Here is a 72,089-nt window from a genome sequence, read left to right as displayed (position 1 = left end):
TTTAACTAATGCACCAGCTGTGTTCATGGACCTTATGAACCGAGTGTGTGGACCATACCTTGACAAGTTTGTCATTGTTTTCATTGATGACATACTTATTTACTCAAAGAACGACCAAGAACACGGTGAACATTTGAGAAAGGTGTTAGAAGTATTGAGGAAGGAAGAATTATACGCTAAGTTTTCAAAGTGTGCATTTTGGTTGGAAGAAGTTCAATTCCTCGGTCACATAGTGAACAAAGAAGGTATTAAGGTGGATCCGGCAAAGATAGAAACTGTTGAAAAGTGGGAAACCCCGAAAACTCCGAAACACATACGCCAGTTTTTGGGACTAGCTGGTTACTACAAAAGGTTCATCCAAGACTTTTCCAGAATAGCAAAACCCTTGACTGCATTAACGCATAAAGGGAAGAAATTTGAATGGAATGATGAACAAGAGAAAGCGTTTCAGTTATTGAAGAAAAAGCTAACTACGGCACCTATATTGTCATTGCCTGAAGGGAATGATGATTTTGTGATTTATTGTGACGCATCAAAGCAAGGTCTCGGTTGTGTATTAATGCAACGAACGAAGGTGATTGCTTATGCGTCTAGACAATTGAAGATTCACGAACAAAATTATACGACCCATGATTTGGAATTAGGCGCGGTTGTTTTTGCATTAAAGACTTGGAGGCACTACTTATATGGGGTCAAAAGTATTATATATACCGACCACAAAAGTCTTCAACACATATTTAATCAGAAACAACTGAATATGAGGCAGCGTAGGTGGATTGAATTATTGAATGATTACGACTTTGAGATTCGTTACCACCCGGGGAAGGCAAATGTGGTAGCCGATGCCTTGAGCAGGAAGGACACAGAACCCATTCGAGTAAAATCTATGAATATAATGATTCATAATAACCTTACTACTCAAATAAAGGAGGCGCAACAAGGAGTTTTAAAAGAGGGAAATTTAAAGGATGAAATACCCAAAGGATCGGAGAAGCATCTTAATATTCGGGAAGACGGAACCCGGTATAGGGCTGAAAGGATTTGGGTACCAAAATTTGGAGATATGAGAGAAATGGTACTTAGAGAAGCTCATAAAACCAGATACTCAATACATCCTGGAACGGGGAAGATGTACAAGGATCTCAAGAAACATTTTTGGTGGCCGGGTATGAAAGCCGATGTTGCTAAATACGTAGGAGAATGTTTGACGTGTTCTAAGGTCAAAGCTGAGCATCAGAAACCATCAGGTCTACTTCAACAACCCGAAATCCCGGAATGGAAATGGGAAAATATTACCATGGATTTCATCACTAAATTGCCAAGGACTGCAAGTGGTTTTGATACTATTTGGGTAATAGTTGATCGTCTCACCAAATCAGCACACTTCCTACCAATAAGAGAAGATGACAAGATGGAGAAGTTAGCACGACTGTATTTGAAGGAAGTCATCTCCAGACATGGAATACCAATCTCTATTATCTCTGATAAGGATGGCAGATTTATTTCAAGATTCTGGCAGACATTACAGCAAGCATTAGGAACTCGTCTAGACATGAGTACTGCCTATCATCCACAAACTGATGGGCAGAGCGAAAGGACGATACAAACGCTTGAAGACATGCTACGAGCATGTGTTATTGATTTCGGAAACAGTTGGGATCGACATCTACCGTTAGCAGAATTTTCCTACAACAACAGCTACCATTCAAGCATTGAGATGGCGCCGTTTGAAGCACTTTATGGTAGAAAGTGCAGGTCTCCAATTTGTTGGAGTGAAGTGGGGGACAGACAAATTACGGGTCCGGAGATTATACAAGAAACTACCGAGAACATCATCCAAATTCAACAACGGTTGAAAACCGCCCAAAGTCGACAAAAGAGCTACGCTGACATTAAAAGAAAAGATATAGAATTTGAAATTGGAGAGATGGTCATGCTTAAAGTTGCACCTTGGAAAGGCGTTGTTCGATTTGGTAAACGAGGGAAATTAAATCCAAGGTATATTGGACCATTCAAGATTATTGATCATGTCGGACCAGTAGCTTACCGACTTGAGTTACCTCAACAACTCGCGGCTGTACATAACACTTTCCACGTCTCGAATTTGAAGAAATGTTTTGCTAAAGAAGATCTCACTATTCCGTTAGATGAAATTCAAATCAACGAAAAACTTCAATTCATCGAAGAACCCGTCGAAATAATGGATCGTGAGGTTAAAAGACTTAAGCAAAACAAGATACCAATTGTTAAGGTTCGATGGAATGCTCGTAGAGGACCCGAGTTCACCTGGGAGCGTGAAGATCAGATGAAGAAGAAATACCCGCATCTATTTCCAGAAGATTCGTCAACACCTTCAACAGCTTAAAATTTCGGGACGAAATTTATTTAACGGGTAGGTACTGTAGTGACCCGAACTTTTCCATGTTTATATATATTAATTGAGATTGATATTTACATGATTAAATGCTTCCAACATGTTAAGCAATCAAACTTATTAAGACTTGATTAATTGAAATATGTTTCATATAGACAATTGACCACCCAAGTTGACCGGTGATTCACGAACGTTAAAACTTGTAAAAACTATACGATGACAGATATATGGTTATATATATAGTTAACATGATTTAATTATAAGTATGTATCTCATTAGGTATTTTAACAATGAGTTATATACATAAAAATGAGACTATTAATTTAAGAAACTCGAAAACGATATATATAACGATTATCGTTATAACAACGTCTTACTAGGTACATATGAATCATATTAAGATATTGATACACTTGGTTAATTATGTTAAATGATAATTAAATATATTATTAAGTGTATTAACAATGAAATACATATGTAAAAATAAGACTACTAACTTAATGATTTCGAAACGAGACATATATGTAACGATTATCGTTGTAACGACATTTAACTGTATATATATCATACTAAGATATATTATATATCATAATATCATGATAATATAATAATTTAAAATCTCATTTGATATTATAAACATTGGGTTAACAACATTTAACAAGATCGTTAACCTAAAGGTTTCAAAACAACACTTACATGTAACGACTAACGATGACTTAACGACTCAGTTAAAATGTATATACATGTAGTGTTTTAATATGTATTTATACACTTTTGAAAGACTTAAATACACTTATCAAAATACTTCTACTTAACAAAAATGCTTACAATTACATCCTCGTTCAGTTTCATCAACAATTCTACTCGTATGCACCTGTATTCGTACTCGTACAATACACAGCTTTTAGATGTATGTACTATTGGTATATACACTCCAATGATTAGCTCTTAGCAGCCCATGTGAGTCACCTAACACATGTGGGAACCATCATTTGGCAACTAGCATGAAATATCTCATAAAATTACAAAAATATGAGTAATCATTCATGACTTATTTACATGAAAACAAAATTACATATCCTTTATATCTAATCCATACACCAACGACCAAAAACACCTACAAACACTTTCATTCTTCAATTTTCTTCATCTAATTGATCTCTCTCAAGTTCTATCTTCAAGTTCTAAGTGTTCTTCATAAATTCCAAAAGTTCTAGTTTCATAAAATCAAGAATACTTTCAAGTTTGCTAGCTCACTTTCAATCTTGTAAGGTGATCATCCAACCTCAAGAAATCTTTGTCTCTTACAGTAGCTTATCATTCTAATACAAGATAATAATCATATTCAAACTTTGGTTCAATTTCTATAACTATAACAATCTTATTTCAAGTGATGATCTTACTTGAACTTGTTTTCGTGTCATGATTCTGCTTCAAGAACTTCGAGCCATCCAAGGATCCGTTGAAGCTACATCCATTTTTCTATTTTCCAGTAGGTTTATCCAAGGAACTTAAGGTAGTAATGATGTTCATAACATCATTCGATTCATACATATAAAGCTATCTTATTCGAAGGTTTAAACTTGTAATCACTAGAACATAGTTTAGTTAATTCTAAACTTGTTCGCAAACAAAAGTTAATCCTTCTAACTTGACTTTTAAAATCAACTAAACACATGTTCTATATCTATATGATATGCTAACTTAATGATTTAAAACCTGGAAACACGAAAAACACCGTAAAACCGGATTTACGCCGTCGTAGTAACACCGCGGGCTGTTTTGGGTTAGTTAATTAAAAACTATGATAAACTTTGATTTAAAAGTTGTTATTCTGAGAAAATGATTTTTATTATGAACATGAAACTATATCCAAAAATTATGGTTAAACTCAAAGTGGAAGTATGTTTTCTAAAATGGTCATCTAGACGTCGTTCTTTCGACTGAAATGACTACCTTTACAAAAACGACTTGTAACTTATTTTTCCGACTATAAACCTATACTTTTCTATTTAGATTCATAAAATAGAGTTCAATATAAAACCATAGCAATTTGATTCACTCAAAACGGATTTAAAATGAAGAAGTTATGGGTAAAACAAGATTGGATAATTTTTCTCATTTTAGCTACGTGAAAATTGGTAACAAATCTATTCCAACCATAACTTAATCAACTTGTATTGTATATTATGTAATCTTGAGATACCATAGACACGTATACAATGTTTCGACCTATCATGTCGACACATCTATATATATTTTGGAACAACCATAGACACTCTATATGTGAATGTTGGAGTTAGCTATACAGGGTTGAGGTTGATTCCAAAATATATATAGTTTGAGTTGTGATCAATACTGAGATACGTATACACTGGGTCGTGGATTGATTCAAGATAATATTTATCGATTTATTTCTGTACATCTAACTGTGGACAACTAGTTGTAGGTTACTAACGAGGACAGCTGACTTAATAAACTTAAAACATCAAAATATATTAAAAGTGTTGTAAATATATTTTGAACATACTTTGATATATATGTATATATTGTTATAGGTTCGTGAATCAACCAGTGGCCAAGTCTTACTTCCCGACGAAGTAAAAATCTGTGAAAGTGAGTTATAGTCCCACTTTTAAAATCTAATATTTTTGGGATGAGAATACATGCAGGTTTTATAAATGATTTACAAAATAGACACAAGTACGTGAAACTACATTCTATGGTTGAATTATCGAAATCGAATATGCCCCTTTCTATTAAGTCTGGTAATCTAAGAATTAGGGAACAGACACCCTAATTGACGCGAATCCTAAAGATAGATCTATCGGGCCCAACAAGCCCCATCCAAAGTACCGGATGCTTTAGTACTTCGAAATTTATATCATATCCGAAGGGTGTCCCGGAATGATGGGGATATTCTTATATATGCATCTTGTTAATGTCGGTTACCAGGTGTTCACCATATGAATGATTTTTATCTCTATGTATGGGATGTGTATTGAAATATGAAATCTTGTGGTCTATTATTATGATTTGATATATATAGGTTAAACCTATAACTCACCAACATTTTTGTTGACGTTTTAAGCATGTTTATTCTCAGGTGATTATTAAGAGCTTCCGCTGTCGCATACTTAAATAAGGACGAGATTTGGAGTCCATGCTTGTATGATATTGTGTAAAAACTGCATTCAAGAAACTTATTTTGTTGTAACATATTTGTATTGTAAACCATTATGTAATGGTCGTGTGTAAATAGGATATTTTAGATTATCATTATTTGATAATCTACGTAAAGCTTTTTAAACCTTTATTGATGAAATAAAGGTTATGGTTTGTTTTAAATTGAATGCAGTCTTTGAAAAACGTCTCATATAGAGGTCAAAACCTCGCAACGAAATCAATTAATATGGAACGTTTTTAATCAATAAGAACGGGACATTTCAATTACTACGTCTGATATTTCCTTTATAAATTTACCTTTTCCGTTCCATTTATTTTCACCACTTCTATACTCAATTCTCAAATTCAAAAGATTTATGAAAATGCTTAATCCTGTTCTGATCCTTGTTCTTATTCTAACTATCGCAATGATCGTTCTTCTTTTCCAACTCCCACCTGAAGAATCTGTTTATTTCTATTATGCTCTAGGGATTATTGTATTTATAATCCTCCCGTGTCTTTATATTGCTATACGTGCTGATATCCACGGTTTGTAATTTCAGTGTTGTCATTGGGCTTTATATTTTCTCTTATATTTTGGATCTCTTTGCCTTTTTATTATCCTCCCGACCTCTAGTAAAGCGAGTAATGGTCCAGAATTCATAAGTATTGAATTTCGGATAAACTTTATGTTCTAAATAAGAAAGAAGGTATTAGTACGATTTGATTTGTCAAATTATCAGAATCACTGAGTATAGAACTATCAAGGATATATATTTTTGATATGTTCAGAAGTTACGCAGAATGAAAGAGTTATGTAACATGGCACGTGATGACGTTATGATCTGTGAACCATCACGTCACATTAGAAACTCAGCATGACTTACTGTAATATAATCACGTTGATCAAGTGTCATTATATTATACTAACCCATGCATCAGTTCCCAACATTACTTCAATAACAATCATATTTTAGGCTCGAAAGTTTACATAATATAGAAACTAACAGTTTCTATATGATGTAACACTGATAGTTCAAAGAGATAAATGATTTCAGATAAGATTAGTTATGAAAATATATTCAGAAATATCGAGGATATTTAAAATGAAAGATACGATAATATCTTTGAATATTTAAGATCAGAGGATGATGGAAACTATTGTCCACAATGGTTTAGAGTAGGGAGTAAGATATTCGCTAAAGATTTCATCAGAAACAGAATCATCAGGATTCTTAATGTACAAGTTTAGTCCTTGTGATTCGTTCAGAGACTCCTTCGTGGTTTGCTCAATCTGTTTTGCAGTACCAAATTTTCTATCGAGCGTTCCTAACACTCCCTTCTTTATCATCAAACTTTTTTCCTTTTAGACCATCTATAAATTTTTTTTCTCTGCATTTAATGCTACCATATCTGAGTCATCGATTATCAATCCGAGGTGGTTTCAGGAGAATTGTGTTTTTAAATGATTAAACGCTGATGGTAATATGATGGAATATGAAAGGTTCCTCGATAACAATAAAAGAGCATGCATATATATCAAAGTGATAATAAGGTTGTTTCGAATGAAAAGTCGAAGTTGACTTGCTGGAACTGTGACAAAATTGGCTAATTTGGAAAAGGGATTGAAAAGTTATTTTCGATAATAACAACGCCAAAGGAGTTAGCACAGATACATGTCAAACGTTTTCTCAGGTTCCGAGAGTTTTTCAGGTACATAACTATAGGCATTAATCTTGTCTTCCGTAGATGAAGTGCGGTTGGTTCATCCTCCCGATTGAGCTGTTTTCAAGAATCATGAAAGGTTTGAACGCAGATTGTAATCGTCAAGATACAAATGAGGTTTAAGATGAAATCAAGTGGCAAACTTGAAGAAATGATTAGTTTCATATGTTATAATCAATATTTTAATTTATTTTAATTATCCAATGTTTTTAGTCCACAGTCGATAGTCAACAGTTGACAGTCCAATAATTCATATATAGTTTAATATATAATATTCGAATTAATTAATACGTATCGTGACCCGTATTCGTCTCAGACTCGATCACAACTCAAACTATATATATTATTGTAGAATCAACCTCAACCCTGTATAGCTAACTCCCGCATTACTGCATATAGAGTATCTATGGTTATTCCAAATAATATATAGATGGGTCGATATGATATGTCAAAACCTTGTATACGTGTTCCGATATTTAAAGTGCGTAAAATAAATAACAGAAATTAAATGACGATAAATAAAATTGCGAGAATATAAATTGCGATAAATAAACTGCGATAAATAAATTGCGATAATTAAATTGTGATAAATAAATTGTGATAAAATAAAATGTAATACGGAATTAACAGTTAGCTAGGAACAGTTAGCTAGGATCTTGTTAGCGTGGTTTCTTAACAAAATTTCATATTGTTAATTAGTCTGTTTCTAATCAATTTTTATTGTGTCCATTATTTCTTCATTATGCCACTTGTTGGATACTGATAGGTCAAAATCCAAATATGAAATTGAATTTAAATGAAAATAGTTATTCTTCGGTGAACGGATACGTATATCGGTGGTTGTAAATAAGATAGTAAATGATCGTTGAATCAAATTCGAAGAATGTACCGTGTAACTTATTAATGCGAAATCCAAATATTTCTAGGGTATTACCTACCCGTTAAAATATTTTCACCATTAACAGTTTGTACAAAAGAATTTTTAGTTACAATCTTTATGAAAATATACTTACATATATATATTTTCTTCAGATATAATATAGATTTAATGAGTTATTATGATATTAAACTCATTTGATTTACCGTTAGAACTAGAATATATAATCTCTAAAACATTTAGAAATTACTTAATCGCCATGAAGAACGAAGATAATCGATGTAGAACGATACGTAGAACGATGATTATACTCGAGGTACAAAATGAGATATTGAGGCATGGATTGTTGATGGTACTGGTGCTGTTACTGATGGCACTGTTGGTGCCGGTGATGTTGCTGAAACTGGTAAATTTTGCACCACGTTTTCCAAATTGATTACTCGAGCGTGAATTTCGTTGACTTCTTCGATTACTCCGGGATGATTGTCGGTAAGAACGAGCGAATGAATAAGACCCAGAATTTGAGATAGTATATAATCATGACGAGATACTATGGAAATGAGAGTGAAAATGATGTTTCGGACTAGTTTGCCGGTAAGTGTGTCAGGTTCTTCGCCAAGAGGGGAATGTGCGGGATGGAAGGGATCGCCTTCTTCGTGTCTCCATTGATTAAGTCGACTACGAACTCATCAGATAAATTAGGGATGAATGATTGGTCGATTCATTCTAGTGACGCATGCTATCGGAGCTCAGGTGGATATCCATATCGAAATAGCTGTCGGAATAACTATCGAAATAGTTATCGAAATCTGAGGGACTCGAACTGGTTGAGGGGTTCATCTCGTACGATCAGATGAAGGATTTTCGATAAGAATTAGATTATAGGATGTAGTTTAGTACCCTGCAATACATAATTTATATATGTATATATAATACTAAAATCCCATAAGTTATGGAGGAATCTACGGAAGTTGTCAGGCAAAGTCTACAGTAATAGATATGTTAAGATATGAATTAGCAGATACGCTAAGATACGAATTTTGTCTATACACTATTCATGCAATCATTGAAGTAAGATGTGTCTAGACTAAGAATGATAAGCAGGTAATTTCCTAAGGATGATAAACAGATGATTCCTGACAAAAATGATAAGCAAAACTTTTGACATGTAGACACGGTCAAAGTCCAGACTTACTAATGCATCCTAACGACTATTAGGTAGACACACTAATGCAAGACCTGGTTCACTAAGACCACCGCTCTGATACCAACTGTGAAGACCCGTCCTAATCCATCCGGATGAAGTCCATATCGATTATAAACGGTTCACAACAGTTGATTACATCGCGAGGTACTTGACCTCTATATGATACATTTTACAAACATTGCATTCGTTTTTGGAAAGACAATCTTTCATTTCATCAAAAGTTGACAGCATGCATACCATTTTATAATATATCTAACTATAATTGACTTAATAATAATCTTGATGAACTCAACGACTCGAATGCAACGTCTTTTGAAATATGTCATGAATGACTCCAAGTAATATCTTTAAAATGAGTAATTGCGCAGCGGAAGACTTCTTTCATACCTGAGAATAAACATGCTTTAAAGTGTCAACCAAAAGGTTGGTGAGTTCATTAGTTTATCATAAATAATCATTTCATAATTTTAATAGACCACAAGATTTCATATTCCCAATTCTCATAAATAAACGTTCCATGCATAGAGACAAAAATATCATTCATATGGATTGAACACCTGGTAACCGACATTCACAATATGCATTTAAGAATATCCCCATCATTCCGGGATCCTCCTTCGGACATGATATAAATTTCGAAGTACTAAAGCATCCGGTACTTTGGATGGGGCTTATTAGGCCCGATAGATCTATCTTTAGAGTTCGCGTCAATTAGGGTATCTGCTCCCTAATTCTTAGATTACCAGACTAAAAGGGGGCATATTCAGTTTCGATCATTCAACCATAGAACGTAATTTCGATTACTTGTGTCTATTTCGTAAAACAGTTATAAAAGTTGCATATGTATTCTCAGCCCAAAAATATAAAGGGTAAAAAGGCAAATGAAACTCACCTAATGTATTTTGTAGTAAAAATACATATGACTATATTGAACAACTGAACAATGCAGGGTTGGCCTCGGATTCACGAACCTATATCATGTATATATATATATTAACACATATAATTGTAATTGAACAGTGTTGTATATATATATTTATTATAATATATTATTAAATTGTAACTTTTATATATATATATATATATATATATATATATATATATATATATATATATATATATATATAATTTGTTGAATTCAATATTTATATATGTATTTATTATTTCTTATAATATCTTAAAATATTTTTATACACTATTTGTAATTTAGTTATTATTATAGTTACTAATATCTCATATAAAAATATAGTATGTAATATACTTTTTACATATAAGTCTCTTTTGTTTGCAAAATTAATATTTATAATACTATTAAGGTAAAAATATTAATACCTATGATAAAAATAATAGTTTTACTAATAATGATTCTCTTAATAATAATATAGTTGTAAAAATAATAATTTTTAATAATAATACTAATAATGATAATGATAATATTAATATATAGTAGTACTTATGTTAATAGTTATAATAATAATCATTATAGAGATATCTATTCTGTTAATTAATGTTATAAGTTTAATTATAACCATTCTAATAATCATGTTAACAACAATAATGACATTATTACTAATACCTTTGTTGATAATACTATAATATTACTAACAATTTGTAATATGATACTAATAATAATATTTATAGTGATAATTTGTACTATGTTCATAAAAATGATAATAATAATAGTAATACTAACAATTATAACAATAATACTTATACTAGCAAATAATAATAATAATCACAATGATAATGATAATAATAATAATAATAATAATAATAATAATAATAATAATAATAATAATAATAATAATAATAATAATAATAATAATAATAATAATAATAATAATAATAATAATAATAATAATAATAATAAAAATAATAATAATAATACAAATAGAAACTACCTTAGGAAAGAGTTTAAAAAGATTTGTGCCTCATGCGAGACTCGAACCCACGACCTCCCGCTCATCCGCAAACGCACAAGACCACTCACCCGTTTCATTCACATCTGATTCTATTTTCATAACTAAAAATATAACCCGTCTGTCTAACTGTTTATCTCCCCTTCTTCATCATAACAACGATTCAAATCCATTCAGCAATCAAATTAAGTTACCGGATAAATTTTGACTTTTTAATAGAAGCAGAAAGATTTAAAACACGTTTAAATAAATCAACAAACAAAAAAAAGTAACACAACCTCCTGCTGCTGTACCAGTTCGCAAAAAAAATATAAATTTTTGATTTTGATTTTCAAAACATTTTAGGCAAGAATTATAACTTGAATTATATTTCAAATCTTCATTAGAAACTTCCTGATTACTCAATTGAAACAAATACATAAGCCTGACTTCAAATTTCTTCAAGAACATGATGGTTTGACTTCTTACATTTAAACTTTGACTCTGCAATTAGAACTCAATATCACGAATTGAATTTTGATACTTTAAAGAAAGTTTTCTTATTTAATTCCTAACAAGAACACATTTATGGATTTTCAAATGGAACTAAAATTCGAATTTTGGCTGAAATAATCAAGAACAGGGGTACGGGACTATTTTTCTTATTTTCTTTAAAAGATAATCGATTATTAGATGTTGTAATTGTCATTGATAATGAAATGGCATTTGAACGACTTCTCTCACAACATGAACCCAATCGATTGTATGTAAAGGAACAAAAAAAAAATGAGTCGACAGGTTATATATTGGATCAGACAATGTTAAGAAAAAAAATAAAAAAATAAATAAAAGTATTACTGACCACTACTGATTTTTTTTGGTTGGATTCATGTGATTAAATCTTTGATTGGTACTAAGAATCAATTTACTACAGAGGGACAACGATGTATAACCAACTGAAGATGCAAACAAGAATATAATACAGATTATTAGGTACCTGAATTGATACATACTAATTTGTAATATATAGTTTTTATTATATATTAATAAGTAGTAAATTTAATTATATATATATAATAATACTTTTTATTTTTGTTAATAGAACTTATAATAATCTAAATAATATAATACTAATATTATTAATAGTAATGATAATAGTAATACAATTTGTGATAATGATTATGTTAAATAATAAAATTTTTAGTAATAATAGTAATAAAATTTATAATATTTCTACTATTAATAATAATAATAATATAACAAATTATACAGATTTTATATCCAGATATTGTATAACACTATACTGATATTAATATTAGTATTAATATTGATAATAATAATGAGAGTAATAATATTAATATAACATTTATATTATAATTTGTAATTACATATATTAATATTATTTATAATTAATTATTTAATATTTCATATCTATACATTATATATATATATTTATTGATTATACATTTCAATATATATGTATGTATGTATGTATATAGTAATAGTTATGTATAGAAAGTACTACTATATATAACTATGTTTTTCATAACAAGTTTTTATTACTTAAGTAAATTTATTTATTGTACACATACTGAAGCTCACAGTATAATATTATATATTTAATACCTTGCCAATGTTGATAAATTATGTTCGACATCATTTACATTCAATATAATCTATATAATTAAAATATCACGTTTTAGTTATTATGAGTTATCCTTCACAGAAACTAAATCACATTTATTTACACACACTCGTTCGTGAATCGTCGGAATTGGTCAAAGGGTAATTGCACATATGGAATCAGTTCAAAGTTTTTAGACTCAATATAATAAATTTTGCTTATTGTGTCGAAATTATATTAAGATCAAGTTTAAATTTGGTCAGAAATTCCCGGGTCGTCACAGCGGGCGCCCCCTCTGCCCCACATAGTTTCGCCACTGCCCCATTCTCACTTAACTTTATTATAACCTGTTTGATTGGATTAGTTCAAATAAAGTCTCAAGGTGATTCATTTAATCAGGCCATCACCATCTCCGTTACCGGTCTTCTTATTTACTCGTTTGCTTCCGGCGTTGAAGCTTTTATTTTTACTAAAGGTTTTGATAACACATCTGTTGTAGCTATTGGGCTTCCTAACTCCGTGTGAATGCTAGATATGTTCTTTGGGTTTCATAACTCTGGGCTATTGGGCTTCCAAGATGTATCTTTCAACATAAACTCTATCATTCAGCCAAAATCAACATTACTGAATGGAATAAGGTGCATGTGGATCTGTAGTACGTTCTCTTATTTTTTTTATGTTCATATGCCCATAAACATACCCAAGCTTGTAACAATGTTTCTGTTGACATGATATCACTTTTTAGAGGGTTTACATGTGAATGGTAATTCTGTTTACACGTGAATGTGCTTGTTGTTCTGCAGTTATATTTTTAATTTGTGTAAGTTATTGTTTGACATTTATGATTCAAATGTATACCCTAAACTATCAATCAAAAATTTGTATACCCTTATTGGTTACCTTCCGTATCCTAAACTGGCCGCCAAACCAGTTGCATCTCCATAAGATTATTGTGTGCCTATATAATCATCTCTTTTGTATATGAATACCACACTTGTAGTAAAAGGTAGTAATTAACAGAGTAGTTGTGATTTATTCAGTCATGTCGTTAACATACTTTTGCGTGTTGCATTCACTTCATTGCTTTATAATAGCCATCCTAAGAAGTTCATGCTACCTTAAAAGTAGTAATCATAATTGCTCTTCTTTTGTCATGGTTATGATATCACTTATCTTGGTCTTGAGATGTTAAATTACATACCTAGTTTGCAACTGTTTGGAACCATAGACCTTTGTACCAAATTATCTGATATCTCTTGGATACATGACTATGTTGTTCTCTTCTTATGCGCATTCTACTTTTGGCTAAATTATTTGGTATCTCGTGTTCAACATGAAAGAGATGACTGCTGTTAAAAATGTACAGTATCCTTACGGTTGATGCCTTGCACATGAGGCTGCAGGTATTTGTTGTTCATGATGTACTTTTCAAGGTACATGGATTTGTATTTGTATTAGAATAAAATTTATAATTATAATTTATTTTTTGGTGTGATAAGAGTGTTACTGTGTTTTCTGTTAATTTTAATAACTTTAACATATTTAGATCATACCAGTATCATAGATTGGTTCAAAACTCGCAGGGTTCTCGATGAGTTGTTCGATTTGCAAGTCATTAGCACAGCATTTTGTAAGGCAGTTGAATACTTGTATATACCAAGACAAACAATAAAACTGGTGGTGGCCTGCCTCTCTTAGCTAGAGGTCGAGAGTTCGGCTCCGCTGGACTGCAACATTGCACTCAATATTATCCATGATATGAAGTATCCACCCAGGTCGCCTTTCGCTTAGTGCGGGGGCAGCGGGGAGGGGGTTTTTACCGTCCATGCCCTCGGATTGGTCCGAGTTTTTTCCAAGGCAGTAGTTGGGGGCGGGCTATACAACTATGAGAGATGAACGTGTGGGTGATTTAGTCCCCCTGAGTGTTCCCAAACTGATGTCAAAAAAAAAAAGTATGAATAGTAAACCCAATAAAAAAAATTATCTTTTGTAAACTTCTTATCTATTTTAAATAGTTATTGTCATGGCCGGTCCTGAGTTTTCCAGTGCCTCGAGCGAGGCGGTAAGAAAAGACCCATATGAATACAGATCAATGAAAATTACCGAGGCGACGTAAAACATATTGAAAGGCCCTTAGATTCTAAAGTTCATTTTACTTACGAATTCGTGATTAGTTTAGATCATCACCTACCATCAATTATGTATAATGATCTTACCCGCAGTTCGTAATCAGTTTAGATTTACACCTACCATCAAAATGATCTCAATGCATGAGCACAATGGACATGTGCAAGGAGCTCATCGTGTAAAGTAAGTTTAACAGCAGGGTTAGTCCCGAGAATTTAAAGGCCTAGAACGAGGTGTAAAAAGGTCTTTAGGTCCTAACAAATAATATAAACTATAAAAGACCCATTTGGCGTTGCTAAAATACTAGTGGACTTTGAGTTCTATTTTTCCGGGGTCTTTGATTGTTGTTTTTGAACCTACTGTAATTTGTCTTCGCTGCTTCAGTTGTGTTTTCCCATATCCACTGCTTATCAAATCTCCGATTATGTCTGCATATAAAGTAAAATTGGGCCCCTGAAAATCATTGGCCCTGAGCGGTCGATCACTTTGCTCCCCCTCCGGGCCTCCATGGTTATTGTTAATTGTTATATTTATTTATATTTATTTCTGATTCTGATCTTACGGCCACCTGCCTTGGTGGTTATTTTACCTAAAGCCCCTGTAATATTAAATATATGCATAATAGATTTCAATATAGTCCATTCGTTTGTAGTTTTTTGTTTATGTCATAAAGTTAAATTTATGTCATAAAGTTAAACTACTTTATTATATGTGTTATTTTTTTTACAATTTGTTTGTTTTTGTTTTTTTTTTTGGACGGCCAAATTAAGGAAGATTCATAAGCCTTTTTTCCGTTTAATAATACATTTGTTTTGGGGACGACCAAAATTGTCTTTTGTGAACTCTTTTTTTACACTTTAGATCATTAATTAGTTGTGGAGCCCTCGTTTCGCGTCGGAGGCTACGTTTTGAATGCGAGTTAAAAAAAAGTCTTGATCTATTTTGTAAAAAAAGAATTTTTCTCGACATCTAACATTGAAGAGTTGTTCCTTTTGTGAAAGTTGCTTCTTTTAGCGTTCCTTTTTTTTAAGTTGATCTATTTTGTAAAAAAGAATGTTTTTCGACATCTTTTGGTAGCATTGAAGAGTTGTTCCTTTTATGAAAGTTGTCTCTTTTATCGTTGAGGAAAAAAAAGAAAAAAAAAGTAGTTGATTTTTTGTAAAAAAGAATTTTTTTCGACATCTTTTGATAACATTGAAGGGTTGATTCTTTTACGAAAGTTGCTAAAAAAAGGTAGTTGATTTTTTTGTGAAAAATAATTTTTTTCGACATCTTTTAGTAACATTGAAGGGTTGGTTCTTTTACGAAAGTTGCTTATTTTATCATTGGAGACAAAAAGAAAAGGAAAAAAAGAAAAGGTGAAATGACGAAAATACTCCTGGTTACTATTGATGAATAGTGTTACAGGGTTTTGTCTTTTAAATAGTATAGTAATATTTTTTAAAGGAAATTAAATTGTTATTATATACCTTACTTTTAAAGAAAATTAATATTAATATTCTTCGTGTAATAATAATAATAATCTATCTATCTATCTTCTTCTATTCTATATATAATAATAAAACTAAAAATAGGTCATTTTTTTAAAATTAAGTCTAATCTTAGTCATCAATTTAATTAGTAATCACTAATCATTAATTTTTATCTAACCTTGATTATGAACTCGTAATCACCTCTTAATCTTGAGATTGATTTGTTTGATTACTAAATTACCCATCTTCCTCCTAAGAAAAAGAAACACGGAAGAATGCAATAAAATTAGGGGTTCAATCACACTTGGCTCCTCGCTCCATCCGTTCGATCATACACTCTCTACGAATCATGTTTTCGATTCGTTCATTAACCTTCATCATTCAAGATATGCTGCAAAAATCCAATTACCAATTGTTCGGTTCATACCATCTATCATCTATGTAAGTACAAATTTGTAAATCAATCAGTATCGATTGTAGATATTCTTATCTATGTTGGATTAAATTGAAGAATTGATTTATGATATTCAAATCGATAGGAAGGTCGGAACAATACTGATTCAATAGGAAGCTCGTGATGTTGACATATATGCATCGACGCTGTAGGCTCAAATTGGATAAAATCAAAAATAGGGTTTCGACTATATTTATACAAAAGGATCGTAAAAATTATTTCTCATGTTCTGGTATTCCATAAATATTTCCATGATTTGTTCTTCAAGTTTGTTACTAGATTTTATGATCAACACAAATCATAGTCACAATCACCCTTTTCACGGTTCTGGTTTATTAATTGTGTATGTTTAGTATTTATGTTTGTTTGTATGAATAACGACCTTAATAAATGATCATGCTTTCATTTCAGTTGTATCTTCTTCTTTTCTTTTTTTTTTTTTTTTAGCAATTACGAGTATTTTTGGTCGATCAGGTATGAACTGTGTGACATAAACGTTATCCACATTAATCGATAAACCTATTTATACATATAACTGTTACGAACTGGAAACCGGGATCATCTACTTAATTTTGTAAAATATCTTTCATTTTTGTAGCTTGAGTGATGGGGTGAAGGTGTGAGAGAGAGACTATGAAATCTTGAGGAAAGAACTTCTAGGAGATAATGAGGTGGCGGAATCACTATTGGAATCTGATGAAGCGTTAACACGTAACCGCAGGGAACCGTTCGGTGGTGTTGATCGTGTTATAGCTACCCAATATTCATGTGGTAACTTTTTCAAACTTGCCTATCTCTCATACATTGTTCTTGCTTGAAATTTGAGGTCAGATGGACGGATTGGTGGGTTGAACCTTTGAAATTTAGTGTTTTACCCTTGGTCGATTCGGGCTGGGTAGGGTGCTACCCCTTTCCATTCTCTGTCCAGGCAAAACAACCAATTATCAAACGACTCATTTGTGAGGTAGTGATTGGTTATTTTTATTATACTTAAAATCTAACTATTGTTAGATTTTATTTTTTTATAATATTTCTGTCATGAAAATAGAACAAGTGGGTTTAATTGTAAGTACTAATTTTGTTCTCACATTATGATTACATATTGGCTTCAAGTGTGTAGAATAGAATAAAAGTTGGCATATACCTTACTCACACATTCCAAATATTACCAACAAAGTTTTCGAATTGTAGAACTTGATACATGTTACAAGATCATTATCAATTATTAATGTAAGATAAGTTACCTCAAATCGTTTACTCCTAAATCTATTAACATTGATTTAAAATGAAGTGATTAACTTTTGGAAACATCTTCTTTGTCTCATCCAAAAACCCTCTCAAGTCCTTCACATGTTTAATCAGAAACGATGATGTTGATTCCTAAAAACACCCGAGTGAATTCAAATTCAAGATCACATCTTTCTTCTCCTAAATCAAAATTATTTGGAATGTGTGAGTAAAGTGTATGCCAACTTTTATTCAAGATTACATCTCTCTTCTCCTAAAAACACACGAGTGAATTCAAATTCAATATTAACTTTTGGATCGTGTTGTCACTTTATTCATTTGGATGATATTAAGCCAAAAGGAGTTGTTAATGAGGTCGTAGAGCAAATTGCATATGCTGATCATATTATAGTCAATAAGGTATATGTTTATCGCGATACAACATAGTTACTCCATGTTATATTATGGAAACGCAAGACTTTGGAATTGGTGATCGTCGAAAGTCAAACTTGCAAGACCTTGAAAGTCTTACTGGTGGAGAGGTAATATTTTTTTTGTTATTTATCTCTAACCTAATCATTCATGTGGCTAATGTTATGTCCATAAATCTGCTATAGGTAATTACCGATGAGCTTGGCATGAAACCTTGAGAAAATGGCACCAGAAATGCTAGGGACGTGGAAAAAGGTAAATTGACTTTACTATTACTGGAGAAAATGGTACCGGATCTTGGGTGAAAAATGAAGTATGAAATGTATGTTAAAGTTTGAAACTTGTGTATGAATTTAGGTTACAATTTCGAAAGTTTAAACGGGTGAATATAGGTTGCAATATTGAAAGTTTAAACGGGTGAATTTAGGTTACAATATGAAATTGGACATTATTACATTTTGTGAATATATTATGAAGTGTCAGTGTCAGGTGCCATTTTCAATTCATTTATCTATAAATGGATTGATTTGAGCTATATTTAGTTTATAATAAGCAAGGTTGAAAAAGACGCGAGATGGGGTCGAAACGGTAGCGACCTCAAAACGTCGCAACGAAGAAAATGGGGCCGAGACGGGGTCGAAACGGATGTTTACTAATGTTGACTTTTATATATATAAATATATATTTACACATATTTTAGAGCTAAAAACCTTCGTTGACAAGTTTGTACCTATAATTGCTATTAGCGTTAATATAATACAAAATAGAATACTAAACTAAGTCAATTTTGATTGATTTGACCGACTTATGACCGATTTTAATAGAATTTCTGACTTTTGACCAGCGTTGACCCAATTTTTCCTGCATTTGACCTGACTTTTGACCGTTGACCGGCTTATAAGAAAACGGGACGGGGTCGAAACGGTTTAGTCACCAAAACACCGCAACGGACGTTACAACGGACGCCGTTTACGACAGTGATAATAAGTGAGCTGGCTATTCAAAAAGATTAGCCCCAGATTACGTTGTATTCCTGAATTTTTCTGATTATTAGTTAGGTTCAACATGCTTTAGGTTTTTGCGTATACTGCAAATTTTCTTAGTGATAATAGCAGCAGCAGCAGCAGCTTATGTGTTTTGCAGTGTCTCTAATTTTAGCTTAAATACTTAATTGAATGATGAGTTGGATATGGAGGCAACGGGGGCTTGTTGCTCTTATTGACTTTGGTGCCGTGTATATAGAGTGTATGATATAATTGACAAAGTTGAAAAGAAAATGACAAAACAAGCAGTACACAATTGAGAGTGATATACCCGATATGAAGCTATGATATCGTGAGAATATGATTACTTAATTTTGCTAACAACAGTTCTTAAGTTTAAGTCTATATAGTTAACGTGCATAAATTCATTGTAAATTTGTATAAGTGCTATTAAAAAGTCAATTTTAACCTCTATGTACTATAGATTTATGCATGTTAACGACAACGTTAAAGCTGTCATTGTCAAAATTCTTATTGTTTTAAAAAAATATATAAATTAATTGAATTAAATCATTAGTTAAAAAAGAAAATAGATCCCATAAACATACAATACCCGAAAAAAGGATTAAAGAAATAGACATCTATGTAAGTCAGTAGCAATTTATAAGATTTATCGGCGTCCAATAGATACTTGGTAGAATTGGAATGGCAAAGTCAAAACCACCGCCATTTTGGTCCATTTCTTCGGCCTATAAATAATGTTATCAAACTCCCCTTAAAAAAACTAGGAGCTGAGGGTGCATTCTAACAAACATTCCCTCTAAATTATACACAGTATATATATATAGGTTCCATTGTTGCAGCAATGACTCTGATTGTCGAACCAGTACTTCCAGTCACCACAACCATCGGTTCTCCGTCCCCATCGTTCTCCGGATTATTTCCGGTCATAAGATGGCCAGGTATAGCCTTCGTTCATGGCCTGTGGACCAGCTATAACCCCTCACAGAAAGTAAAAACATTAATATTAAAACTGGGTGAAGAAGATCTAATGAAGCCTGGATCTGCTTTTAAGTTCATTTTGTTTGTGTTAGTTTCTTTCACTACCACCAAATCTGAAACTGAAATTTCCCTTGCTAGTAAGATTGCTGTTGCTAGTGTCCTTCTTTATGGCTTCTTTTCGGCAGTTCAACGTGATACGACCATTGCTCGGTTTGGAAGGAATCTCTTTCTGTGCATTTTGGTCGGAACTTTAGCATATGGCCTTTATTTTTTATATTTAAATTGTTGATCTTTGGTATATATGATAGTTTAGCAGCCCGGCCCATCCCGTTTGCAGTCCTAGATGAAATTAGAGTAGTATCACGCGTCTTTTTGTAGCTAAAAATATATTGCTAGTTGTTTATAACCATTTATATACGTTTTGGTTTTGAGCATTAGTAACTTCATTTCATAGTTTTATCAAGAGGTTATGTTTTGGAGGTCAGTGGTATAAAGTTATGTTAGAATTTTTGTATTGCCTAAAGAGCTTGACGTCTTTGTTATGTGGATGATGGTACTAAACACTTATTAGCTAATTGTGGTTAGTTCGTCTACTTAGCTCCATGATCATACACCCAGTAATCCTAAACATTCCTGTAATACTATCAAAATTTGTCACGATGCTCTGTTTTGTGTTGATTTGGATCATTCGATTGGGGTCTTGAGATGTAAAACTGAATGTAAATTCGATCTGTCAATATACCAGGATCATAATACTGAATTAAACATTGTCTACTAGTACTTCTTAAATACTCTCAAATTCATGTAGATTTGTATATCTCTTTCTTCAGTTTATCACTGTATGCTCATTTGCCACAAACATGAATAAGCTTGTATATGGTAGTTCAGTTACAATGATGACACATCTATAGGGTTTACATGTGAATTGTTTTGTACTGTTTCATGAGCAGATGAATTATGTTGCTAATGAATAAGCTTCATTCAAAATATCATGTTTATCTTTTCTTTTATCCACATTAAGAATTTCTTAGTTTATGTAAATAATATAGGCTTTGCGATTCTCTTGTCTAGTACTTAATTGTGCCATAACGATACACCCTAAACCTCTTCTGATCGGTAATTAAAGCTAATAAATTTAATGATCCTTTCATTTGAATATGCATCCTTATATGCCTTTGTGTATATGCTTATTCAGGATCATGATTGAAATCATGAAGTCATTCTTATATGCCTTTGTGTATATGCTTATTCAGGATCATGGACATCAGATCGAACTTGACACGGCTACAACCACCATTGCTGTGTGTGCTTGCTAATCGCTGGTCTTGGGTGCATTTGGGATGGGATATCAGGTTGCATCTTGATGTTATAGCAATCTGATTTATCAATGTGCTTACGCATTGCTATGCTAATTGTTTTTTTTTTTTTCCGAAAGGCAGGGTTGCTATGTATTGTATGGCAAGATTACCATCAATGCTGCAAATTTTTGGTCCCACCTCATGCCAGTATTGGTTGTTTGAAAAGTTGTGTGTCAGGTACATATTTGTGGGCTGTTTGGTAGCTAAGGTTTTTATAATGTTACGTACTTCATTATCAATATTCATGGTTTTTTTATTGTCTCATTGATAACATCACATATGTGTATGATTATTTCTATTCATCGGAACAGCTTGCCACTTGTTGCGCATCCTGGATAATGGCTAGACTTTGCTGTTAGCTTAACCCCAGTAGCCAAATGAGGTATCATATCTACTTTTGCTAATTACTGCACATTTTTTAGGTCTCCATTCAAATTTGTGTAATTTACGGTTGTATATTGTATAACCTGAACGCCTAGCTAATCTTGTCTTCTGTGTGACTCAGTGACCAACAAATCACTCACATAGTCACATTTTGTTTTAAGATTCTGACTTCAAAATCAAGAAGTTGATAAGTAACCACCACACTTCTAGCCGAGTGGTATCCCCATTATTTGTGTTTGTGGTTAGGGTTGAGGTCATGAGTTCGAGTCTTGCTCAGCTCACCCTCTTAATTAAACTGCCTGAAATATGGAGCTCCAGATTAACCCGGGGGGCTTTTCTCTAGGATCCATTCAGGATTCAAACCCGGTCCACCTACCCTTCGGGATGGTTCAAGGATTGGGTTCCTGCAATGCGATTCAGGTTTCCTCCCGAAAGTGCCTGCGTGCGTGGCAAATGATCACGAAGGTGGTTAATACCCCTCTGAGTGATGCCGACAACTTGCCAAAAAAAAAAAAGTTGATAAGTAACAGTGTCATTTTTGACTTGTTTAGGATCATTATACAGTGAGCGTTTCCGAGCCATCCCTGCCACTCAAGATACGTTGCTACTTGCTAGTGATGTTTGAACCTGAGACCCCAATAACAGGATTACAACCATTAGGCTACATTAATAGTATCTGATATCTCTTGTAGTAGCAAATTAATATGAATTTTGATATCTACCTCTCTGTTTCCTATTTGAGTTCTATTTTTGACATTTGATGGTCTGTTTTCCAATTTAATATGCACATTCTAGTATGCTGATCAGGTAAGTCTAATCCATAAATGAAGTGACCTTATTTACATGTTATTCATATCCATGCAGGCTCACTCACACACTTGTAAAAAAATGTAACAAGATGTCAAAATGGTTGGAGGTGCTCTTGAAGGTAAAAGAATGGCCCCAGATCTGGGTATGTTTGCATCATTTACAGAATTAGCAAAGAGAGAGTACCTTTATTTTGGTGGTTCTGTATTCAACCTTTATTTACAGAATTCAAAAGGTGCTTACTTTATGCCAATTAAGATTGTCTCGCATCTGTTTTCTCTTTTGTGTTCCTTTAATTATAACGTCTCAATTTAGTTATTTATGTCCGTAGGAACAGCTTTCCTTGTGTTCCTTATCCTGGCTAAACTAGACGTTAGCATGATACCAGTAACCAAAGGAGGTTTCCTACTTTCTTTTGCAAACTAATGCGCATTTTATGGGTTTTCAACCAGTTTTTGTGAAATTTACTGTTTCACCAGTATGTTTGAAATAGCATATTTCCCGAATGCCTAACTAAGATTTGTGTAAGGCATCTAAATACTTATATACTTATATATATACCAAGACAAACAATAAAGAAAGTAACGCAGTAAACCCAATAAAAAATGTCTTGTGTGAACATCTTATCTGTTTTAGATTGCAGTTCAGCGTGTGCGATCTTCAAAAGTAACTCAAAAAAATCTAAACCACTTAATCAGCAGGAGGGGACTAATGGTGGGGGTGATAAGCATCGTAGTCCTTCAAACGCTCAATAAAGGAAAAAGCATAAGTCGAAAGACTTAGGCCCCGTTTCACTCACGGAATCCACCTTGTGTAAAATTTGCACTCGATCAATCAATTAAACTCCAAATACAAGAACAGATAACAAATCAATCTCCAAATCTGAACAAATTACAACCAAATCAAACTAAACTATCAACCACACACTCGTAATATCAAAGTGTGCAGGAAAACTAAACAAAAATAACAAGATGTGGATTATCTAACAAATCACTCTATCAAGAAGAGGAAACAGAAATCTAGAAAGATTGAATTGAGATGAAAACTTTTTGAGAGATGCACTTGAAACTCCAACCCTAAAAGCATTAGGGTTATATAGCTCTCATAACCGACATAGCAAAGAATGGGCTGAACTTGTGAACCTTGAAGCCCAATAAATTAGATAGCAGTCCAATAATAAATTAAATTGCAGTCCAATTAAGCCTTCAGCAAAAGTCCATTAAGCAAATAAAATGAATCAAGTCCAAACTGCTACTGCAACCTTCTAATTGCTTTTCTGCTATCTCAAATCAATCTTTGATTACCTGCAAATTTTCTAGAACAAACCGCAAGTAAGAACAAATAAATAAAATAATGTTTCAAAGATAAGTTAGTTGAATATATCAATTTTGAACATTCCCCCTCAAACTTATTTTTGAAACAAGTCAAGCATACCCAATTGCTTGACCAAAAAATCACGTTGCTTCACTGTAAGCCCCTTGGTCAAAATATCTGCAAGTTGATTATTAGAATCAACTCTAACAGTGTTTATAATACCTGTAGCTACCTTTTCTCTTATATAATGGACATCCACCTCAAAGTGTTTTGTCCTTTCATGAAATACAGGATTAGCTACAAGCTGTAATGCTGAGTTATTATCACAAAACAAATTAACAGGTAGCTCAACATTAATGTTGAGCTCAAATAGCAAGTTTTTAATCCACACAATTTCATAAGCAGCAGAAGCCAAAGCTCTATATTCAGCTTCAGCTGAAGATCTAGAAATGGTAGCTTGTTTTTTACTTTTCCAAGATACAAGTGAACCACAAAGATATACTAAATACCCTGTTACAGATTTTCTGTCCAATTTGCATTTAGCATAATCAGAATCACTATATGCATGCAACTTAATACCTTCACTTTTAACAAATTGTACTCCTTTTCCAGAAGCACCTTTTAAGTATCTTAGAACTCTAAAAGCCAAATTAAAGTGTGAAACAAGAGGAGCATGCATATATTGACTTAACACATGAACAGAATAAGCTATGTCAGGTCTTGTCAAGGTTAAATATATTAACCTTCCCACCAACTTTTGATATTCAGTAATATTTTTAAGCAAACAATCTTTATCACTTGGTTCACATTGCACATTCATATTAGCCTCAATAGGAGTACCTATTGGTTTACAACCAAGCATCCCATAATCATTCAAAAGTTTTAAGCAATATTTTCTTTGATTCATGCAGATTCCATTATCATTAGACAGAATTTCAATACCCAAAAAATATTTCAACTTTCCAAGATCCTTAATCATAAATTTTGTTTTAAGAAAAGCTTTAAACTTTTCTATTTCAACATGATTGTTACCAGTTATAACAATATCATCCACATAAACAAGAAGAGCCATAAAAACATCATTGGAATGTAAAACATACAAAGAATGATCACAAGTACTTTGTTTAAAGCCATGCTCAATCAAAGCAGAATTCAACTTTGAATTCCATTGCCTTGGGGCTTGCTTTAAACCATATAAAGACTTGTTTAATTTACACAGTCTTTTGTCATTTTTAGAGAAATATCCTTCAGGCAGTTTCATATAAACTTTTTCATGCAAATCACCATATAAAAATGCATTATTAATATCCAACTGATACAAAGACCAATTGTTCTGAACAGCAAGTGTAATAATACACCTTACAGTCACATGTTTTATAACAGGTGAAAAAGTTTCATCATAATCAACACCTTCCTTTTGACTATAACCTTTAGCAACAAGTCTTGCTTTATATATCTCAACCTCACCATTAGATTTATATTTAATTTGTAAACCCATTTATTACCAATAGGTTTTCTATTAGGAGGTAAGTAAGTTATAATCCAAGTCTTGTTTCTATTAAGTGCTTCCATTTCAAGATTCATGGCTTCAATCTACACATTATTTTTAGAAGCTTCGTAATAAGATTTAGGCTCAAGTGTCTTATTCAGATTAGATGTAAAACATTTATTTTCTTGACTCAAAAAAGAATAGTTTACAACCCTTTCAATCCCATACTTAACTTTACCTTCTACAATAAAATCATCAAATTTTTTAGGTATAACAGTCTCTCTGGATGACCTTCTCAAAGACTGAACATGTGTTGGACTATTTCTGTTTAAAAAAGAATTGCCCTCAGGAGAGTTTATATTTTTCATGGGAGTTGCAGAAGTATCTTGATAACTACTAGAACTTCCAGTACCACTAAGTGTGATATTATCATCACCATCATGGACTCTGCCATGATTGGGACCATTATAACTACCACTAGCAGTACCGGTATCATCAGAGTTGCTACTACTACCACTGCCATCACCATCATATGTTGCTGCTCTCACTTCATCATTGGGACTTTGAGAGTTTTGGTTATTAAAAAATATTTGATCAAAAGAATTTAAATGATTAACTTCTTTTTGGTTTAAAATCAAAGTATCAGTATTTTGTTTTAATGGAAAAACATTTTCATAAAATTTAACATCCCTTGAAAAAACAACACTTCTATTTTCAAGATTTAACAATTTATAACCTTTTTGAACACTTCCAAAACCAATAAGAATGCATTTGACTGACCTACTAGAAAATTTATTTTCTGGATTTAAAACTGTAGCATAACAAAGACAACCAAAACATCTCAGGTGAGAGAGACTAGGGTCCTTTTTGAACACAAATTCATAAGGGGTCTTTCCAGAGAGCACACTTGAAGGAGTCATGTTAATTAAATAGCAAGCAGTTAAAATATAATCACTCCACATATTAAGAGGTAACTGAAATGTCCCGTTCTTATTGATTAAAAACGTTCCATATTAATTGATTTCGTTGCGAGGTTTTGACCTCTATATGAGACGTTTTTCAAAGATTGCATTCATTTTAAAACAAACCATAACCTTTATTTCATCAATAAAGGTTTAAAAAGCTTTACGTAGATTATCAAATAATGATAATCTAAAATATCCTGTTTACACACGACCATTACATAATGGTTTACAATACAAATATGTTACAACGAAATAAGTTTCTTGAATGCAGTTTTTACACAATATCATACAAGCATGGACTCCAAATCTCGTCCTTATTTAAGTATGCGACAGCGGAAGCTCTTAATAATCACCTGAGAATAAACATGCTTAAAACGTCAACAAAAATGTTGGTGAGTTATAGGTTTAACCTATATATTATCAAATCATAATAATAGACCACAAGATTTCATATTTCAATACACATCCCATACATAGAGATAAAAATCTTTCATATGGTGAACACCTGGTAACCGACATTAACAAGATGCATATTTAAGAATATCCCCATCATTCCGGGACACCCTTCGGATATGATATAAATTTCGAAGTAATAAAGCATCCGGTACTTTGGATGGGGTTTGTTAGGCCCAATAGATCTATCTTTAGGATTCGCGTCAATTAGGGTGTCTGTTCCCTAATTCTTAGATTACCAGACTTAATAAAAAGGGGCATATTCGATTTCGATAATTCAACCATAGAATGTAGTTTCACGTACTTGTGTCTATTTTGTAAATCATTTATAAAACCTGCATGTATTCTCATCCTAAAAATATTAGATTTTAAAAGTGGGACTATAACTCACTTTCACAGATTTTTTACTTCGTCGGGAAGTAAGACTTGGCCACTGGTCGATTCACGAACCTATAACAAATATGTACATATATATCAAAGTATTTTCAAAATATATTTACAACACTTTTAATACATTTTGATGTTTTAAGTTTATTAAGTCAGCTGTCCTCGTTAGTAACCTACAACTAGTTGTCCACAGTTAGATGTGTGACGACCCGGGAATTTCCGACTAAATTTAAACTTAATCTTGATATGATTTCGATACGATAAGAAAAGTATGTAATGTTGAGTCTAGAAAATTTTGAAACAATGTTCATATATTCAATTGACTTTCGACTGTTTCCGATGATTTACGAACCATTGCTTGTAAATATGTGGATATATATAAATATGTGTATATATATATATGTATAATATATATAATAACATGAACATTAATAAACTATTATATTCATTTATTGTTATAAATAAATATGTACAATAAAATACATTGTAATAAAAACTATTATTTTATATGTATATATATTTTAATCATTTAATATATATTTATGTGAATAGTAAATTTTGTTATTTAAAACTGTTTATATATATACATAGTGTATATTAAATATATTTAATTTTGAGCTTAAATGGTAAATGTCTGTAACTTTCGGTTGACGTTTAATTATTTTAAAATAGATCTAATATATATATAAGAAGTTCTAAAATAAATGTTGTTTCAAAATTTGATTAAAAAGACAATAGTTTTGATAAATATTTTTTTACCATTTCAATCTAAGTTTTTGTACTCCGTACATATAAATTGGAACAGAAAATAAATATTTTTCGAACCTTTTTGATCAGGTTTCAAACAGGTAATGAGTGAAATAATTAAATATGTTTAATCAAAAAAATTGGGATTTTTAGAAACACTTTTATATGTTAACTGTTTAGCAATGGACACAATATAATACTCCGTGAATTAGATATTATTATTAAAGAAACCATTTTTTTTATCATTAATAATATTATTATCATTTTTTATGATTTTTGTATCATTATTACTTATTATTATTATGGATATAATGATGATGATGATGATGATGATGATTATTATTATTATTATTATTATTATTATTATTATTATTATTATTATTATTATTATTATTATTATTATTAATATATTTATTAATTATTAATATTAATCTAAAAAAAAAAGTCAAGAACTAGTACCATTCCGTTACCCATTTCAATCCAACTTTTTCAAATTTTGTTTTCTGTCTGTAATCTGTTAGATGTCCATTTCACAACTCAATTAGGATCAATGCAATCACTCTATAAAAGAATTATTCTGCAATTCATTAAGTAAAACATAAAAAATCACAAAATAAGCTCGACACTCTGTACATTCATCTTTTTCACCATATTTTGATTTCGAATGAATTTCCAAAATGTAATAATGCAGTCTTGTTAGGAATCGTCTATCTAAACTATCTGTAAGTTTTAAATCTTCAATTCTTTCTATCAATTTCTAATTTGAGAGTCAAAGTTTTGATTTTCAAAGTCAACTAAGTGTTCTTGAATCAAATTCGAGTTTGTTTTGATATCTCCAGTTAATTTGATGATCCATAAAGTTTATAGGAATGATTTGCAACACAATTCATGTTGTAATCATAACCTATAACACTCTTAATCTAAAAATCAATTTTTGAGTTCTTGAGTTCTTCACAGTAATATACACTAACGTAAATTCGAAACAAATTTCAAAAACTAAAAATTCAGAGTTGTTAGGAATCATTTACTTAAACTTCCTGCAAAATCTCAAGTTCCAATTCTTAATAACGAATTCGAATTTGCGAGTCAATGTTAAATTGTCAAAAGTCAACTGTTTTGTTCTTGGAGAAATTAGAGCTTGTTTTGATGTTTTAAGTTCAATTGACGATTTCAATAGTTTTTAGGAATGATTTGAAACATGTTTCATGTTGTAAAGATTGTCTAAAACGAACTCAAAATTGAAAACAAAAATTTTTTTTTTCTAGCTACAAGCAAGCAGTAGGATTTTTTTTGTTTTTTTTTCTCATTTTTTTTATATCATGAACACATTTTTATTTTTTGTTTCATGTTTGTTTAGAAGTCCTAAAACCATTTTGATGATTGACTATTAAGAATGAAGTTGTTTGATTGTTTAGATTTTGGTGAAGAAGATGAAGTGGGTTGAAACATGTAATAGATAAGTATTTGGGTTTGTATTATAAATCAGAAAAACTGAAATGGAGGAATGGTTAAGGGTGTTGATGAGTGAGCGAGAGGTCTCGGGTTCGAGCCCGGCTTGGTGCAATCTTTTTAAAACTGACTCCTAAGGTAGTTTTATACTTTTAAAAATTATTATTATTATTATTATTAATATTATTATTATTATCCTTAGTCAGGTATTTCTACAATTATTAATTTTGCAAAACAAAAGATATATATGTAAATATATTATTATATAAAATATACTAATATTATATAAAATTATGTTTCAACTAATATTGTTGATATAACATTAATTAAATATCAAATAAGTATCATAATATATTATAAGAATAATTAATACATAACAAATATATAAACTTAATTGATTTATACTATAATGTGTTAATACTTGATATAGGTTCGTGAATCCGAGGCCAACCATGCATTGTTCAATGTCGTCATATGTATTTTTACTACAAAATACAGTATTGTGAGTTTCATTTACCTTTTTACCCTTTATATTTTTGGGCTCAGAATACATGCGCAACTTTTATAACTGTTTTACGAAATAGACACAAGTAATCGAAATTACGTTCTATGGTTGAATGATCGAAACTGAATATGCCCCTTTTTATTAAGTTTGGTAATCTAAGAATTAGGGAACAGACACCCTAATTGACGCGAACTCTAAAGATAGATCTATCGGGCCCAACAAGCCCCATCCAAAGTACCGGATGCTTTAGTACTTCGAAATTTATATCATGTCCGAAGGAGGATCCCGGAATGATGGGGATATTCTAATATGTATATTGTGAATGTCGGTTACCAGGTGTTCAATCCATATGAATGATATTTTTTTCTCTATGCATGGGACGTATGTTTATGAGAAATGGAAATATGAAATCTTGTGATCTATTAAAATTATGGAATGATTATTTATGTTAAACTAATGAACTCACCAACCTTTTGGTTGGCACTTTAAAGCATGTTTATTCTCAGGTACGAAAGAAATCTTCCGCTGTGTATTTGCTCATTTTATAGATATTACTTGGAGTCATTCATGAAATGTCCCGTTCTTATTGATTAAAAACGTTCCATATTAATTGATTTCGTTGCGAGGTTTTGACCTCTATATGAGACGTTTTTCAAAGACTGCATTCATTTTAAAACAAACCATAACCTTTATTTTATCAATAAAGGTTTAAAAAGCTTTATGTAGATTATCAAATAATGATAATCTAAAATATCCTGTTTACACACGACCATTACATAATGGTTTACAATACAAATATGTTACATCGAAATCAGTTTCTTGAATGCAGTTTTTACACAATATCATACAAACATGGACTCCAAATCTTGTCCTTATTTTAGTATGCAACAGCGGAAGCTCTTAATATTCACCTGAGAATAAACATGCTTTAAACGTCAACAAAAATGTTGGTGAGTTATAGGTTTAACCTATATATATCAAATCGTAACAATAGACCACAAGATTTCATATTTCAATACACATCCCATACATAGAGATAAAAATCATTCATATGGTGAACACCTGGTAACCGACATTAACAAGATGCATATATAAGAATATCCCCATCATTCCGGGACACCCTTCGGATATGATATAAATTTCGAAGTACTAAAGCATCCGGTACTTTGGATGGGGTTTGTTAGGCCCAATAGATCTATCTTTAGGATTCGCGTCAATTAGGGTGTCTGTTCCCTAATTCTTAGATTACCAGACTTAATAAAAAGGGGCATATTCGATTTCGATAATTCAACCATAGAATGTAGTTTCACGTACTTGTGTCTATTTTGTAAATCATTTATAAAACCTGCATGTATTCTCATCCCAAAAATATTAGATTTTAAAAGTGGGACTATAACTCACTTTCACAGATTTTTTTACTTCGTCGGGAAGTAAGACTTGGCCACTGGTTGATTCACGAACCTATAACAATATATACATATATATCAAAGTATGTTCAAAATATATTTACAACACTTTTAATATATTTTGATGTTTTAAGTTTATTAAGTCAGCTGTCCTCGTTAGTAACCTACAACTAGTTGTCCACAGTTAGATGTACAGAAATAAATCGATAAATATTATCTTGAATCAATCCACGACCCAGTGTATACGTATCTCAGTATTGATCACAACTCAAACTATATATATTTTGGAATCAACCTCAACCCTGTATAGCTAACTCCAACATTCACATATAGAGTGTCTATGGTTGTTCCGAAATATATATAGATGTGTCGACATGATAGGTCGAAACATTGTATACGTGTCTATGGTATCTCAAGATTACATAATATACAATACAAGTTGATTAAGTTATGGTTGGAATAGATTTGTTACCAATTTTCACTGTAACAACCCAAACCGTAACCGACCAATCACGACGAAATTGCAAACAAAAAAAAAAAAATTGTTGTTCCAGGCCATCGGCGCGCCGCGCCAAAAGGGCCGCGCGCCGCGCCAAACCCCTGCTGTTACCGGAAAGTTTAAACGCGAAAAAGATGAACGTGTTCCCGGCATATTTAACCAAAACGATTTTAACCATACATTCATATATGTAAAACTAGCACATAACTAAGGTTTGAACAAGTTTTACAAGGTGGGGCCCACACGTGCCCAAAACACCACTAAGTTAAAATACAATGTTTAATACGAATTAGAGTTTCGACCACAAAAAGTTAAACTACCCAAGTCTCGGTCAAACTCCAAGCCATAACCCAAAAGTGCTTCCTAATCATCGAAGCGGGAAACTCAATCCAAGGTAATGCCCTTACCCTTATCCACACACGAACCTATAAAAAGGTAAACAACGAGAGGGTAAGCAAAGCTTAGTGAGCACAATAATTATACATACACATATATAATCTACTTACTCGCATCACTTACACAACATCATGTTCGAGTTTAACAATTCATCAAGCATGCTACATTAATAAGCATATACCAATAATTCACAATCCCACAAGTAGCTAATAGTACAATAGTATACGATTCATAAATTAATACTTCCAATACATAATTCACATAACCTTGGTTAACCAATTCGAACACGGGAAGCGGTACTTACAAGACCGTTGGAGTTCATAACGTCCACTAGTGTTACTTACACACCGCGTAATCACTAGTCCCCGGGTGATGTCTTAAACACCGCGACTAACTCACCCTTACAACAATGTGGCGTCTTAAACACCGCGACGAATCCACACTTCATTCAATACAATGAGTGGTGTCTTAATCACCGCGACACTTCCACTCCCATGACATTGTGGTGTCTTAAACACCGCGACAATACCACAAGTCAATCATACTATGAGTAGTGTCTTAAACACCGCGACAATGCTACTCGTTACTTAGAATGTGGTGTCTTAAACACCGCGACAATACCACATTCGTGCAACACAAATAAATACATTATATACACATACGCATAATTATTCCACTCACCTTATGCCTTCGGTGATTATTAAACCAAGCTTGAATTCCAAGGTAACGTACCTATTTCACAAGCATAATTAATCAATCAACTTGGTCTAATCTCATAACACACACCATCCTAGGTCATCTTGACCCATTTTGACAACTAACCCTAAATTGGGTCGTTTTCACCAAAAACCCTAACACTTGGCACTCATGGCCTTCACGCACATTAGAACACTAGGTTTTAGCACAAAACACTAATATTGACCCATCTTGGTCCATTTTGACCCATTTGACTCGATAAAAGTCAACACACCCATTTTGGGTCATTTATGCCCAAATCACACCCATTTACACTTCCTCAAGGTGTTCTAACAAATTACTAGCCAATTAGGGTTTCATAACAACAATTTATACATTTAAAACCCTAGCTTACACATAATTGAGTCTACATGACCCAAATTACCCAAGAACACCCAATTTACTTAAAATGGGTCTTAATGTTCATCTTTAACACAAACCCTAACCCATACACAAAATCAAATTAAGAAAAGAAAGTTAAGGCATACCACAACTATCAAAATGTAGCAAATGACGAGATGCACAACTTTAAAGCTTGCGATTAAACCCGAAACGAGCTTCTTCTCCTTCAAAGTGAGCTTTCTCACTCTACAATCACTCTCTCTCTAAACTTGAATTGAAAGGGATAAGGTTGGTGAGTTTTTGAGTAAATGATACTCTAACATCTGATCCCAAGCATTAAATCCGGCCTCCAATTGATTTTACCAAAATACCCTCCAAATATCTAATTTAAAAGAATGGAGAATCTGTCCCAGTCAGATGGCGCGGCGCGCAACCCTGCCAGTTCAGCTTCTTTTGTCTTCTTAATATATACAATAAAACCCCGTTTCAAATATCGTCCAATACACTTATATACACATATGTACATTACAATTATTCGGGTCTTACAACTCTCCCCCACTCATTCGGATTGCGTCCTCGCAATCCAAGCCGCATGACAAGCAGGAAGATAGACTAACACGAACTCTTCGGGTTCCCATGTAAACTCGGAACCTTTATTCCGTCGCCATTGAACTTTGTAGGTCCTAACCTCCTTATGTCTCAATCGTTTGACCTTCTCATCAAGTATGGCAATCGGCTCTTCAATATACTCCAACTTATTGTTTAGTTCGATCTCATCTAAAGGCATCCATGAGGAATCGTCCGCAAGACACTTACGGAGGTGAGAAACATGAAACGTATTATGGATCCCCGCAAGCTCTTCGGGCAATTCCAATCGATATGCAACTTCACCAACACGAGCCAAAACTTTAAACGGTCCAATAAACCGAGGACCTAACTTTCCCCGTTTTCGAAATCGAATAATACCCTTCCATGGCGAAACCTTAAGCATAACCATGTCGCCCTCTTGGAATTCGATCGTTCGTCTACGTTTATCGGCATACGACTTTTGCCTATCTTGAGCCTTCTTCAAATGCTCCCGAATAATATCAATCTTGTTATTCGTCTTTAAAACCAAATCGGTACTTCCGATTTCTCTTTGACCCACTTCTCCCCAACAAATGGGAGTTCGACACCTTCGGCCATAAAGCATCTCGTAAGGTGGCATCCCGATATTAGTATGAAAACTATTATTGTACGAAAATTCCACCAAAGGTAGATGCTCATCCCAACCACCACCGAAATCGATAATGCACGCCCGTAACATATCTTCCAAAGTTTGGTTCGTACGTTCGGTTTGACCGTCCGTTTGAGGATGATACGCCGTGCTCAACTTTAATTGTGTACCCATATCTTCGTGAAACTTTTCCCAAAATCGAGATGTAAAACGGGTATCTCGATCCGAAATAATAGATATAGGAACGCCATGTCGCGAGACCACTTCCTTGATAAACAACTTAGCCAAGGCCTCCGACGATATTGCTTCTTTAATAGGAAGAAACAAAGCGCTTTTCGTCAACCGGTCCACGATCACCCAAATCGAATCATATTGAGTTCTCGCCGTCTTAGGTAATTTAGTGATGAAATCCATGGTAATGTGCTCCCATTTCCATTTCGGGATCTCTAACGGTTGCAACTTACCATACGGCTTTTGATGCTCGGCTTTAACTTGCAAACAAGTAACACATCGTTCAACGTATTTTACAACATCGCGTTTCATGCCCGGCCACCAATAATCTTTCTTCAAGTCATGATACATTTTCGTCGCGCCTGGATGAATGGAATATTTCGACTTATGTGCTTCATCGAGTAACACCCGTCGGTAATCACCCGCCTTAGGCACCCACACCCTTCCTTGAAACGACAATAAACCCCGCGGGCCCATTGTAATGAACTCCGATTGGCCCACAATTCGTTCCGCGTGCTTATCGTGAACATAAGCCTCTATTTGGTCTTCACCCATCTTTTCAAGAAAGTCATTAGTGATAATCAAACGTAACGATGCTACACGTATCGCCGGATGTTGAGTCTTCCGACTTAACGCATCCGCGACCACATTCGCCTTACCCGGATGGTAAAGTATCTCACAATCAAAATCCTTCACCACATCCATCCATCTACGTTGACGATAATTCAAATCTCTTTGAGTAAAAAGATGTTTCAAATTCTTATGATCCGAATATATCGTACACTTGACACCATACAAGTAATGGCGCCAAATTTTCAACGCATGCACAACCGCCGCCATTTCAAGATCATGAGTCGGGTACCTCGTTTCGTGTTCCTTTAATTGCCGAGAGGCATAAGCAATGACTTTACCCCTTTGCATAAGAACGCACCCGAGCCCATTTAAGGAAGCATCACAATAAACCACCATGTCTTCGACGCCTTCCGGTAACACTAACACCGGAGCTTGACACAACTTCTCTTTCAATAATTGAAAAGCAATTTCTTGCTCGTTTTCCCAATTGAACTTAGCACTCTTCCTCGTCAACTTTGTTAATGGAGAAGCAATCTTAGAAAAGTCTTGGATAAACCGACGATAATAACCGGCCAATCCGAGAAAACTTCGGATCTCCGTGGGCGTAGTCGGTCGTCCCCAACTCTTCACCGTCTCAATCTTCCCCGGATCCACTTGGATACCGCTTTCGTTCACAATGTGACCAAGGAATTGAACCTCCCTTAGCCAAAATTCACATTTAGAGAACTTTGCATACAACTTCTCTTTTCTTAGCGTCTTCAAAACTTCACGCAAGTGGCGTTCATGTTCGTGCATACTTTTCGAGTAGACTAGTATGTCGTCAATGAACACAATAACCGACTTGTCCAACATAGGTTGGCACACCCGGTTCATAAGATCCATGAATGCCGCCGGTGCATTCGTAAGACCAAAAGGCATCACCACAAACTCAAAATGCCCATAACGCGTTCGGAAAGCCGTTTTCTCAATGTCTTCCTCACGGACCCGCATTTGATGATAGCCGGACCGTAGGTCGATCTTAGAGAAATACGTCGCACCTTGAAGTTGATCAAACAAATCGTCGATCCTAGGTAACGGATAACGATTCTTGATCGTCACTTTATTCAACTCACGGTAATCGATGCACATACGCATACTACCGTCTTTCTTCTTTACAAATAAAACCGGAGCGCCCCATGGCGAAGCACTCGGTCGGATAAAACCCTTCTCGAGCAATTCTTGAATTTGATTCAATAACTCTTGCATCTCTGTTGGTGCTAAACGATAAGGAGTTTTAGCAATGGGGGTAGCCCCCAGAACCAACTCGATGCGAAATTCGACTTGTCTTTCCGCCGGGACACCCGGTAACTCATCCGGAAAGACATCCTCAAACTCATTAACTACCGGAATTTCACGAATTGGTGGTGGCTCATTACGAGTGTCGACAACATGAGCAAGGAAAGCCATACCACCGGTAACAACGTGACGTCGTGCCCGAGCAGAAGTGCATATCGGCACCGATCTCCTTCGTTTGTCACCATGAATAATCATCTCTCCCCCACTTGGGGTCTTTACATGAATAAACTTGTCGTGGCATGCAATATCGGCTCTATAACGATCGAGCCAATCCATACCAACGACAACATCAAAATCACCCAAAGTCATCGGAATAAGATCAATTTCGAAACTTTCGGCGCCAAACACAACATTGCAATTTTTACACACATCAACCACTAGCGCCGTCTTGCCATCCGCTATTTCAACTTCTACCGGACGACTCAACTTTACTAGCGGTTTATTTAACTTAGGCACAAATCTTGGAGATACGAAAGACAAATTAGCACCACTATCAAAAAGTATCCGAGCCGGATTAAAATTAACCATGAAAGTACCTGAAACGACTTCATTGGATTGTTTAGCTTCTTCATTAGACATCAAGTAGTTACGACCCCTAGCCGTACCCGCTGCCTTCTCTATCCGCTTAGCATTATCATTATGCAACTCGGGACACTCGGGTTTCTTGTGTCCCTCCTTCCCACAATTGTAGCAAGTGAATTTTGTAGTAGAAGATGGTTTGGTACAATCACGAGCCATATGCCCCCTTCGCCCACAATTATGACAAGTATAGGGGAAATCCCCCGAGGCACCTTTCTTCACACTCCCCACACTCTCGGTTGGGCCTTTCTTTGACTTCTTGCTTGAAAATTTTGAGTGACTCGAACCTTCATACTTTCTCTTCCTCAACACAATCGCTTCAAACCCTTTCGCTATATTAAACAACTCATCAAAGCTCTTCACCACGTTTACGCTAATCTTTTCTTGATAACTATCATTCAAGGTTCGATAGAAATCTTCTTTCAACATTTTATCATTCCCGACATACTCCGGGCAAAATTGCGTCTTGGACAAGAACACGGATTTGAGAGTGTTCAAGTCCATCGACCCCTGCCTCAAGGTACGTAGCTCGTCTTTAAGTCTTGTAAGATCGGCCGAAGTTCGGTACTCATCGAAGAACTCCGCTTTAAATTCCTCCCAAGTGAAGTCCATATATTGTTCTTCACCATAGAGTTGGATCTTAGCGTCCCACCACAATTTCGCGTCACCCCTTAACATGCTACAACCATACCTAGTCTTCTTGTCGGGTGGACACTCACAAGTACGGAAGGCCCCCTCCATATCGGAGATGAATCGGGCACTCTTGAGTGGGTCCCGATCGCCCTCAAAAGTAGGAGGTTGAGCATCCCTAAAGTTCTTGAAGAAAAAGTCACGCCTTCCCCCATTTTCTTCTTGAAGAGCAATCTTAATTTGCTCCTTAACCAAAGTGACGACTTGTTCGTCAATCGTCTCGAGAAACATCTTCTTAACATCTTCGCGAAACTCCGCCTTTTGGCGTTGAAAGATGGCCTCAACCTTGGCCGTGAACTCGGGGTCCTCGCTCGTGCCCCTATTATCGGTGTCGTGTCCGTTTCTCATCTTCATTCTATAAAACGGAAAAGATTAAACAACGAAACTAAAGACATGGCACATATATACATATACACCATACCACTCCATCTCGCTCGACAATCGTCGTACATCGCTTGTTTGACACGATTTGCACCCGTAGTAAGGGTAGCTAATCATTACTACGCGAGCACGTCGCGTTAACTCGCTAGTACAACGTTCATTTCGCTCGATGATTGCTATACAACACAAACAATAACGCATGATTAGTTCATATAAACCTATGCGCTAACCAAGACCCGGTCCGACCCAAAGTCCTACAAGTCCGCACAATGCACACACAAAAGTCTAAGTCTAGGCGCCTATCTCAAGTCACCTAAATCCCTTAGACCATGCTCTGATACCACTTGTAACAACCCAAACCGTAACCGACCAATCACGACGAAATTGCAAACAAAAAAAAAAAATTGTTGTTCCAGGCCATCGGCGCGCCGCGCCAAAAGGGCCGCGCGCCGCGCCAAACCCCTGCTGTTACCGGAAAGTTTAAACGCGAAAAAGATGAACGTGTTCCCGGCATATTTAACCAAAACGCTTTTAACCATACATTCATATATGTAAAACTAGCACATAACTAAGGTTTGAACAAGTTTTACAAGGTGGGGCCCACACGTGCCCAAAACGCCACTAAGTTAAAATACAATGTTTAATACGAATTAGAGTTTCGACCACAAAAAGTTTAATTGCCAAACGACACAACGAGCATGGTGTTTGGGGTTAAACTACCCAAGTCTCGGTCAAACTCCAAGCCATAACCCAAAAGTGCTTCCTAATCATCGAAGCGGGAAACTCAATCCAAGGTAATGCCCTTACCCTTATCCACACACGAACCTATAAAAAGGTAAACAACGAGAGGGTAAGCAAAGCTTAGTGAGCACAATAATTATACATACACATATATAATCTACTTACTCGCATCACTTACACAACATCATGTTCGAGTTTAACAATTCATCAAGCATGCTACATTAATAAGCATATACCAATAATTCACAATCCCACAAGTAGCTAATAGTACAATAGTATACGATTCATAAATTAATACTTCCAATACATAATTCACATAACCTTGGTTAACCAATTCGAACACGGGAAGCGGTACTTACAAGACCGTTGGAGTTCATAACGTCCACTAGTGTTACTTACACACCGCGTAATCACTAGTCCCCGGGTGATGTCTTAAACACCGCGACTAACTCACCCTTACAACAATGTGGCGTCTTAAACACCGCGACGAATCCACACTTCATTCAATACAATGAGTGGTGTCTTAATCACCGCGACACTTCCACTCCCATGACATTGTGGTGTCTTAAACACCGCGACAATACCACAAGTCAATCATACTATGAGTAGTGTCTTAAACACCGCGACAATGCTACTCGTTACTTAGAATGTGGTGTCTTAAACACCGCGACAATACCACATTCGTGCAACACAAATAAATACATTATATACACATACGCATACTTATTCCACTCACCTTATGCCTTCGGTGATTATTAAACCAAGCTTGAATTCCAAGGTAACGTACCTATTTCACAAGCATAATTAATCAATCAACTTGGTCTAATCTCATAACACACACCATCCTAGGTCATCTTGACCCATTTTGACAACTAACCCTAAATTGGGTCGTTTTCACCAAAAACCCTAACACTTGGCACTCATGGCCTTCACGCACATTAGAACACTAGGTTTTAGCACAAAACACTAATATTGACCCATCTTGGTCCATTTTGACCCATTTGACTCGATAAAAGTCAACACACCCATTTTGGGTCATTTATGCCCAAATCACACCCATTTACACTTCCTCAAGGTGTTCTAACAAATTACTAGCCAATTAGGGTTTCATAACAACAATTTATACATTTAAAACCCTAGCTTACACATAATTGAGTCTACATGACCCAAATTACCCAAGAACACCCAATTTACTTAAAATGGGTCTTAATGTTCATCTTTAACACAAACCCTAACCCATACACAAAATCAAATTAAGAAAAGAAAGTTAAGGCATACCACAACTATCAAAATGTAGCAAATGACGAGATGCACAACTTTAAAGCTTGCGATTAAACCCGAAACGAGCTTCTTCTCCTTCAAAGTGAGCTTTCTCACTCTACAATCACTCTCTCTCTAAACTTGAATTGAAAGGGATAAGGTTGGTGAGTTTTTGAGTAAATGATACTCTAACATCTGATCCCAAGCATTAAATCCGGCCTCCAATTGATTTTACCAAAATACCCTCCAAATATCTAATTTAAAAGAATGGAGAATCTGTCCCAGTCAGATGGCGCGGCGCGCCACCTAGCCGCGCGGCGCGCAACCCTGCCAGTTCAGCTTCTTTTGTCTTCTTAATATATACAATAAAACCCCGTTTCAAATATCGTCCAATACACTTATATACACATATGTACATTACAATTATTCGGGTCTTACATTCACGTAGCTAAAATGAGAAAAATTATCCAATCTTGTTTTACCCATAACTTCTTCATTTTAAATCCGTTTTGAGTGAATCAAATTGCTATGGTTTCATATTGAACTCTATTTTATGAATCTATACAGAAAAAGTATAGGTTTATAGTCGGAAAAATAAGTTACAAGTCGTTTTTGTAAAGGTAGTCATTTCAGTCGAAAGAACGACGTCTAGATGACTATTTTAGAAAACATACTTTCACTTTGAGTTTAACCATAATTTTTGGATATAGTTTCATGTTCATAATAAAAATCATTTTCTCAGTATAACAACTTTTAAATCAAATTTTATCATAGTTTTTAATTAACTAACCCAAAACAGCCCGCGGTGTTACTACGACGGCGTAAATCCGGTTTTACGGTGTTTTTCGTGTTTCCAGGTTTTAAATCATTAAGTTAGCATATCATATAGATATAGAACATGTGTTTAGTGGATTTTAAAAGTCAAGTTAGAAGGATTAACTTTTGTTTGCGAACAAGTTTAGAATTAACTAAACTATGTTCTAGTGATTACAAGTTTAAACCTTCGAATAAGATAGCTTTATATGTATGAATCGAATGATGTTATGAACATCATTACTACCTTAAGTTCCTTGGATAAACCTACTGGAAAAGATAAAAATGGATCTAGCTTCAATGAATCCTTGGATGGCTCGAAGTTCTTGAAGCAGAATCATGACACGAAAACAAGTTCAAGTAAGATCATCACTTGAAATAAGATTGTTATAGTTATAGAAATTGAACCAAAGTTTGAATATGATTATTACCTTGTATTAGAATGATAACCTACTGTAAGAAACAAAGATTTCTTGAGGTTGGATGATCACCTTACAAGATTGGAAGTGAGCTAGCAAACTTGAAAGTATTCTTGATTTTATGTAACTAGAACTTGTAGAATTTATGAAGAACACTTAGAACTTGAAGATAGAACTTGAGAGAGATCAATTAGATGAATAAAATTGAAGAATGAAAGTGTTTGTAGGTGTTTTTGGTCGTTGGTGTATGGATTAGATATAAAGGATATGTAATTTTGTTTTCACGTAAATAAGTCATGAATGATTACTCATATTTTTGTAATTTTATGAGATATTTCATGCTAGTTGCCAAATGATGGTTACCACATGTGTTAGGTGACTCACATGGGCTGCTAAGAGTTGATCATTGGAGTGTATATACCAATAGTACATACATCTAAAAGCTGTGTATTGTACGAGTACGAATACGGGTGCATACGAGTAGAATTGTTGATGAAACTGAACGAGGATGTAATTGTAAGCATTTTTGTTAAGTAGAAGTATTTTGATAAGTGTATTGAAGTCTTTCAAAAGTGTATAAATACATATTAAAACACTACATGTATATACATTTTAACTGAGTCGTTAAGTCATCGTTAGTCGTTACATGTAAGTGTTGTTTTGAAACCTTTAGGTTAACGATCTTGTTAAATGTTGTTAACCCAATGTTTATAATATCAAATGAGATTTTAAATTATTATATTATCATGATATTATCATGTATGAATATCTCTTAATATGATATATATATATACATTAAATGTCTTTACAACGATAATCGTTACATATATGTCTCGTTTAAAAATCATTAAGTTAGTAGTCTTGTTTTTACATATGTAGTTCATTGTTAATATACTTAATGATATGTTTACTTATCAGAGTATCATGTTAACTATATATATATCCATATATATGTCATCATATAGTTTTTACAAGTTTTAACGTTCGTGAATCACCGGTCAATTTGGGTGGTCAATTGTCTATATGAAACATATTTCAATTAATCAAGTCTTAACAAGTTTGATTGCTTAACATGTTGGAAACATTTAATCATGTAAATATCAATCTCAATTAATATATATAAACATGGAAAAGTTCGGGTCACTACAGTACCTACCCGTTAAATAAATTTCGTCCCGAAATTTTAAGCTGTTGAAGGTGTTGACGAATCTTCTGGAAATAGATGAGGGTATTTCTTTTTCATCAGATCTTCACGCTCCCAGGTGAACTCGGGTCCTCTACAAGCATTCCATCGAACCTTAACAATTGGTATCTTGTTTTGCTTAAGTCTTTTAACCTCACGATCCATTATTTCAACGGGTTCTTCGATGAATTGAAGTTTTTCGTTGATTTGGATTTCATCTAACGGAATAGTGAGATCTTCTTTAGCAAAACATTTCTTCAAATTTGAGACGTGGAAAGTGTTATGTACAGCATCGAGTTGTTGAGGTAACTCAAGTCGGTAAGCTACTGGTCCGACACGATCAATAATCTTGAATGGTCCAATATACCTTGGATTTAATTTCCCTCGTTTACCAAATCGAACAACGCCTTTCCAAGGTGCAACTTTAAGCATGACCATCTCTCCAATTTCAAATTCTATATCTTTTCTTTTAATGTCAGCGTAGCTCTTTTGTCGACTTTGGGCGGTTTTCAACCGTTGTTGAATTTGGATGATCTTCTCGGTAGTTTCTTGTATAATCTCCGGACCCGTAATCTGTCTATCCCCCACTTCACTCCAACAAATCAGAGACCTGCACTTTCTACCATAATGTGCTTCAAACGGCGCCATCTCAATGCTTGAATGGTAGCTGTTGTTGTAGGAAAATTCTGCTAACGGTAGATGTCGATCCCAACTGTTTCCGAAATCAATAACACATGCTCGTAGCATGTCTTCAAGTGTTTGTATCGTCCTTTCACTCTGCCCATCAGTTTATGGATGATAGGCAGTACTCATGTCTAGACGAGTTCCTAATGCTTGCTGTAATGTCTGCCAGAATCTTGAAATAAATCTGCCATCCCTATCAGAGATAATAGAGATTGGTATTCCATGTCTGGAGACGACTTCCTTCAAATACAGTCGTGCTAACTTCTCCATCTTGTCATCTTCTCTTATTGGCAGGAAGTGTGCTGATTTGGTGAGACGATCGACTATTACCCAAATAGTATCAAAACCACTTGCAGTCCTTGGCAATTTAGTGATGAAATCCATGGTAATGTTTTCCCATTTCCATTCCGGGATTTCGGGTTGTTGAAGTAGACCTGATGGTTTCTGATGCTCAGCTTTGACCTTAGAACACGTCAAACATTCTCCTACGTATTTAGCAACATCGGCTTTCATACCCGGCCACCAAAAATGTTTCTTGAGATCCTTGTACATCTTCCCCGTTCCAGGATGTATTGAGTATCTGGTTTTATGAGCTTCTCTAAGTACCATTTCTCTCATATCTCCAAATTTTGGTACCCAAATCCTTTCAGCCCTATACCGGGTTCCGTCTTCCCGAATATTAAGATGCTTCTCCGATCCTTTGGGTATTTCATCCTTTAAATTTCCCTCTTTTAAAACTCCTTGTTGCGCCTCCTTTATTTGAGTAGTAAGGTTATTATGAATCATTATATTCATAGATTTTACTCGAATGGGTTCTCTGTCCTTCCTGCTCAAGGCATTGGCTACCACATTTGCCTTCCCCGGGTGGTAACGAATCTCAAAGTCGTAATCATTCAATAATTCAATCCACCTACGCTGCCTCATATTCAGTTGTTTCTGATTAAATATGTGTTGAAGACTTTTGTGGTCGGTATATATAATACTTTTGACCCCATATAAGTAGTGCCTCCAAGTCTTTAATGCAAAAACAACCGCGCCTAATTCCAAATCATGTGTCGTATAATTTTGTTCGTGAATCTTCAATTGTCTAGACGCATAAGCAATCACCTTCGTTCGTTGCATTAATACACAACCGAGACCTTGCTTTGATGCGTCACAATAAATCACAAAATCATCATTCCCTTCAGGCAATGACAATATAGGTGCCGTAGTTAGCTTTTTCTTCAATAACTGAAACGCTTTCTCTTGTTCATCATTCCATTCAAATTTCTTCCCTTTATGCGTTAATGCAGTCAAGGGTTTTGCTATTCTGGAAAAGTCTTGGATGAACCTTCTGTAGTAACCAGCTAGTCCTAAAAACTGGCGTATGTGTTTCGGAGTTTTCGGGGTTTCCCACTTTTCAACAGTTTCTATCTTTGCCGAATCCACCTTAATACCTTCTTTGTTCACTATGTGACCGAGGAATTGAACTTCTTCCAACCAAAATGCACACTTTGAAAACTTAGCGTACAATTCTTCCTTCCTTAATACTTCTAACACCTTTCTCAAATGTTCACCGTGTTCTTGGTCATTCTTTGAGTAAATAAGTATGTCATCAATGAAAAAAATGACAAACTTGTCAAGGTATGGTCCACACACTCGGTTCATAAGGTCCATGAACACAGCTGGTGCATTAGTTAAACCAAACGGCATGACCATAAACTCGTAATGACCGTAACGTGTTCTGAAAGCAGTCTTTGGAATATCATCTTCTTTCACCCGCATTTGATGATACCCGGAACGTAAGTCAATCTTTGAATAAAAAGACAAGCCTTGTAGTTGATCAAATAAGTCATCGATTCTCGGTAGTGGGTAGCGGTTCTTGATGGTAAGTTTGTTCAACTCTCGGTAGTCGATACACAACCTGAATGTACCATCTTTCTTCTTGACAAACAAAACAGGAGCTCCCCACGGTGATGTGCTTGGTCGAATGAAACCACGCTCTAAAAATTCTTGTAATTGGCTTTGCAGTTCTTTCATCTCACTGGGTGCGAGTCTGTAAGGAGCACGAGCTATTGGTGCAGCTCCTGGTACAAGATCTATTTGAAATTCAACGGATCGATATGGGGGTAATCCCGGTAATTCTTTCGGAAATACATCGGGAAATTCTTTTGCAATGGGAACATCATTGATGCTCTTTTCTTCAGTTTGTACTTTTTCGACGTGTGCTAGAATAGCATAGCAACCTTTTCTTATTAGTTTTTGTGCCTTCAAATTACTAATAAGATGTAGCTTCGTGTTGCCCTTTTCTCCGTACACCATTAAGGGTTTTCCTTTTTCTCGTATAATGCGAATTGCATTTTTGTAACAAACGATCTCTGCTTTCACTTCTTTCAACCAGTCCATACCGATTATCACATCAAAACTCCCTAACTCTACTGGTATCAAATCAATCTTAAATGTTTCGCTAACCAGTTTAATTTCTCGATTCCGACATATATTATCTGCTGAAATTAATTTACCATTTGCTAATTCGAGTAAAAATTTACTATCCAAAGGCGTCAATGGACAACTTAATTTAGCACAAAAATCTCTACTCATATAGCTTCTATCCGCACCCGAATGAAATAAAACGTAAGCAGATTTATTGTCAATAAGAAACGTACCCGTAACAAGCTCCGGGTCTTCCTGTGCCTCTGCCGCATTAATATTGAAAACTCTTCCGCGGCCTTGTCCATTCGTGTTCTCCTGGTTCGGGCAATTTCTAATAATGTGGCCCGGTTTTCCACATTTATAACAAACTACATTGGCATAACTTGCTCCGACACTACTTGCTCCGCCATTACTCGTTCCGACACCATTTGTTCCTTTCGTTCTATTAACTCCTGGTCCGTAGACCTCACACTTCTCCGCGCTATGACCATTTCTTTTACACTTGTTGCAAAATTTGGTGCAGAACCCCGAGTGATACTTTTCACACCTTTGGCATAGCTGCTTCTGATTGTTGTTGTTGTTGCGGTTATTATTGTTGTTGGGCTGATTGTTGTAGTTGCTGTTGTTGTTGTTGTTGTTGTTGTTGTTGGGCCGTTTGTTGTAGTTGCGATTGATGTTGCGATTGTTGGGATAATTGTTGCGATTATTGTTGTAATTGATGTTGTTGTTGTATTGGTGATTCTTATCACCGTTTTCCTCCCACTTTCTTTTGACTTGCTTCACATTGGCCTCTTCAGCAGTCTGTTCTTTAATTCTTTCTTCAATCTGGTTCACTAGTTTGTGAGCCATTCTACATGCCTGTTGTATGGAGGCGGGCTCGTGTGAACTTATATCTTCTTGGATTCTTTCCGGTAATCCTTTCACAAACGCGTCGATCTTCTCTTCCTCATCTTCGAATGCTCCCGGACACAATAGGCACAATTCTGTGAATCGTCTTTCGTACGTGGTAATATCAAATCCTTGGGTTCGTAACCCTCTAAGTTCTGTCTTGAGCTTATTGACCTCGGTTATGGGACGGTACTTCTCGTTCATTAAGTGCTTGAATGCTGACCACGGTAGTGCGTACGCATCGTCTTGTCCCACTTGCTCTAGATAGGTATTCCACCATGTTAACGCAGAACCTGTGAAGGTATGTGTAGCGTACTTTACTTTGTCCTCTTCAGTACACTTACTTATGGCAAACACCGATTCGACCTTCTCGGTCCACCGTTTCAATCCGATCGGTCCTTCGGTTCCATCAAATTCCAAAGGTTTGCAGGCAGTGAATTCTTTGTAGGTGCATCCTACACGATTTCCTGTACTGCTAGATCCAAGGTTATTGTTGGTATGTAGCGCAGCCTGTACTGCGGCTATGTTTGAAGCTAGAAAAGTACGGAATTCCTCTTCATTCATATTCACAGTGTGTCGAGTAGTCGGTGCCATTTCCTTCAAAATAATCCAATGGAACAAGTTAATCATACAGAATATTAAGAGTAGTTAATAGTATTTCGTAGCATAATATGAACTCCTTTATAAAAGCTTTTTCTTCATATTAGCGTTTTATAAGTTTAAATTCGGGTAGTACCTACCCGTTAAGTTCATACTTAGTAGCTAATATACAATTCAACTACTACAATTCTATATGAAAAACTGATCATAATAATATTTCGCGTTCAAACTTTTACACAATATTTTACAAACTTACAATACCGCTTATTTTACATATAGCATGAAATATAGCACACAATAAATTTGATACAAGATAGTTGTGAAGATAATTCTAGCTAGTACACAAGTCGTTCAGCAAAGGCAATAAAGACACGTAATTCATACGTCCAAAAACAAGTCATGCATTCTGGTTTTACTAGGACTACTTCCCATCCTTGGTCTTGTGGAACATAACCGTCATGGCCGTTGATAAGACAGCATGTTGTAACGTCGTCAAAGGGACGAGGGTTACGTAATGTCCAACAGTCCCGTAACAATCTAAAAACCTCATTTCTTACCCCAATTACCGACTCCGTCACTTGTGGGAACGTTTTGTTTAATAGTTGTAGGCCGATGTTCTTGTTCTCACTTTGGTGAGAAGCGAACATTACTAATCCGTAAGCATAACATGCTTCTTTATGTTGCATGTTAGCCGCTTTTTTTAAATCACGAAGTCCAATATTCGGATATATTGAGTCAAAATAATTTCTTAACCCATTGCGTAAAATAGCATTTGGGTTCCCCGCAATATATGCGTCAAAGTAAACACATCGTAACTTATGGATTTCCCAATGTGATATCCCCCATCTTTCGAACGAAAGCCTTTTATAAACCAAGGCATTCTTAGAACGTTCTTCGAATGTCTTACAAACTGATCGCGCCTTAAATAGTTGTGCCGAAGAATTCTGACCGACTTTAGACAAGATTTCATCAATCATGTCTCCGGGTAGGTCTCTTAAAATATTGGGTTGTCTATCCATTTTGTGTTTTTATACTGTAAAATAGACAAGAGTTAGATTCATAAAAAAAATACTTATTAATACAAGCAATTTTTACATATATCATAAAGCATAAGCACACTATATTACATATATTACACCACACGAATACAACTATCTTATTCCGACTTGCTTGTTTCTTCTTCTTCAGTTTTGGTTCGTTTTGCCAAGTTTCTAGGGATATATGATGTTCCCCTAATACGAGCCGTTATTTTCCACATTGGTTTAGAAAAACCTGGTGGTTTAGAGGTTCCCGGGTCATTGTTACAACTTAAGGACTTCGGGGGTTGACGATACATATAAAGTTCATCGGGGTTGGAATTAGATTTCTCTATTTTTATGCCCTTTCCCTTATTATTTTCTTTTGCCTTTTTAAATTCAGTTGGGGTAATTTCTATAATATCATCGAAATTCTCGTCGGAATCCGATTCATCGGAGAATTGGTAATCCTCCCAATATTTTGCTTCCTTGGCGGAAACACCATTGACCATAATTAACCTTGGTCGGTTGGTTGAGGATTTTCTTTTACTTAACCGTTTTATTATTTCCCCCACCGGTTCTATTTCTTCATCCGGTTCCGATTCTTCTTCCGGTTCCGATTCTTCTTCTGGTTCCGATTCTTCTTCCGGTTCCTCTTCGGGAACTTGTGAATCAGTCCACGAATCATTCCAATTTACATTTGACTCTTCATTATTATTAGGTGAGTCAATGGGACTTGTTCTAGAGGTAGACATCTATCACATAATATCAAACGCGTTAAGAGATTAATATATCACATAATATTCACATGTTAAAAATATATAGTTTCCAACAAAATTTGTTAAGCAATCATTTTTCAAGTAAACACGGTCGAAGTCCAGACTCACTAATGCATCCTAACAAACTCGATAAGACATACTAATGCAAAATTCTGGTTCTCTAAGACCAACGCTCGGATACCAACTGAAATGTCCCGTTCTTATTGATTAAAAACGTTCCATATTAATTGATTTCGTTGCGAGGTTTTGACCTCTATATGAGACGTTTTTCAAAGACTGCATTCATTTTAAAACAAACCATAACCTTTATTTTATCAATAAAGGTTTAAAAAGCTTTATGTAGATTATCAAATAATGATAATCTAAAATATCCTGTTTACACACGACCATTACATAATGGTTTACAATACAAATATGTTACATCGAAATCAGTTTCTTGAATGCAGTTTTTACACAATATCATACAAACATGGACTCCAAATCTTGTCCTTATTTTAGTATGCAACAGCGGAAGCTCTTAATATTCACCTGAGAATAAATATGCTTTAAACGTCAACAAAAATGTTGGTGAGTTATAGGTTTAACCTATATATATCAAATCGTAACAATAGACCACAAGATTTCATATTTCAATACACATCCCATACATAGAGATAAAAATCATTCATATGGTGAACACCTGGTAACCGACATTAACAAGATGCATATATAAGAATATCCCCATCATTCCGGGACACCCTTCGGATATGATATAAATTTCGAAGTACTAAAGCATCCGGTACTTTGGATGGGGTTTGTTAGGCCCAATAGATCTATCTTTAGGATTCGCGTCAATTAGGGTGTCTGTTCCCTAATTCTTAGATTACCAGACTTAATAAAAAGGGGCATATTCGATTTCGATAATTCAACCATAGAATGTAGTTTCATGTACTTGTGTCTATTTTGTAAATCATTTATAAAACCTGCATGTATTCTCATCCCAAAAATATTAGATTTTAAAAGTGGGACTATAACTCACTTTCACAGATTTTTTTACTTCGTCGGGAAGTAAGACTTGGCCACTGGTTGATTCACGAACCTATAACAATATATACATATATATCAAAGTATGTTCAAAATATATTTACAACACTTTTAATATATTTTGATGTTTTAAGTTTATTAAGTCAGCTGTCCTCGTTAGTAACCTACAACTAGTTGTCCACAGTTAGATGTACAGAAATAAATCGATAAATATTATCTTGAATCAATCCACGACCCAGTGTATACGTATCTCAGTATTGATCACAACTCAAACTATATATATTTTGGAATCAACCTCAACCCTGTATAGCTAACTCCAACATTCACATATAGAGTGTCTATGGTTGTTCCGAAATATATATAGATGTGTCGACATGATAGGTCGAAACATTGTATACGTGTCTATGGTATCTCAAGATTACATAATATACAATACAAGTTGATTAATTTATGGTTGGAATAGATTTGTTACCAATTTTCACGTAGCTAAAATGAGAAAAATTATCCAATCTTGTTTTACCCATAACTTCTTCATTTTAAATCCGTTTTGAGTGAATCAAATTGCTATGGTTTCATATTGAACTCTATTTTATGAATCTATACAGAAAAAGTATAGGTTTATAGTCGGAAAAATAAGTTACAAGTCGTTTTTGTAAAGGTAGTCATTTCAGTCGAAAGAACGACGTCTAGATGACCATTTTAGAAAACATACTTTCACTTTGAGTTTAACCATAATTTTTGGATATAGTTTCATGTTCATAATAAAAATCATTTTCTCAGAATAACAACTTTTAAATCAAATTTTATCATAGTTTTTAATTAACTAACCCAAAACAGCCCGCGGTGTTACTACGACGGCGTAAATCCGGTTTTACGGTGTTTTTCGTGTTTCCAGGTTTTAAATCATTAAGTTAGCATATCATATAGATATAGAACATGTGTTTAGTTGATTTTAAAAGTCAAGTTAGAAGGATTAACTTTTGTTTGCGAACAAGTTTAGAATTAACTAAACTATGTTCTAGTGATTACAAGTTTAAACCTTCGAATAAGATAGCTTTATATGTATGAATCGAATGATGTTATGAACATCATTACTACCTTAAGTTCCTTGGATAAACCTACTGGAAAATAGAAAAATGGATCTAGCTTCAATGGATCCTTGGATGGCTCGAAGTTCTTGAAGCAGAATCATGACACGAAAACAAGTTCAAGTAAGATCATCACTTGAAATAAGATTGTTATAGTTATAGAAATTGAACCAAAGTTTGAATATGATTATTACCTTGTATTAGAATGATAACCTACTGTAAGAAACAAAGATTTCTTGAGGTTGGATGATCACCTTACAAGATTGGAAGTGAGCTAGCAAACTTGAAAGTATTCTTGATTTTATGTAACTAGAACTTGTAGAATTTATGAAGAACACTTAGAACTTGAAGTTAGAACTTGAGAGAGATCAATTAGATGAAGAAAATTGAAGAATGAAAGTGTTTGTAGGTGTTTTTGGTCGTTGGTGTATGGATTAGATATAAAGGATATGTAATTTTGTTTTCATGTAAATAAGTCATGAATGATTACTCATATTTTTGTAATTTTATGAGATATTTCATGCTAGTTGCCAAATGATGGTTCCCACATGTGTTAGGTGACTCACATGGGTCCGCGTGGTTTGTTGTCTTTCCAAGGAAGGGTGTGGGTGCCTAAGATGGGTGATTACCGACGAGTGCTACTTGATGAAGCACATAAGTCAAAATATTCCATTCATCCGGGCGCGACGAAAATGTATCTTGACTTGAAGAAAGATTATTGGTGGCCGGGCATGAAGCGTGATGTTGTGAAGTATGTTGAGCAATGCGTCACGTGTTTGCAAGTAAAAGCCGAACACCAAAAGCCGTATGGTAAATTGCAACCGTTAGAAATTCCGAAATGGAAATCAATTTGTTCCTTGTTCCTTGTTCCTCACAATGTGTAAATCAATTTCAAAATGTTTTGTTCTTTCATGAAAAACGGGGTTGGCTGCTATATGAATAGCAGACCTATTGTCACAATGGAGATCAATAGGTAAAAGATTTTTGACTTTAAGATCATTTAAAACTTTTAAAATCCACATAAGTTCACATGTAACAGATGCCATAGCCCTATATTCAGATTCCGTGGAGGATCTGGATACAGTGGCTTGTTTTTTGCTTTTCCAAGAAACCAAGACCCACAAAAAAAGATTGAGTAACCAGTAACAGATTTTCTAGTGTCTAAACACTTACCCCAATCAGCATCAACATAGGCAGAGAGAGAAGAAGAGTCAGATTTTGAAATGACAATACCTTTACCTGGAGAGAGCCCTTTAAGTATCTTAGAAGTCTCAAGGCAATCTTTAAATGAGATTGTAAGGGTTTGTGCATGAAATGACTGAGACATTGGACAGAAAAGGAGATGTCTGGCCTTGTTATGATGAGATATATAAGTTTCCCAATTAACTGTTGATATTTGGTAACATCATTGAGCTCTTTGTCATGGTCAGAGGGATCAGGATTAATAATCAGGTTTGACTCAAGAGGAGCACCAACAGGTTTACTTCCTACCAAACCAAACTCATCAAGAAGTTCAACACAATATTTTCTTTGAGACAAACATATACCATTTTTAGTTTTTAATACTTCAATTCCAAGGAAATATTTTAGTTCGCCTAGGTCTTTGATGTGGAATTTAGTTTTCAAAAAGTTTTTAAACTTGCAAACCTCATTATCATCATTTCCAGTGACAATCATATCATCAACATAGACCAAAACAGCTAAAAACGCAGATTCAGACTCCTTAACATATAAAGAATAATCATTCATACTTTGCACAAAGTCATGTTCTTTTAGGGTCATAGACAGTTTTTCATTCCATTGTCTAGGGGCTTGTTTTAACCCATAAAGAGATTTAACTAACTTGCATACTTTGGTTTCATTAGCAGAATAATAGCCTTGGGGTAATTCCATATAGACATCTTCAACAAGATCACCATATAAGAAAGCATTGTTAACATCTAGTTGGTATAATTTCCAGTCATTCTTAACAGCTAAGGTTAACAAGCATCTCACAGTTACCATTTTAGCCACCGGAGAGAAAGTCTCATCATAGGCTAGACCCTCCCTTTGACTGTACCCCTTGGCAACAAGTCTGGCCTTATACCTATCAATTTCACCCGTGGACTTATATTTTATCTTATATATCCATTTGCATCCAACAGGTTTCCTTCCAATAGGTAGGTCAGTAAGAACCCATGTTTTATTTTCTAATAATGCTTTCATTTCATCATTCATGGCATTAACCCAATTAGGGTCTTTAATGGCTTGGTCATAAGAGGTGGGCTCTATGCTTTTGTCTAGGCTAGACACAAAACAATAGTTTTCTTTGCTAAGAGTGGAATAATTAATAACCTTTTCTAGCCCATATTTGACCTTGCCCTCAACCACATAGTCACTTAGTTTTTTAGGAAGGGCAGTTTGCCTACTTGATCTTCTAAGGGTAGCAGGCTCATCATTTGTAGGTTCAGAATGATTTTCATTTGAGGTACCCTCAGGGAGATCATTAAACATGACCATCATCCTCATTAAGGTTACTGTGACTACCTCCACTCCCTGTTGGGACACAAGGAGTGTCTGCCATTACAGTAGGCCCCTCAGGATGACTTCTCCCTTCATCATAGGGATTTTCAGAAACATTGGTGTCATTTTGGACAGAAAAAAGATCAAAGAAGCTGAGTTGATCAGCAGACTCATTTTTAAGATTGCTTGGTTTTGAATTTTTAAAAGGAAAGATATTTTCAAAAAACTTGACATCTCTAGAAAATACAATTTTTTTGTTTTCAAGACTCCATAATTTATAACCATTTTTATTTGAGGCAAAGCCAACTAGAACACATTTTTCAGACCTTGGTTTAAATTTATCAGACTCATCTAAAATTTTGGAGAACACAAGACATCCAAAGTTTCTAATGTGGGAGAGACATGGTTCTGTGTAGTGACCCGAACTTTTCCATGTTTATATATATATATATATTAAATGAAATTATTATTTACATGATTAAGTGTTTCCAACATGTTAAGCAATCAAACTTGTTAAGACTTGATTAATTGAAATATGTTTCATATAGACAATTGACCACCCAAGTTGACCGGTGATTCACGAACGTTAAAACTTGTAAAACCTATATGATGACATATATATGGTTATATATATAGTTAACATGATATTATGATAAGTAAACATATCATTAAGTATATTAATAATGAACTACATATGTAAAAACAAGACTACTAACTTAATGATTTTGAAACGAGACTTATATGTAACGATTATCGTTGTAATGACATTTAATGTATATATATCATATTAAGAGATATTCGTACATCATAATATCATGATAATATAATAATTTAAAATCTCATTTGATATTATAAACATTGGGTTAACAACATTTAACAAGATCGTTAACCTAAAGGTTTCAAAACAACACTTACATGTAACGACTAACGATGACTTAACGACTCAGTTAAAATGTATATACATGTAGTGTTTTAATATGTATTAATACACTTTTGAAAGACTTCAAGACACTTATCAAAATACTTCTACTTAACAAAAATGCTTACAATTACATCCTCGTTCAGTTTCATCAACAATTCTACTCGTATGCACCCGTATTCGTACAATACACAGCTTTTAGATGTATGTACTATTGGTATATACACTCCAATGATCAGGTAACACATGTGGGAACCATCATTTGGCAACTAGCATGAAATATCTCATAAAATTACAAAAATATGAGTAATCATTCATGACGTATTTACATGAAAACAAAATTACATATCCTTTATATCTAATCCATACACCAACGACCAAAAACACCTACAAACACTTTCATTCTTCAATTTTCTTCATCTAATTGATCCCTCTCAAGTTCTATCTTCAAGTTCTAAGTGTTCTTCATAAATTCTACAAGTTCTAGTTTCATAAAATCAAGAATACTTCCAAGTTTGCTAGCTTACTTCCAATCTTGTAGAGTGATCATCTAACCTCAAAAAATCTTTCTTAATTACAGTAAGATATCTTTATAATACAAGGTAATACTCATATTCAAACTTTGATTCAATTTCTATAACTATAACAATCTTATTTCGAGTGAATCTTACCTGAACTGTTTTCGTGTCATGATTCTGCTTCAAGAACTTTCAAGCCATCCAAGGATCCTTTGAAGCTAGATCCATTTTTCTCATTTCCAGTAGCTTTATCCAGAAAACTTGAGGTAGTAATGATGTTCATAACATCATTCGATTCATACATATAAAGCTATCTTATTCGAAGGTTTAAACTTGTAATCACTAGAACATAGTTTAGTTAATTCTAAACTTGTTCGCAAACAAAAGTTAATCCTTCTAACTTGACTTTTAAAATCAACTAAACACATGTTCTATATCTATATGATATGATAACTTAATGATTTAAACCTGGAAACACGAAAAACACCGTAAAACCGGATTTACGCCGTCGTAGTAACACCGCGGGCTGTTTTGGGTTAGTTAATTAAAAACTGTGATAAAATTTGATTTAAAAGTTGTTCTTCTGGGAAAATGGTTTTTCTTATGAACATGAAACTATATCCAAAAATCATGGTTAAACTCAAAGTGGAAGTATGTTTTCTAAAATGGTCATCTAGACGTCGTTCTTTCGACTGAAATGACTACCTTTACAAAAACGACTTGTAACTTATATTTCCGGCTATAAACCTATACTTTTTATGTTTAGATTCATAAAATAGAGTTCAATATGAAACCATAGCAATTTGATTCACTCAAAACGGATTTAAAATGAAGAAGTTATGGGTAAAACAAGATTGGATAATTTTTCTTGTTGTAGCAACGTGAAAATTGGTAACAAACTATATTAATCATATCCTAAATAACTTATATTGTATTATACATGTATTCTAATATATTATGTAATCTTGGGATACCATAGACACGTATGCAAATGTTTTGACATATAATATCGACCCATGTGTATATATTATTTGGAACAACCATAGACACTCTATATGCAGTAATGTGGGAGTTAGCTATACAGGGTTGAGGTTGATTCCAAAAATATATATACTTTGAGTTGTGATCTAGCCTGAGACGTGTATACACTGGGTCGTGGATTGATTCAAGATAATATATATCAATTTTTTTCTGTACATCTAACGTTGGACAACTAGTTGTAGGTTACTAACGAGGACAGCTGACTTAATAAACTTAAAACATCAAAATGTATTAAAAGTGTTGTAAATATATTTTGAACATACTTTGATATATATGTACATATTTGTTATAGGTTCGTGAATCGACCAGTGGCCAAGTCTTACTTCCCGACGAAGTAAAAATCTGTAAAAGTGAGTTATAGTCCCACTTTTAAGATCTAATATTTTTGGGATGAGAATACATGCAGGTTTTATAAATGATTTAAAAAATAGACACAAGTACGTGAAACTACATTCTATGGTTGAATTATCGAAATCGAATATGCCCCTTTTTATTAAGTCTGGTAATCTAAGAATTAGGGAACAGACACCCTAATTGACGCGAATCCTAAAGATAGATCTATTGGGCCTAACAAACCCCATCCAAAGTACCGGATGCTTTAGTACTTCGAAATTTATATCATATCCGAAGGGTGTCCCGGAATGATGGGGATATTCTTATATATGCATCTAGTTAATGTCGGTTACCAGGTGTTCACCATATGAATGATTTTTATCTCTATGTATGAGATGTATATTGAAATATGAAATCTTGTGGACTATTGTTACGATTTGATATATATAGGTTAAACCTATAACTCACCAACATTTTTGTTGACGTTTAAAGCATGTTTATTCTCAGGTGAATACTAAGAGCTTCCGCTGTTGCACTAAAATAAGGACTAGATTTGGAGTCCATGTTTGTATGATATTATGTAAAAACTGCATTCAAGAAACATATGTCGATGTAATATATTTCTATTGTAAACCATTATGTAATGGTCGTGTGTAAACAGTATATTTTAGATTATCATTATTTGATAATCTACGTAATGCTTTTGAAACCTTTATTGATAAAATAAAGGTTATGGTTGTTTTAAAAATGAATGCAGTCTTTGAAAAACGTCTCATATAGAGGTCAAAACCTCGCAACGAAATCAATTAATATGGAACGTTTATAATCAATATGAACGGGACATTTCAGTTGGTATCCGAGCGTTAGTCTTAGAGAACCAGAAAATTTGCATTAGTGTGTCTTATCGAGTTTGTTAGGATGCATTAGTGAGTCTGGACTTCGACCGTGTTTTCTTTAAAAATGATTGCTTAACATTTTTGTTGGAAACTATATATTTTTAACATGTGAATATTATGCGATATATTAATCTCTTATCGTGTTTGATATTATGTGATAGATGTCTACCTCTAGAACAAGTCCCATTGACTCACCTAATAATAATGAAGAGTCAAATGTAAATTGGAATGATTCGTGGACTGATTCACAAGTTCCCGAAGAGGAACCGGAAGAAGAGTCGGAACCAGAAGAAGAATCGGAACCGGAAGAAGAATCGGAACCGGAAGAAGAAATATAACCAGTGGGGGAAATAATAAAACGGTTAAGTAGAAGAAAATCCTCAACCAACCGACCAAAGTTAATTATGGTCAATGGTGTTTCCGCCAAGGAAGCAAAGTATTGGGAGGATTACCAATTCTCCGATGAATCGGATCCCGACAAGGATTCATATGATGTTATAGAAATTACCCCAACACAATTTAATAAGGCAAAAGAGAACAATAAGGGAAAAGGCATAAAAATAGAGAAATTTGATTCCAAACCCGATGAACTTTATATGTATCGTCAACACCCGTATTTCTTAAGTTGTGACAATAACCTGGGAACCTCTAAACCACCAGGTTTTTCTAAACCAATGTGGAAAACGACGGCTCGTATTAGGGGAACATCATATATCCCTAGAAACTTGGCAAAACGAACCAAAACCGAAGAAGAAGAAACGAGCGAATCGGAATAAGATAGTTGTATTCGTGTGGTGTAATATATGTAATATAGTGTGCTTATGCTTTATAATATATGTAAAAATTGCTTGTATTAATAAGTATTTTTTTTATGAATCTAACTCTTGTCTATTTTACAGTATAAAAACACAAAATGGATAGACAACCCAATATTTTAAGAGACCTACCTGGAGACATGATTGATGAAATCTTGTCTAGAGTCGGTCAGAATTCCTCGGCACAACTATTTAAGGCGAGATCAGTTTGTAAGACATTCGAAGAACGTTCCAAGAATGCCTTGGTTTATAAAAGGCTTTCGTTCGAAAGATGGGGGATATCACATTGGGAAATCCATAAGTTACGATGTGTTTACTTTGACACATATATTGCGGGGAACCCAAATGCTATTTTACGCAACGGGTTAAGAAATTATTTTGACTCAATATATCCGAATATAGGACTTCGTGATTTAGAAAAAGCGGCTAACATGCAACATAAAGAAGCATGTTATGCTTACGGGTTAGTAATGTTCGCTTCTCACCAAAGTGAGAACAAGAACATCGGGCTACAACTATTAAACAAAACGTTCCCACAAGTGACGGAGTCGGTAATTGGGGTAAGAAATGAGGTTTTTAGGTTATTACGAGATTGTTGGTCATTACGTAACCTTCATCCTTTTGACGACGTTACAACACATTGTCTTACTATCGGTCACAACGGTTATGTTCCACAAAACCAAGGATAGGAAGTGGTATTAGTAAAACCAGAATGCATGACTTGTTTCTGGACGTATGAATTACGTGTCTTTATTGCCTTTGCTAAACGCCTTATTTATTAACTAGAATTATCTTCGAAACTACTTTGTATCAAAGTTTTATGTGCTATATTTCATGCTATATGTAAAATAGCGGTATTGTAAGTTTGGAAGTTATTGTATAAAGGCTTGAATATGATATATATATTTTTGTTTTGTTTTTGTGATTAGTTTTTCATATAGAATTGTAGTAGTTGAAATGGTATGTTAGCTACTAAGTATGAACTTAACAGGTAGGTACTACCCAAATTAAAGAGTATAAAACGCTAATATGAAGAAAGAGCTTTTATAAATAAGTTCATATTACGCTACGAAATACTATTGACTACTCTTGATATTCTATATGATTAACTCGTTTCATTTAACTATTTTGAAGGAAATGGCACCGACTACTCGACACACCTTGAATATGAGCGAAGAGGAATTTCGTGCCTTTCTTGCTTCAAACATAGCCGCAGTACAGACTGCGCTACATACCAACAATAACCTTAGATCTAGCAGTACAGGAAATCGTGTAGGATGTACCTACAAAGAATTCACTGCCTGCAAACCTTTGGAATTTGATGGAATCGAAGGACCAATCGGATTGAAACGGTGGACCGAGAAGGTCGAATCGGTGTTTGCTATAAGTAAGTGTACTGAAGAGGACAAAGTGAAGTACGCTACGCATACCTTCACAGGTTCTGCGTTAACATGGTGGAATACCTATCTAGAGCAAGTGGGACAAGATGATGCTTACGCACTACCGTGGTCAGCATTCAAGCACTTGATGAACGAGAAGTACCATCCCAGAACCGAGGTCAATAAGCTCAAGACAGAGCTTAGAGGGTTACGAACCCAAGGATTTGATATTACCACGTACGAAAGACGATTCACAGAATTATGCCTATTGTGTCCGGGAGCGTTCGAAGATGAGGAAGAGAAGATCGACGCGTTTGTGAAAGGATTACCGGAATGAATCCAAGAAGATATAAGTTCACACGAGCCCGCCTCCATACAACAGGCATGTAGAATGGCTCACAAACTAGTGAACCAGATTGAAGAAAGAATTAAAGAACAGACTGCTGAAGAGGCCAATGTGAAGCGAGTCAAAAGAAAGTGGGAGGAAAACGGTGATAAGAATCACCAATACAACAAAAACAGCAATTACAACAATAATCGCAACAACTATCCCAACAATCGCAACATCAATCACAACTACAACAAACGGCCCAACAACACAACAACAACAACAACAACAACAACAACAACAGCAACTACAACAATCATCCCAACAACAATAATAACCGCAATAACAACAACAATCAGAAGCATCTATGTCAAAGGTGTGAAAAGTATCACTCGGGGTACTGCACCAAATTTTGCAACAAGTGTAAAAGAAATGGTCATAACGCGGCGAAGTGTGAGGTCTACGGACCAAGGGTTAACAGAACAAAAGGAACAAATGGTGTCGGAACGAGTAATGGCGGAGCAAGTAGTGTCGGAGCAAGTTATGCCAATGTAGTTTGTTATAAATGTGGAAAACCGGGCCACATTATTAGAAATTGCCCGAACCAGGAGAACACGAATGGACAAGGCCGCGGAAGAGTTTTCAATATTAATGCGGCAGAGGCACAGGAAGACCCGGAGCTTGTTATGGGTACGTTTCTTATTGACAATAAATCTGCTTACGTTTTATTTGATTCGGGTGCGAATAGAAGCTATATGAGTAGAGATTTTTGTGCTAAATTAAGTTGTCCATTGACGCTTTTGGATAGTAAGTTTTTACTCGAATTAGCAAATGGTAAATTAATTTCAGCAGATAATATATGTCGGAATCGAGAAATTAAACTGGTTAGCGAAACATTTAAGATTGACTTGATACCAGTAGAGTTAGGGAGTTTTGATGTGATAATCGGTATGGACTGGTTGAAAGAAGTGAAAGCAGAGATCGTTTGTTACAAAAATGCAATTCGCATTATACGAGAAAAAGGAAAACCCTTAATGGTGTACGAAGAAAAGGGCAACACGAAGCTACATCTTATTAGTAATATGAAGGCACAAAAACTAATAAGAAAAGGTTGCTATGCTGTTCTAGCACACGTCGAGAAAGTACAAACTGAAGAAAAGAGCATCAATGATGTTCCCGTCGCAAAAGAATTTCCCGATGTATTTCCGAAAGAATTACCGGGGTTACCCCCACATCGATCCGTTGAATTTCAAATAGATCTTGTACCAGGAGCTGCACCAATAGCTCGTGCTCCTTACAGACTCGCACCCAGCGAGATGAAAGAACTGCAAAGCCAATTACAAGAACTTTTAGAGCGTGGTTTCATTCGACCAAGCACATCACCGTGGGGAGCTCCAGTTTTGTTTGTCAAGAAGAAAGATGGTACATTCAGGTTGTGTATCGACTACCGAGAGTTGAACAAACTTACCATCAAGAACCGCTACCCACTACCGAGAATCGACGACTTATTTGATCAACTACAAGGCTCGTCTGTTTATTCAAAGATTGACTTACGTTTCGGGTATCATCAAATGCGGGTGAAAGAAGATGATATTCCAAAGACTGCTTTCAGAACACGTTACGGTCATTACGAGTTTATGGTCATGCCGTTTGATTTAACTAATGCACCAGCTGTGTTCATGGACCTTATGAACCGAGTGTGTGGACCATACCTTGACAAGTTTGTCATTGTTTTCATTGATGACATACTTATTTACTCAAAGAATGACCAAGAACAGGTGAACATTTGAGAAAGGTGTTAGAAGTATTGAGGAAGGAAGAATTGTACGCTAAGTTTTCAAAGTGTGCATTTTGGTTGAAAGAAGTTCAATTCCTCGGTCACATAGTGAACAAAGAAGGTATTAAGGTGGATCCGGCAAAGATAGAAACTGTTGAAAAGTGAGAAACCCCGAAAACTCCGAAACACATACGCCAGTTTTTATGACTAGCTGGTTACTACAGAAGGTTCATCCAAGACTTTTCCAGAATAGTAAAACCCTTGACTATATTAACGCATAAAGGGAAGAAATTTGAATGGAAGGATGAACAAGAGAAAGCGTTTCAGTTATTGAAGAAAAAGCTAACTACGGCACCTATATTGTCATTGCCTGAAGGGAATGATGATTTTGTGATTTATTGTGACGCATCAAAGCAAGGTCTCGGTTGTGTATTAATGCAACGAACGAAGGTGATTGCTTATGCGTCTAGACAATTGAAGATTCACAAACAAAATTATGCGACGCATGATTTGGAATTAGGCGCGGTTGTTTTTGCATTAAAGACTTGGAGGCACTACTTATATGGGGTCAAAAGTATTATATATACCGACCACAAAAGTCTTCAACACATATTTAATCAGAAACAACTGAATATGAGGCAGCGTAGGTGGATTGAATTGTTGAATGATTACGACTTTGAGATTCGTTACCACCCGGGGAAGGCAAATATGGTAGCCGACGCATTGAGCAGGAAGGACAGAGAACCCATTTGAGTAAAATCTATGAATATAATGATTCACAATAACCTTACTACTCAAATAAAGGAGGCGCAACAAGGAGTTTTAAAAGAGGGAAATTTAAAGGATGAAATACCCAAAGGATCGGAGAAGCATCTTAATATTTGGGAAGACAGAACCCGGTATAGGGCTGAAAGGATTTGGGTACCAAAATTTGGAGATATGAGAGAAATGGTACTTAGAGAAGCTCATAAAACCAGATACTCAATACATCCTGGAACGGGGAAGATGTACAAGGATCTCAAGAAACATTTTTGGTGGCCGGGTATGAAAGCCGATGTTGCTAAATACGTAGGAGTATGTTTGACGTGTTCTAAGGTCAAAGCTGAGCATCAAAAACCATCAGGTCTACTTCAACAACCTGAAATCCCGGAATGGAAATGGGAACACATTACCATAGATTTCATCACTAAATTGCCAAGGACTGCAAGTGGTTTTGATACTATTTGGGTAATAGTTGATCGTCTCACCAAATCAGCACACTTCCTGTCAATAAGAGAAGATGACAAGATGGAGAAGTTAGCACGACTGTATTTGAAGGAAGTCTTCTCCAGACATGGAATACCAATCTCTATTATCTCTGATAGGGATGGCAGATTTATTTCAAGATTCTGGCAGACATTACAGCAAGCATTAGGAACTCGTCTAGACATGAGTACTGCCTATCATCCACAAACTGATGGGCAGAGCGAAAGGACGATACAAACTCTTGAAGACATGCTACGAGCATGTGTTATTGATTTCGGAAACAGTTGGGATCGACATCTACCGTTAGCAGAATTTTTCTACAACAACAGCTACCATTCAAGCATTGAGATGGCGCCGTTTGAAGCACTTGATGGTAGAAAGTGCAGGTCTCCGATTTGTCGGAGTGAAGTGGGGGATATACAGATTACGGGTCCGGAGATAATACAAGAAACTACCGAGAAGATCATCCAAATTCAACAACGGTTGAAAACCGCCCAAAGTCGACAAAAGAGCTACGCTAACATTAAAAGAAAAGATATAGAATTTGAAATTGGAGAGATGGTCATGCTTAAATTTTCACCTTGGAAAGGCGTTGTTCGATTTGGTAAACGAGGGAAATTAAATCCAAGGTATATCGGACCATTCAAGATTATTGATCGTGTCGGACCAGTAGCTTACCGACTTGAGTTACCTCAACAACTCGCGGCTGTACATAACACTTTCCACGTCTCGAATTTGAAGAAATGTTTTGCTAAAGAAGATCTCACTATTCCGTTAGATGAAATCCAAATCAACAAAAAACTTCAATTCATCGAAGAACCCGTCGAAATAATGGATCGTGAGGTTAAAAGACTTAAGCAAAACAAGATACCAATTGTTAAGGTTCTATGGAATGCTCGTAGAGGACCCGAGTTCACCTGGGAATGAGAAGATCAGATGAAGAAGAAATACCCTCATTTATTTCCAGAAGATACGTCAACACCTCCAACTGCTTAAAATTTCGGGACGAAATTTATTTAACTGGTAGGTACTGTAGTGACCCGAACTTTTCCATGTTTATATATATATTAAATGAAATTGTTATTTACATGATTAAGTGTTTCCAACATGTTAAGCAATCAAACTTGTTAAGACTTGATTAATTGAAATAGGTTTCATATAGACAATTGACCACCCAAGTTGACCGATGATTCACGAACGTTAAAACTTGTAAAAACTATATGATGACATATATATGGTTATATATATAGTTAACATGATATTATGATAAGTAAACATATCATTAAGTATATTAATAATGAACTACATATGTAAAAACAAGACTACTAACTTAATGATTTTGAAACGAGACTTATATGTAACGATTATCGTTGTAACGACATTTAATGTATATATATCATATTAAGAGATATTCGTACATCATAATATCATGATAATATAATAATTTAAAATCTCATTTGATATTATAAATATTGGGTTAACAACATTTAACAAGATCGTTAACCTAAAGGTTTCAAAACAACACTTACATGTAACGACTAACGATGACTTAACGACTCAGTTAAAATGTATATACATGTAGTGTTTTAATATGTATTCATACACTTTTGAAAGACTTCAAGACACTTATCAAAATACTTCTACTTAACAAAAATTCTTACAATTACATCCTCGTTCAGTTTCATCAACAATTCTACTCGTATGCACCCGTATTCGTACTCGTACAATACACAGCTTTTAGATGTATGTACTATTGGTATATACACTCTAATGATCAGCTCTTAGCAGCCCATGTGAGTCACCTAACACATGTGGGAACCATCATTTGGCAACTAGATTGAAATATCTCATAAAATTACAAAAATATGAGTAATCATTCATGACTTATTTACATGAAAACAAAATTACATATCCTTTATATCTAATCCATACACCAACGACCAAAAACACCTACAAACACTTTCATTCTTCAATTTTCTTCATCTAATTGATCTCTCTCAAGTTTTATCTTCAAGTTCTAAGTGTTCTTCATAAATTCTACAAGTTCTAGTTTCATAAAATCAAGAATACTTCCAAGTTTGCTAGCTTACTTCCAATCTTGTAGAGTGATCATACAACCTCAAGAAATCTTTCTTAATTACAGTAAGATATCTTTCTAATACAAGGTAATACTCATATTCAAACTTTGATTCAATTTCTATAACTATAACAATCTTATTTATAGTGAAAATCTTACTTGAACTGTTTTCGTGTCATGATTCTGCTTCAAGAACTTTCAAGCCATCCAAGGATCCTTTGAAGCTAGATCCATTTTTCTCATTTCCAGTAGCTTTATACAGAAAACTTGAGGTAGTAATGATGTTCATAACTTCATTCGATTCATACATATAAAGCTATCTTATTCGAAGGTTTAAACTTGTAATCACTAGAACATAGTTTAGTTAATTCTAAACTTGTTCGCAAACAAAAGTTAATCCTTCTAACTTGACTTTTAAAATCAACTAAACACATGTTCTATATCTATATGATATGCTAACTTAATGATTTAAAACCTGGAAACACAAAAAACACCGTAAAACTGGATTTACGCCGTCGTAGTAACACCGCGAGCTGTTTTGGGTTAGTTAATTAAAAACTATGATAAACTTTGATTTAAAAGTTGTTCTTCTGGGAAAATGGTTTTTCTTATGAACATGAAACTATATCCAAAAATCATGGTTAAACTCAAAGTGGAAGTATGTTTTCTAAAATGGTCATCTAGACGTCGTTCTTTCGACTGAAATGACTACCTTTACAAAAACAACTTGTAACTTATATTTCCGACTATAAACCTATACTTTTTCTGTTTAGATTCATAAAATATAGTTCAATATGAAACCATAGCAATTTGATTCACTCAAAACGGATTTAAAATGAAGAAGTTATGGGTAAAACAAGATTGGATAATTTTTCTTGTTGTAGCAACGTGAAAATTGGTAACAAATCTATATTTATCATATCCTAGCTAACTTATATTGTATTATACATGTATTCTAATATATTATGTAATCTTGGGATACCATAGACACGTATGCAAATGTTTTGACATATCATATCGACCCATGTGTATATATTATTTGGAACAACCATAGACACTCTATATGCAGTAATGTGGGAGTTAGCTATACAGGGTTGAGGTTGATTCCAAAAATATATATACTTTGAGTTGTGATCTAGCCTGAGACGTGTATACACTGGGTCGTGGATTGATTCAAGATAATATATATCAATTTTTTTTCTGTACATCTAACGTTGGACAACTAGTTGTAGGTTACTAACGAGGACAGCTGACTTAATAAACTTAAAACATCAAAATGTATTAAAAGTGTTGTAAATATATTTTGAACATACTTTGATATATATGTACATATTTGTTATAGGTTCGTGAATCGACCAGTGGCCAAGTCTTACTTCCCGACGAAGTAAAAATCTGTGAAAGTGAGTTATAGTCCCACTTTTAAGATCTAATATTTTTGGGATGAGAATACATGCAGGTTTTATAAATGATTTACAAAATAGACACAAGTACGTGAAACTACATTCTATGGTTGAATTATTGAAATCGAATATGCCCCTTTTTATTAAGTCTGGTAATCTAAGAATTAGGGAACAGACACCCTAATTGACGCGAATCCTAAAGATAGATCTATTGGGCCTAACAAAACCCATCCAAAGTACCGGATGCTTTAGTACTTCGAAATTTATATCATATCCGAAGGGTGTCCCGGAATGATGGGGATATTCTTATATATGCATCTTGTTAATGTCGGTTACCAGGTGTTCACCATATGAATGATTTTTATCTCTATGTATGGGATGTATATTGAAATATGAAATCTTGTGGTCTATTGTTACGATTTGATATATATAGGTTAAACCTATAACTCACCAACATTTTTGTTGACGTTTAAAGCATGTTTATTCTCAGGTGAATACTAAGAGCTTCCGCTGTTGCACTAAAATAAGGACAAGATTTGGAGTCCATGTTTGAATGATATTATGTAAAAACTGCATTCAAGAAACATATGTCGATGTAATATATTTCTATTATAAACCATTATGTAATGGTCGTGTGTAAACAGTATATTTTAGATTATCATTATTTGATAATCTACGTAATGCTTTTGAAACCTTTATTGATAAAATAAAGGTTATGGTTGTTTTAAAAATGAATGCAGTCTTTGAAAAACGTCTCATATAGAGGTCAAAACCTCGCAACGAAATCAATTAATATGGAACGTTTATAATTAATATGAACGGGACATTTCATTCTGAACCATAGATTTTTTGAAAAGGGGACAAGCCTGCAAGCACCTTAGATGGAATCCTGTTGATCAAGTAAGTGGCAGTTAAAATGCATTCAGTCCATAAATATAAAGGAATCCCTCCTTGAAACATAAGAGACCTAGCCACATTTAAGAGGTGTCTATGTTTCCTTTCAACCAACCCATTTAGTTGTGGTGTGTGGGCTATGGTGGTTTGATGTACAATACCTCTTTCATTTGTAAAATTTTTCATTTGATTGTTTAAGAACTCAGTTCCATTATCAGTTCTAATCATTTTGATTCTTTTTTCAAATTGATTTAACAAAAGATTTGCATGGTTAAAGAAGTTTTCAAACACCTCATCTTTGGATTTAAGTAAATAAACTCACACAACCCTTGTGTAGTCATCAACAATGGTCAAGAAATATTTATATCCTTCCATGCTAACAACCCGGTATGGGCCCCATAAATCCATATGTATTAGTTCACCTAGTTCTTTTGTAACATGGTCACTTAAGGGAAAAGGTTCTCTAATTTGTTTTGCTTTTAGACAGATTTCACAAGGCAGGTCATCAATGTTATTATCCAGATTAATTCTGTGTTTAAGAATGTTGAGAACAGGACTAGATGGGTGCCCTAGTCTATTATGCCAAAGAAGAATAGATTCAAAGTTGCAAGCATGCACAGAGTTGCACATAAGAGGATCACCTTTAAAATAATCAAGAACATATAAGCCACCATTCAGACTACCAGTCCCCAGGGTAGTTCTTGTTTTCAAATCCTGAATATAGCAGTTAAAGGCATCAAAACCAACAAACATTTTATTTTCTTTAACCAGTTTGTGGACAGACAGAAGACTCACACAATAACCAAGGACAATCAACACATCAGTTAACAAAATGTCTTTGTTTAATCTAAGATTTCCAATTTTTTTTGACTTTAGCTTTAGTGCCATTGGGTTGAGACACTTGTAGATTTAAATCAGACACATCAACAATGTTGTCTAGACCATATTCAGAGGCAGTCATGTGTTGACTGGCACCAGAGTCAATAATCCACCCTTGACTTTTGTTTAACCCAGAATTAAAGTTAAAGAATTTGTGAAAATTGTTATTGAAAAACACATTGTTGTTCATTATAGTACCTGACATGTTTGAGACAGATTCTGTGGTTTGAGGACCTTTATCATTAAGCATGCTTAAGAGTTTCATCATTTGTTCATTACTTAAAGACATGGGAACAGAATTAGAAGCGTTAGTAGCACCAGAGTTAGAAGAGGAAGTAGTGGAACCAGATAAAGAATCAGATGCAGCACAACTAGACACATAAGTGGTGTATTTATTGGTAGGTCCATTGACAGGTTTCTTATAATTAGAGGGGTATCCAACAATTTCATAACACCTATCAATGGTGTGTCCCAGTTTATTGCACTTAGTACATTTAAGATTTGGGTTAGGACCTCTATTGAACCCTCTTCCTCTTCCAAAACTACCATTATTATTATTTTTGTTTGTCCAAGAGTTGTTATTGGTTTGAGCAACAAAAGCAGAATTTTGAGATTTAGATGATCCAACCCCAGAAACCCCCCTGTGTGATTCTTCCTTTGATAGAATAGCATATGCAGATTTAACATCAGGTAAAGGATCTCTAAGTAAAAGATTACTTCTGGTTGACATGTAAATATCATCTAATCCCATTAGAAATTGCATCAATTTTAAAACTTTGTTATGTCTTTGAAATTCAGGAGCAACAGCACAAGTACAAGCAGGTAAGTTGACCATTTCATCATATTGTTTCCATAATGTGTTAAGTTTATGATAATATTCAGACAGACTACTACCACTTTGTTTAACAGAGCTGGTTTTTTTTTATGTAAATTAAAAGTTATAGACCCATCAATTTTATCATAGGTTTCCTTAAGTTTAGTCCACACAACAGAAGCAGTAGCAGAGAATATTTGACCAGAGTATAATTCTTCAGATATAGAACTTAATAACCAAGATAGCACAACAGAATTACACATATCCCATTGAGCAGCAAGGACTTCATTATCAGTACTTTTCCTACATGTTCCATTGACAAACCCTACTTTGTTTTTAGTGGATAATGCAAGTAACATAGCTCTACTCCAAACATTGTAGTTTTTAGTCCCTTTCAGTTTAATGGATATTAGAGGTGTATTAGTTGTATCATTAGCAGGAGCAGCAGCAGCAGGATGAGCAGCAAGAGGAGCAGCAAGAGCAGGAGCAGGAGCAGGAGCAGTGAAATGTCCCGTTCTTATTGATTAAAAACGTTCCATATTAATTGATTTCGTTGCGAGGTTTTGACCTCTATATGAGACGTTTTTCAAAGACTGCATTCATTTTAAAACAAACCATAACCTTTATTTCATCAATAAAGGTTTAAAAAGCTTTACGTAGATTATCAAATAATGATAATCTAAAATATCCTGTTTACACACGACCATTACATAATGGTTTACAATACAAATATGTTACAACAAAATAAGTTTCTTGAATGCAGTTTTTACACAATATCATACAAGCATGGACTCCAAATCTCGTCCTTATTTAAGTATGCGACAACGGAAGCTCTTAATAATCACCTGAGAATAAACATGCTTAAAACGTCAACAAAAATGTTGGTGAGTTATAGGTTTAACCTATATATATCAAATCGTAACAATAGACCACAAGATTTCATATTTCAATACACATCCCATACATAGAGATAAAAATCATTCATATGGTGAACACCTGGTAACCGACATTAACAAGATGCATATATATAAGAATATCCCCATCATTCCGGGACACCCTTCGGATATGATATAAATTTCGAATTACTAAAGCATCCGGTACTTTGGATGGGGTTTGTTAGGCTCGATAGATCTATCTTTAGGATTCGCGTCAATTAGGGTGTCTGTTCCCTAATTCTTAGATTACCAGACTTAATAAAAAGGGGCATATTCGATTTCGATAATTCAACCATAGAATGTAGTTTCACGTACTTGTGTCTATTTTGTAAATCATTTATAAAACCTGCATGTATCCTCATCCCAAAAATATTAGATTTTAAAAGTGGGACTATAACTCACTTTCACAGATTTTTACTTCGTCGGGAAGTAAGACTTGGCCACTGGTTGATTCACGAACCTATAACAATATATACATATATATCAAAGTATGTTCAAAATATATTTACAACACTTTTAATATATTTTGATGTTTTAAGTTTATTAAGTCAGCTGTCCTCGTTAGTAACCTACAACTAGTTGTCCACAGTTAAATATACATAAATAAATCGATAAATATTATCTTGAATCAATCCACGACCCAGTGTATACGTATCTCAGTATTGATCACAACTCAAACTATATATATTTTGGAATCAACCTCAACCCTGTATAGCTAACTCCAACATTCACATATAGAGTGTCTATGGTTGTTCCGAAATATATATAGATGTGTCGACATGATAGGTCGAAACATTGTATACGTGTCTATGGTATCTCAAGATTACATAATATACAATACAAGTTGATTAAGTTATGGTTGGAATATATTTGTTACCAATTTTCACGTAGCTAAAATGAGAAAAATTATCCAATCTTGTTTTACCCATAACTTCTTCATTTTAAATCCGTTTTGAGTGAATCAAATTGCTATGGTTTCATATTGAACTCTATTTTATGAATCTAAACAGAAAAAGTATAGGTTTATAGTCGGAAAAATAAGTTACAAGTCGTTTTTGTAAAGGTAGTCATTTCAGTCGAAAGAACGACGTCTAGATGACCATTTTAGAAAACATACTTCCACTTTGAGTTTAACCATAATTTTTGGATATAGTTTCATGTTCATAATAAAAATTATTTTCTCAGAATAACAACTTTTAAATCAAAGTTTATCATAGTTTTTAATTAACTAACCCAAAACAGCCCGCGGTGTTACTACGACGGCGTAAATCCGGTTTTACGGTGTTTTTCGTGTTTCCAGGTTTTAAATCATTAAGTTAGAATATCATATAGATATAGAACACGTGTTTAGTTAATTTTAAAAGTCAAGTTAGAAGGATTAACTTTTGTTTGCGAACAAGTTTAGAATTAACTAAACTATGTTCTAGTGATTACGAGTTTAAACCTTCGAATAAGATAGTTTTATATATATGAATCGAATGATGTTATGAACATCATTACTACCTCAAGTTTAGTAGGTAAACCTACTGGAAGTGACAAGAAATGAGCTAGCTTCAAAGGATCTTGGATGGCTTGAAAGTTCTTGAAGTAGGATCATGACACAAAAACAAGTTCAAGTAAGAT

At 34.4% G+C, this 72,089-nt stretch overlaps 1 long non-coding RNA gene across 5 annotated transcripts; it reads left to right on the top strand.

The window, feature by feature from the left end:
- Nucleotides 1–16,730: 16,730 nt before the first annotated feature.
- Nucleotides 16,731–23,394, top strand: LOC139839854 (uncharacterized). Of its 5 annotated transcripts, XR_011757115.1 has the most exons (9): nt 16,731–16,910; nt 17,009–17,155; nt 17,522–17,694; nt 18,505–18,692; nt 18,768–18,837; nt 21,821–21,919; nt 22,007–22,102; nt 22,237–22,307; nt 23,174–23,394. It is a non-coding gene; the product is annotated as an uncharacterized lncRNA (long non-coding RNA). The 5 variants fall into 5 exon arrangements; XR_011757118.1 differs by lacking the exon at nt 17,009–17,155; XR_011757117.1 differs by having other exon boundaries at nt 17,013–17,694.
- Nucleotides 23,395–72,089: the final 48,695 nt, after the last annotated feature.

Source organism: Rutidosis leptorrhynchoides, chromosome 4, assembly GCF_046630445.1.
Source record: "Rutidosis leptorrhynchoides isolate AG116_Rl617_1_P2 chromosome 4, CSIRO_AGI_Rlap_v1, whole genome shotgun sequence".
Taxonomy (NCBI): Eukaryota; Viridiplantae; Streptophyta; class Magnoliopsida; order Asterales; family Asteraceae; genus Rutidosis; species Rutidosis leptorrhynchoides.
Note: the sequence above shows the minus strand (reverse complement) of the source record. Positions and strands in the feature narration are given on the sequence as shown.